At 35.7% G+C, this 71409-nt stretch overlaps 5 protein-coding genes and 2 pseudogenes across 6 annotated transcripts in view; 4 read left to right on the top strand and 3 right to left on the bottom strand.

The window, feature by feature from the left end:
* LOC113761935 overlaps window positions 1-1047 on the top strand; it is a 3250-nt gene extending 2203 nt beyond the window's left edge. The window contains exons 3-4 of the mRNA XM_027305129.1: window positions 1-27; window positions 97-1047. The exon at window positions 1-27 is cut by the window's left edge and continues 47 nt beyond it. Of these exons, the coding sequence (XP_027160930.1) occupies window positions 1-27; window positions 97-361 (292 nt within the window). The 3' untranslated portion in view covers window positions 362-1047. The remainder of the gene's footprint in view (window positions 28-96) is intronic.
* Window positions 1048-1871: 824 nt separating this feature from the next.
* On the bottom strand, window positions 1872-7834 carry LOC113761449. Of its 2 annotated transcripts, none has more exons than XM_027304443.1 (7): window positions 6648-7834; window positions 5788-6011; window positions 5593-5657; window positions 3800-5405; window positions 3548-3723; window positions 3217-3403; window positions 1872-3114 (listed from the first exon to the last, which is right to left on the bottom strand). In XM_027304443.1, exons 2-7 carry the CDS (start codon window positions 5936-5938, stop codon window positions 2474-2476), a joined length of 2826 nt encoding a protein of 941 aa, XP_027160244.1. In that variant the 5' UTR covers window positions 5939-6011; window positions 6648-7834; the 3' UTR covers window positions 1872-2473. The 2 variants fall into 2 exon arrangements, with proteins under 2 accessions (XP_027160244.1, XP_027160245.1); XM_027304444.1 differs by having other exon boundaries at window positions 3548-3708; window positions 6648-7832.
* A 6033-nt stretch (window positions 7835-13867) lies between these two features.
* Window positions 13868-18697, bottom strand: LOC113760345 (protein PAIR1). Its single transcript, XM_027302896.1, has 11 exons — window positions 18592-18697; window positions 18260-18455; window positions 17288-17432; window positions 16949-17083; window positions 16509-16561; window positions 16214-16408; window positions 16033-16098; window positions 15886-15932; window positions 15167-15317; window positions 14810-14891; window positions 13868-14107 (listed from the first exon to the last, which is right to left on the bottom strand). Exons 1-11 carry the CDS (start codon window positions 18654-18656, stop codon window positions 14007-14009), a joined length of 1236 nt encoding a protein of 411 aa, XP_027158697.1. The 5' UTR covers window positions 18657-18697; the 3' UTR covers window positions 13868-14006.
* Window positions 18698-27120: 8423 nt separating this feature from the next.
* LOC113760862 (U-box domain-containing protein 33) lies at window positions 27121-34984 on the top strand. The gene is made up of 9 exons (XM_027303599.1): window positions 27121-27864; window positions 28923-29044; window positions 29239-29360; window positions 30219-30323; window positions 30571-31075; window positions 31293-31430; window positions 31847-32377; window positions 33538-34302; window positions 34567-34984. Exons 1-9 carry the CDS (start codon window positions 27540-27542, stop codon window positions 34747-34749), a joined length of 2796 nt encoding a protein of 931 aa, XP_027159400.1. The 5' UTR covers window positions 27121-27539; the 3' UTR covers window positions 34750-34984.
* Window positions 34985-35336: 352 nt separating this feature from the next.
* On the bottom strand, window positions 35337-36584 carry LOC113761991 (annotated as a pseudogene).
* A 3741-nt stretch (window positions 36585-40325) lies between these two features.
* On the top strand, window positions 40326-42138 carry LOC113760346 (annotated as a pseudogene).
* A 3927-nt stretch (window positions 42139-46065) lies between these two features.
* On the top strand, window positions 46066-56241 carry LOC113761262 (signal peptide peptidase-like 4). Its single transcript, XM_027304163.1, has 14 exons — window positions 46066-46409; window positions 47681-47839; window positions 47933-48044; window positions 48501-48620; window positions 48815-48966; window positions 49070-49252; window positions 49702-49736; window positions 51180-51342; window positions 52294-52347; window positions 52525-52617; window positions 52726-52868; window positions 53153-53223; window positions 53757-53840; window positions 55685-56241. The coding sequence occupies exons 1-14, from the start codon at window positions 46257-46259 to the stop codon at window positions 55789-55791; spliced, it is 1629 nt and encodes a 542-aa protein (XP_027159964.1). The 5' UTR covers window positions 46066-46256; the 3' UTR covers window positions 55792-56241.
* The last annotated feature ends 15168 nt before the right edge of the window (window positions 56242-71409 follow it).

A 71409-nucleotide genomic window follows, 5' to 3' on the forward strand; every position in this document is an offset into this window, starting at 1 on the left:
TGCTAAAGTAGAGGTTCGGCCTTCCAGGTGAGTATATCAAACACCACCATTTCTATATCACTTGAGCTGAGAATTTACCATGTTAGGATCCTGTAGGCTTGGGGTTGGTGCAGCAGTTGCCCGTGAATCCAAAGTCGTTCAGTCAAATGACCCGATTGAAAGAAGATTACGTGCTAAATTGGAATCTCATAAGAAGAAAGTTGTCAAGAATGCTGAGGAACCTGGAGGGCCTACACTGAATGGAAATTCTCAAGAAGATAGTGACGACGAGGAACTAGGGAGCAAAACAAAAGCATTTGTGAAAAAGAGGCCTGCTGATTGGACTTTATCTCTACAACAAGGAAAGAAAAAACTTAAGTAACTCTGTGGATACAGTAGGACTGTCTGAATCAGACCTTTAGTTTCCTCACACATATATAGCTAAAAGGGGGTTCTAGGTTTATTCCTGACTTTGGTTATTTTAGTGCACAAGATCCTTTTTCATAGGTTGTGCAAAACTTCAAATCAGTATACGCCTGGGGAACTGCCTTTCAAGCCAACTGCAAGTGAAGAATGCGAGCTTCCTGTTGTAGTAGAGGAGAGAAGCTATAAGCTGGTCATCTTTTTAAGTTGATCCTAATCATTCTATGAACTTGAACCGGAACCTGAGGCAGCGTGTCTGCAATTACTGCTGGGAGGTCTATTCTATTTACTGTAGGTCCTTTAGTGGCTAATCTACTTGCCCTTGTTATGTTGCAGCTTCTCTTAAGGAGTCGCTTTTGGTCCTGTTGTTAAAATTAAGAGAGATATGTTGATACTTTTTTCAAGGTTTGACCATCTTTGTTAATCTTCGAAAGAACTTATTAAAGATTTTAGTGTCAAAAAATTTCAAGTGTGATCATGTGTTTGGGTGATTTAGAGACGTTCATCTCAGTTGTAAGGCAGGTGATTAGAATCTAGAATACGTTTGGAAACCATTGTCAGCAGGGTGAAACTTGTTTCCTGAATCCTGTGTAATGAGACAAAGGAAAAGGAAAAGTTGAATGTAATACATCGGTTGATTTATTATTTCACAAGAGATTATGAGCATTGTTGTGCGTTCTTCATTTAGTTGAGGAGACTCTCCTTTATGGAATCCTCATTTGACCATTATGATTTCAACTTTTGCTTCTGTTGGAGGGACAGAGTGCAGTAGGTGGTTGATGCTTGAGGGAAACTGCTTCGGAGTCTCACATGGTGTCTGAGCTGAATACTTGCCTAGTGGCTATGTAATTGAGAAGGTTAAGTGGGGAAATTATTGGAACAACTTTCCCTACCTTCTTCTGTTTTGATAAATAGAAATGCATGGATGCATAAATCAAAAGGAGTTAACACTTACGAGTCATCCTAGGAAAGAAACACCACCATGATCTCTTCTAAGAGGAGTAGGGGCAGAGCATGATGAATAAATAACAAAAGGTTCCATTTCCACTGCACTCAGCAAACCGAAGATCAATTTCCAGCTGAGTAAAGTAAACTACTTAGGTCCATGAAGAGTTTGAATTAAATGATGACTGATGGATTTCTGTGCAGTACTTCATTCGCTAAAGCAAGCAAACAAACATTATTGTCATATACATGTACACTCAGCTAAACCCTGTATTTCCAACTTGCAATGGGTAGAGAAGTGTTCTCATTATCTTATGTAAGCTGGTAACCTGAAATACAGCATCATGCAAGTAAATCTAGACATTTCTAGATTGAATTGGAATCAAAGAGGCTTTCCAAAACTGGCATGCAGCCAATAATATGTTGAGAACAACGGTGCCAAGAAGTAATACTAGCATCAAGTTGTACGAGTCCTCAAAGGAAGTTTGTCCAGAGCGCAAGGATGTATTCAGAATCTGTCGTACTTTTTTTTTTTTTTTGTTTAAATCATTGTTTATTTCTTAGTATGAGTTATTACATCCTCAAGTCAAAAGTTTGTGACAGCAAGAATGGCAATTCAACAAGAGTAAGCTATTTGCAGAGACAGAGAGAGTTAAAGACAGAAATTTTCACACAGCTAGATACAGCACGCCTATCAAAAGCACACCAACCTCTACAACTCTACACTTTCTAGAGAATGTCGTATTAATAAAGTCAGATCCAATGATCACCATATCAACTCTCCAACCCAATTCTGCCATAATCCACTAGCACTTTTGCCTTCTCATGAGCTTGCATCAAAAGATGTTTCACATAAGAGATCCTCTATTTCTGTACATCTTCTGCCACAGAAGGCTTCCATGCTAGTCTCTTAGCAGAATATAGGCTGAGCATAATCCTTTAGGTCTCGGAAATTTAGCATGAGGTAAAAGATCACCAAATGTGAACCTTCATTAGACCACCAATCAGAGCTAGAGGCAGCATAACTGGAAATGTGGGTTAACCGGAAAAAAAGGACATTTTACTGCCTCAGCAGACTGAAGATCAGCTTCTTTTGCATTAGCTCAGTAATAACGTCAATTATACTTTACAGGTCAACTTTACGAACTTCAATCAAATCAGCTGAAGATGATAGAGAACCATTTTTCAAATCATCATAGATGAAGCTTGAAACCGTGTCCTCTACCAATTTGTCAAGAATGGCCTCTTCCATTTCCGTACCAATGTGTTGGATATCTAATCGAACATCTATCCATTTTCTGGACTTAGCCATGTCCTTGTTGAGAAGCTGATCCAAAGATTGAGGCGACGGGTCTTGCTGGAGGTGCCACTCAACTCCTTCCCATATCTCCTGAATAAGTGTCATCCTAGTTGGGACAGGCCGAATGCTCTGTTTATTACTCGACATCGACAGGAAACACCCAAAATAGCGGTCACATACCTCCTCCAGTACTTCGTTAATACAATCAAAAAGTAGCTTTTGCTCATGATGAGACCGGCTGGAAAACAGCTCCACTTCATCATACAATGTCGAATCAAGAATTGGAGATGAAGAAAGCCACTTTAATAGATATTCATCCCAGACCAATCCTGAACCTAGTAACACCGCTTCTACATATTCAAATGCAGATTCTTCATCATTCAAAGAAGTCTGCATACACATCCCTTGGTCACTGGAAGACCTCCACTCCTCAAAATGAATTTGCCGTGGTTGAATTTCTTGTTCAACTAAGAAATCAAAACATCCTTATATCAAATATGATATGGAAGTACAACTGACCATAAATCAAATAAATCTGTAGTTCATAAAATCTAATTAAGTGACCTAACCTGGCCTACGTATGGTCCTTGCTGGACTGATATCATCTTCAATAAACAGTGGTTCGAGAACAGAAACAGGACTGGGTCTGTCTGTTCTATCAATTGCACCCTCAAAATCTTCAACTTTTATAGTGACTGAGCAGTGTGAAGGTGATGCTGAAGGAGAAGGCAACATTTGACACTGCTCAAACGATTCCTGCAAAACAGAACAAGCATTTAGGCCTGTATAACACGCACAGCAGGGACACTACAAGAGTAATAAGATATTATGGCCAATTGTCATCAGATGTAAATTACGATTCTCATTTCAAGAAGACATCATCAAGAACCAGGAGATTACCATCTCCATTGACTGTGTCAACCCTTCTTGATGATATTGTACAGCAATATCACAGTTTTGATCATCTTCTGTACTGTAAGAGCTACTTGATTCATGAGCAGCATTTGAATTCTCATAGCATTCACGGTCGCCTTTAGTTGTTTCTTCAAATCCTGTAGCTCCTGCATAGGATTTATCTACCACATGATGAAATGAAGACTACGAATTGCTCATATCCAATCTCAGGAAAAAAAAAAATTAGAGGCAAAATACCTTCAGATACCATTACATCTCCACCTGAAGACAGCGCTTCGCCATCCAAATCAGTATGATGGTGCACACAAGACAAACTCCTACTTGCTTCTGGAGTTTCTACTTTCTGATCAAGACTGGCATTACTGGTGCTAGGTTCAATCTCTGAGCAGTACTTTAATGAACTTGAGGGTTTCCTAAGATTTTCTTCATCAACCTGATCTGTGGTCTCATTAGCAATCTCAATACCACCATGAGAAAACAGTGTGCTTTCAGTTGTTACAGAGCTGTCCTCAGTGCCCTTCCTAGGGCTGCTGTTGGCAGAAGAATTGTATTCTGAAAAAGAAAGAATCCTACCCAAGGATTTTGGTAGCTGCTGACTGATTAGCTCTGTATCATTATGCCCACTGCTAAGCATCTCCAAGAGGTGCTTCTTGGCCTCGAGGTAGATGTTAGCAACTCCCGACTTGGTATGCACAGAGGTATCTTTCACTGTATATGGGTCAGCATCGTTTGGTTTGCCGATTTTATCATCCCGATTTAGATTGATGGAAGGTTTGGCAAACCTTTCAGTATAGAAGTGGTTTCTGTTTGGAGACCGCCACCCTAAATTTTCTCCTCCAATTCCCTTCTCAAAATCATGTCTCTTTTGATGCTCTGATAGAGTTCTATGAGTGATTCCATCAGGAGAGGTCCCCTGCCTTTCTTTTCTGATAGCATGCTTTAGTTTCCGTTTGATTTCAGTGAAAGAGAACTGGCTTCTTTCTCCCTGGATCTTAACTCCCTCAGGATTGTGAAATTGCATGGAAGTGCTAATATGTATCTCTGTGTTTTGTTGTTGCAAGGTCGCTGGTCCAGGTTTTAAAATAACAATCTTACTAGAGGACTGACATTTGTCACTTCCCATTGAGGGGAAACTTTCCTGTGATTTGCTCCTCCTCCGGAAAAAGTTTCTGTGTTGTTTGTGGTTGATGAGGTCGTCTGTTTTTGAATGACTTAGTTTGTCTTCTACGAAGCCAGATCTTGGCAATGAATTGGAATGCAGCAGGCCTTTCTCTAAATGGGCGCTCTCCAAACCTTTAATTTGCTTTACCAAAAGAGAGTTCGGGTCTTGCAGGAGCTTTAACAGCAAGTCCTTTTCTAAACTCAATCTATTCAAAGCATCCATGGATTCTGTGGACTCCTGGACCTGCCCATTATCTCTAGAATGCTTAATATTGGATGAGTTCTGATCAATGAAGATCTTAATGGCTGCACTTAACTTTCCCTCGTCAACTGCACTTGCCTGATCTGATGGCACATCAAAATGATCATGCAACAAATGCATAATAATTTCAAAATCAATTTTATCTGAAGTTTTTTGACCGTCAACCTGATCACCAGACTTATCAGTCCCTAAATCTTTCATGACATCCAAATCACAAATGTTGATATCATTAGACCTCTTGCTGGCTTTCTTTCTATGTTGGCGATCTTTTCTTGTATGACATCCATGTTCTGGATGGCCCATCTCGGAATCACTGCTCTGCTTGTTTGGATCTTGCTCATTGACCATCTCTTCTTCCATGAGTTTCTTCACACTTGTTTTAAGAGTATCAACGGAGGCTATTCCACTCTCCCTGCCATCCTTTTTTGACATAAAACGGAATTCAATATTTCAATTTATATATGCTATTACACCAGTAATTGAGCATCACTTTGATCAATATGGCAAAAGACTTCCATTTTCACTCCACATCCCACAATAAAATGACTATTTGCAACTTTTGATACCAGATACTCTTCAAGATTAGTAAATGGATGCAATAACTTACCTCACTATCCTGACAGTTTCCATCGGAATCAGGTGACACTAGTCCAGTTTGCGAGGATCCAGCACCTGTAGCAAATTTGAAGTAGCTATAGTCTGTAGAAATAGTGCTACATAGAATTCAAGTAATTGAAGCAATACAAATCATGAAAATATGACATGAACTGCATTTATATTGCTTATCAAAGAGGTTCCTTACTGGCAGCTTTCCTGCTCCCCTTTCTTCTATCTGGAAGGAGCTTTTTAGTGGAACGGCCATGGCGAAAATCAAAGATGCTGATCAATCCCGATATACAACCTGTTTGATCCTTTTCATACCGCAGACGCCGTCTTTGTGACCTCTTTGCCATTATCTCTGGCAACTCTCAGCTGTCAAGTTGTTGCTTTCATGTATATTTTCTTGCAAATGGGAACGCAAAAAGCCTGATTAAGAAGTGAACAAAGAGTGAGATGAGAAAACAGTATAGGTAATTCAATCCAAAAGATGACATTGATGCAACAAAGTTTTCAGATGATGAATGCACTGAGAAAAGGAGAGAAATGTACAATGACAGGAGAAGTAGAATCATTAAAACTCTGACACGTCTTATGTAAGCCTGGAATTTCAGTCAATTCATCGCATCAATCAACAAAAGAATAGGAGGATTGTCATATGCCATGATCGTAGTTCATTCTGCAATTGATATAAATGAGCCTTTGAAAGAAAGTTTCGCAATTTTTTTTTTTAAAATTTAGAAAAGAGAAAAGATTCTAAACTTGCTCTCAAGCAAAATCTACATTCTTTTCTTTCTGTAATCTTTACAATTTTGGCAGGGGGAAGTTTCTTTTAAGTAATCTAGTGAGCATGTGATCATGTATTTTCTTGTAGATCACCATGATCCCTCATATAAGCATCAGAAACGTTGCAAAAGTCTTGTATTGACAAAAGGGGGGGGGGGGGGGAAGGAGGGGGAATAGCAGTCCGATCCTCCATAAAACCACAAGTACGAGATTGTTTTGCACCAAAAAATAAAAAGGTACAAGTAACATACAAATACAAACGCAAGGCAGATGATTTACCTGCAATTTCAGGCTCTCAGAAACACTAGGACTAACAAAAACAAGCATGCATCCAGATAAAACTTTGCCGAGATCCAAAACAGAGTAATTTCAGCTGCTCAAGGAAAGTGGTGCTCTCTAGCAGGAAAGCAAGTCTTAACCTTCTTTGTCGGTGATAAACCTACACAGTATTTCCGATGGTACCAGTAGAACCTTCCTTTCAAACCAGCTTTTTCAGACAAGGACAACTACTCCTAAACTTCGAAATACAGGCAGAAGATCCACTTACTGGATTGTAGTCACAATTTCCACTGGCATTAATCAATCTCACGCACTCTGATGCATTGTCACTTCTTAATGAACTCCAAAATTAAAACTTTCTGCTTCGTTTTTTGCTTTTGATCAGGAAGAGAGGGATCAAACTCCTCAGAAACCCAAAATTCACACTAGTTCAAATTCAACAGAAGTCTATATAATACTTTCTCAAGAAAAAAAAAAAGATTCCAAATTTACACCTGTCCTGATTGCTATATATGCAAAAGGGCATCCGAAAGTAATATAAAATTTCAATCTTGACAAAGCTGGCCGAAAGCAATCCAAAGTAGTCCAGATATGAAGGAAGCAAAAAATCCAGAAAAAAAAAAAGAGAACCCCCCACGAAAACCCAAAAATTGGTCTTCTTTTCTTCTTCTATCCGTGATGAAGCGTTGCTTGAGGGAATTTTCTATGCACAGCGGACAAAAAGAGGGGGAGAAAAAACACCGCCCCACGTAATAAAATGGAGAAAATGTGCGTGGGGTGCAGCCATTAAAGACTAAGGAGGAAGAGGGAAAGTGGGAAAAGATAGGAGAGATGTAGAGAAGAAGGGGAGAAAAAAGGGGGAAAGGTTGGAAAGTAAAAGTATGGGGAAACCTTTAATAATTAAATTTCTCTTGGAGATGCAATTGAGGAAAAGGGATTAAATTGGAGAGGAAACTGAAGAAGGAGAAATTGGAATTGGGAATGAAAAGGTGGGACCAATCAACCAGAACGAGGAGACCAAAGTTGATGGAGCTTTCCAGTGAAGAAAAGTGATGGTATGGTTGGTGTATTTGAGTTGGGAATGATTTTGCCATTTTCTCATGCTCTTTTCCTCTCTTCTTCTTGCCCAATTCCATTTCTTCGACGTTCAGCTATCATCATCAGTCTCACCACCCAATTCCACACCTGTGTTTATCTTTTAAGACTTTTATCTGTCTCTCTTTTTTCTCTGTCTACTGCATGTACATTACATCATGTCCATTTCAATCTGTTTCGGTGGGCATCCTTGGGATAGTCAGACAAAAGTTCATGGGAGCGTTGGATGCACACGCATTGAAAGGGAGAGAGAGTTATCCAAATTGCTTATATATGCACGTTGGCGTTATCTGTTACGAAAGTGCTTCCACACCGCGTATGTGCGGTCTGGACTTTCAAAACACAGCAGTTCAGTGGGCAAATTACATGTCACCACCCTTCTGTAGTTTTATTATACAATGTCACCTAATTCTTCTAAAGTTTCAAAATAGTCACGTAACTTTTTTATAATTTTATGTAAAATAGAAAAATAAAGGAAATGCATAATTCACTACAGTGATTAAATTACACGCATTTTACAAGAACATGTAAGAACACTACTGGTGTTTCAAGTAACAATAATATTACAAAAGCTATTTTTCATTAAATTTCCAGTTTACATGAAACCAGAAAAGGGATTAAGTGGACATTTTAAAATATTTAAGAGGTTATGTGGCAATAAATGAAACAATAATGGGATGATTAATAATTTACCCTAACTCGGTAAAAATTGAATGGATTTGGCTCGGCAAATTTCTTTATAAAATTACAACGAACCCATAAATGGTATGGAAATAATATGAATAATTTACTGTCCAAACTAACCCATAAATAGTGAAAATCACAATCCAATACTACACGATTCATATTCAATGAGAGCTGAACCTAAAACCTCTAAATCCCGAGACTTTTGATTCAGCTCGATAATTGATCACATTGATTTGCTCTCCGATCAATTAAATTTCGAACCGATATAGATTGATTCATACTTGAACAAAATGGCAATGACTTGATTGGGTTTGTGTAAGGATAAAAGGGTATGAGTGGATAAATTTTAACTCTAAGTCTTTATACTCGTTTCGAGCTTATTATTATTTTCTTTTAAGGCAAAAAACGTCAGCAATCACTAAATTATTGAGCGGGTTAAGTTATGGCCATTAAATAATTTTTTGTTACAAGTTGACCGCTAAACTAACTAATCAGTACACTCGTAACCATTGCGTCGATTAATGCTCTTAATATATGAAATAAACAGAACACATGGCATAGTTTTGTTCTTAATCGAGTAAGTGGTGGACAAAATTACCTCTACACTTTGCCACGCATTTTTAGACAAAAATATGAAATTAGTGGCAGCAATTTGGATAATGATACAAACGTCACATCGTTTCTTTTTCTTTGTTGATTTTTGTTAAGCTTAATTGGAAATTTACTTTACTTTTCTAATTTATCTTTATTTTGTGCACTCTTAACTTGTCGATGGCTTAGATGCTAATTGCTAATAGCTTAATGATATATGATACTACACAAAAAGAGCAGATATACACATCGTAATGTAGATATCTCTTACGGAGGTTTTAAATTAGTTTCAAACCCTTGCATAATTCTACCAAATCCGTCATATTTTTATTAGGAAAAAAAAAGTTAGAAAAAAGAAAGGGAGTAATATTCTTTCCTTTCATCTTCAAACTCCAAATGCCCATACAAAAGAAAGGGTGCTTACCATAATCTGATTGTTTTTTATATATAGAAAGGGTGTTTTTTATATATAGAAGTTGACATTTGACAACAAAAAAATAATAATAATCTGTTTGTTTTTAATATTATTTGAACTCGTCGCTTCGAGAGGAAAAACATAGGGTGTGCCCAAAGAATCTACAGTTTTTTTAAAAAAAAAACTTAAGACATGAAAGATTAAACAAATGGAGAAGAGCACAATTTTTACAATTTTTTGTTCATCTGGTTAATATAATTCTTACAATTTTTTGAGTGAATTTGTGCAATTTTTATTACAATTTAATTGTATGAATTGATAAATTCACACTTACAGTAAAATTATAGTACTAATTTATATCAAATATTATTATCAAATGTTTTGAGAAATTTTATAATTGGTCCAAATTCAATAAAAACTCAACTGGAGAGGACCTGATCCGAATTTTTGACCGAGTTCAGTGCTAAAACCAAAAGTCCCCCCATTAAAAGTCCCGGTAAGCAGTCGTGTCATCTTTCAACATCAATGACACTGATGCCTTGTTTCACTTGTGGACAAGTCTACCGCAAAGTTGTCCTCCGTATATACATATACATACATGAGAATATATATACATTGAAAAATACCGCAAAAGTTGTCCTCTCAAAAAAAATATATATATATATTGAAAAATACGAAAAATATTGTTAATTAACAACAATTTTAGGAAATTTATGACATACATTGAGTGTGTGTCTACGTGCGCATGCGCGCGCATACACACTTATATATATTTGTTTTCTATAAAAGAGATAATTAAAGTATTAAATAATTGATCCGCAGAAGTAACCATCTCACTCTTTTTTGTTTTTTTTTTTCATTTTTGCCAGACAAGGCCTTGCCCTCTTGGATTGCTGCAAGTGTAAGAATGGTATATTTGAACCAGATTGAGAAAGTCTCTTAGTTTGTGTCTAATTTTCTTCACCCGGAAACATATTCTTGTCATTAAATATGCAAAACGATAATGGACAAACGATCGAATATGCAAATGGAATTGCCGATTCAAGCCAGCATTGACAGCAATATCATTTCATAAGTATTAGATATGCAATTTCTGTAGAAGCATATCTACAATGATATGTCTATAACAAAATTTGCCTAAAACGATGCATTGATTTAAACGCATACGTAGTGCTATTTCAAATTGCCATACTTTTGCTCATATTTCTCAAATCTTGATCCCATCATGCACTTTAATTCTTTTCATTCGTGTGAGAGAGAGAGAGAGAGAGAGAGTATATATGCATACGTACGAGACTGTTGAGTGCTTGTTCTCTTAATTTCTTTCCCCTTCAAGTAACAATAATGACAACCATGTAATTAACGGTATCAAAAGAGTCTTTAAAAGCAAAGGTTGGTGAAGCAAGTTTACTCGCGGTGAGGACCATGTCTAGTATTATCATCATTTAAATCCAGGACCAACTTACCTTTGCATGCAACACATGTTGGTGGACACAAATACTAATGCATGCATTTTCAGCTTGTGAAGAACGCAAAACATCATTGATGAAGATGCATGGAGTCCTGAGTTTTGACTACTTTGGCGAATTATCATGCAGGTATTGATTGTTTGGTTAAACTTAAACACCTCCCCTGCTCTAGCTACCAAGTTTGTTGAGAGTAATGATTAGATAATACTTGCATGCCAATCTGAAACACATTTGATCAGTTTGATACTGGACGGTTGGATTCAAACTTTCACTCGTAAATGATCCTTAATCGTTTAAATTATTTGAGATTATATCATGCGCAATTCCACCTCATCCAGTGCATATACAATTGATTGCGTTTGATCCCTAACTTTATTCTCACTTTTGGTGATGGAGGACATGACCTAATAAATTGTCTTCGTGTTAGTTTGCTATGATTAGATAATCAGATTAGGTTAAACTTCATTAAGAAGCATTTAACTGACGTTGATGATTCATTCTCAGTGGTGAGCAGTTGTTGGCTTCTGCCATAGGAGAATAACTAAGGCACACAGCAAAGTAGATAACACTAAAGAAACTCGTAAAGAGAAAAGTGCCAGTTTCAGATCTCATCCACTTTTCGGAAGGCAAGCGACATTTCTCCCATTAAGAGGTTTGAACTACTTATAATCCTGTTGCAAACTAAATATTCTAGTGACTCCTAAGACAAAGAATAAGAATACTTTTATTTCCTTACTTATTCAAACAAAAGAATAAACAAAGATAGATGTTTACTCTTTACGAAGCCATGTAAATTATAGCAGCATTATATGCATCAATGGGCAGATCAAAGATCAAAGAACTCTGAGTGGAAGACGGACAATGTGTACATAATCAGCAAGGCATTCATACCATAATACTAGAAATGTGGGCTGTTAGTTCTAATTCCTTTTCAGGGAAAAAGTTTATCTGCAAGCATCTGTGAAAGTTACGTCTGACAAAATCAAGCCTAACAAGGAACGTATATTTTTATACGTAGCTGAAATTTTCTTAGACTTTTGACAGTGGATGTTAGTGGGCTAATTTCTCAGCAGAAGGGTTTTGCATATGCTTTTCTAGGGCATCGGATGCTTCTGCTTTTGGACACAGTTTTGTCCTCGAAGTATTCTTTTAAGGCATCCCCATTTTAAGAAAAGACAATTTAGCTCTATCATCATTTGCATACTAAACTAATGGGAGATTTGTGATGCAATCCTCTTCACAAGATCTGTGAAATTTAGCACTATGAGTTGGAAATTAAGGTAGCAATGGAATGATGGATCATACCAAAGTCGCGCTTGCTTGGGCGGGAATATGATAGATCAACCATCATTGCCCGACAACTGAAACCTCGCAAAGTTGTGCATCCCTCCCTTGGTCCTAGTTGCAGTCACAATCCTCAATTGTCGGTACAATCGCATGATGTCCTCAATTGGCTGACAGGGGAATAGAAAACAATTTTTGAACTAAAACATTTGGTCATTGTATATTAGTCTATTACTGCAAACAATTGGGCGACACCACAGATTACACCAAGATGTATAACGTTTTGAGGCCAGAATGATACTCTACTAAATTATGGGTTGGTTAATCATTGAACTTGGAGGTCTTAATAGTCTTTTTTTGCTAGATAGGACAAGATTGCAGTATGATTCTAGCGGATTACGCTAAACAAGCACTCTATTTTTATCAGATTCAACGAAGGTGATCATTCATCATCCAAATCATGAAGAATAATGAGTGCATTATCTTAGTGGACTCGGAATGATAAAGCCTTTATCCAAGAAATGGTTAGATTAATCCAGAAAAGAAAAAGGAAAGCAAGACGAAGGCTGTAAAAGTTTGTCGTAGAGAGGGCCCAAAGTCTTTTAAATCATATTCTTTTGCGTACTTTCCAGCTAAAGATCAATGCGCAAATTCGCTTTTTACTAACTCTTCACGTTCGTTGCAACAACTAATTTACTCATAAGTTGTTCTTTCCTTTTAACTAAGCAACAAAGCCAAAATCAACGACCTGCTAAGAAGATGATGATGATGATGATTTCTACAGCAATTAAAAAGAGCAGCTCAGCCTTCTTCGGTACTTCATCACATACAAAATCTATCTCAACTTACCAGTTACGTCAACTAAAAGATCAAGTAGGGATGTTGAATCAGTAGTTCACTAGGCCGGCTCAGAGCTAACTTTTGTTGGATCACATAGCTATGGATGATCCTATCTAAATGCCACTGCAGCTAACTTTTGTTGTCTCGCGTTCTTCTTGTTCACATACATGAAAATTAAATTGTTCAATTCCGAAAAGTGAGTTAGAGTTTGAAGTCTAAGTATCACTTCTCGGGACTCTGCAAATAAATATAGGATGTACAAATCAATGTTTGCCTGGTTATGACATATTCGTCTACAAGTGTTTGACATCAGGAATGGTGCTACTTAGTTCACTTATGTGGTCAATTACTTAATTTAGAAGTCTGGACACTTCTCAAGATTTTGCATTCAGTCCACTGATTCTTGATTACTCAAAAGAGGACAAAGGAAATTTATGAATTTGAAGAATTAGAGCTGCACGCTATAAAATGTCAAAAGGATTGTTTTGTTAATGTATTGTCTATGGTTGATCAATGTAAGGCATGATGTTTTAGAGCTAACTGATCCCAAAAAGCCTTGGTATTGTAAAATTATCACGGTTCTCTTGAAAAGACTAACGACTAATCAAACTGCACGGTTTATGACCTTAGTCCGGTCTGATTAAAAAATGCCGTACACGAAGTAAGGTTTCCTATATGATCTTTTCTAACCAGTAAATTTCTATGGGGACAGACAGTATATCTCGCAAAAGTAAATATCAAACAAAGCAATTGTAGAAAAATAACATATCTGAGTGATGTGAAGCAGATCTGAATATATATTACATTTTTTTTTCCTCTTTTACGTGATGTAACTGTGTACAATGACAACAAATTCTAATTAAACAACTACTTTTGTTCGTTAGAGGAAGAGGGTATTGCAGAGATTTATTTGCAGTTCCATGTGTAGATTTTGGCACAAAGCTTGAAACAAGAAGGTTTTCAAGGGTCATTTCACCTTTAGTCTATAACAATGGGGTTACAGCGTTTTCTCTTTTGCCTTCTCGCTTTTCTCAGTATGCGTTCAGTCTCTTCATTTGCTTCCTGAGTGGAGTTGTTCCCTACATGTTCCCACAAAGAAGACATCTTTACAGCAGCGAGGGTAAACAACTAAACATCATAAATATCTATTGGCAAACTGCCGCAACAAGAAAATTATGAAGGTCCCAAATAGTTAAAGTACACAATCTGCCTTTTAGAGAGAAATGGATTGAGATAATATTTTACGACACATGTTATTAAATTTCCATAAATGAAGTCCTTTTCAATAATAGGAAAATACGCACTTTATGTTCAAGTATCACTATTGGGATTGCACCGTAGTCAAATTGCTCTCAGTTACGGAAATTTAAGAAGAAAAAGAGTCGCGAAACATTGATTTTTCAAATCATTTCTTTCTAAAATGCAGATTGTGTATTTTCCCAAAAGAATGTATAAGAACGTGTATCTGTTCACTCTCCGAAAAGTGATTAAAAGTTTTATGAATTTTTTGCAATAAAAAAAAACGCCACCTCCTCAGCTACAAGAAAAAAGGTAACTTTGGTCCTCTGTAATATGAAAAAAAATCACCTGTAAGTCCAGCGTACTTGATTGCAGAAGAAAATCATACAGATACAATCATACAAGAAGTACTTCAGAAGATAAGCCTAGAAGTTCATGCAGATGATGGACAATGATTTTGCACATCTCATTCAGGAATTAGGAAAAAGTGATTTGAGGCAATCATATAATGTGAATATTTAATTATCCTGCAAGACTGTTACCTGTTTGCATTTCTTTGAACAAGCAGAAAATTCCGCCATCAGTATCCTCATCTGATTCGACCACAACTTTGCACTTCCTTTCCTGCACCGGTATCAAAAACTTAGTATAAAAAGACACTTTTTATGTTTTCGTTATCTTATTCTTCAGCTTCAAAAATAAAACAACACAATGCATAATGATTTGCACCATTTCCTGAAATTGTGAGAACCAGTCCCATTATATGATCCTGCACCATTTACTAATCAGAAGATGTGCCCCCCATGGACATTCATGGAGTGCACAAGATTTAGACGTGCAGAGTGAGAGGAAGAGAACACTAACACGAAGAAGCAACAGAAACTACAATTAACAGCTACCTGCTTGATCGAGGGGATTCCTCCCTGGTGGGAACTCTTATTTGGATTTCTGTCTTTAAAAGGAGCTTCTTGGTGCTTTACTGACTTCCACCCTCCACATTCAGTCTTTGGAACCAAAATTTCTTGAGAAACCTTGGGATGCAGTTGCGCACTAGAACGAAAAGAAAAAGAGAATCTTACTGGGCTAGAGAATACAATGATTAACACATGTACCCAGAAACAGAAATTTGTCCTCATTCTATGCATATATATGCGAGTGATACCACTCCATATAGAGATAATGGAATACTTAAGGCCTGATTATTTAAAGAAAATACTCATGCATACAAAGTTTGCCTAAGCAAACCTGAGTGCTACGATAATAAACAGAGAAGGATCTAGATTAGGCAATAGAGGTCATAGATTCTAATCAGTCACACTAGCTTAGAAAAATCTTAGGCATGTCCAGGATTATGTTCAATGTTTTCCTTCTTGTGAGACTTTCTTTATTACCCTCCCCACCCAGCAAACAGGATGATGTAGAGATATTCCTTCTTGAACTCAATTCATTTCTAAGGAAATGAATTTGATATATCCATGATTCATCCTTCTAAAGTTCAATTATCAGAAATATCAATTTTTACAAAAAAGCCGATTCAATCAGATGATTGGCTCATGCCAGTGGAGTCAGCAAGTGAGAAGAGAAAAGGAAGACTAGAAAAGAAGTACTAAATTGATACCTTTTACGAGACTGCATTTCCTGTAAAGTAGCACGATGATTAACACCCTGCAGATAATGTAGATACATGAGGCTTCAGGAAAATATCTACAAACACTTAGCATCTAAAAAATGAAACTGTCAGCTTTTTTGGGGATAGAACAAGTACCTTTGGAGGAGGGATGACAGGAGTTCCACGTTTTTGGTTAACAACTGGTACTCTGCTTGCAATTGTCTGTAAATGTCAAACCATGAATTCGGAAAAAACCTTCCAGGCCACATATAGCAGTATAAAAGATAGAGTTGCGCACTTATTGACTTCATTAGTTGAACACAAAATGTTTTCATGCCTGTATTTCTTTCGTGAAAGTCTTCATGAGATCTTTTTGAAATTTCAGCATAGAAGCCTGAATCTTTTCTGGCAAAGCTGAAACTGTTGAAGATATTTCCCTTGAACTCTCTCGAAAAACGTTCTGTGAAAACTGCCCAGACAAAGCTTTGAAGCCCCCATTCAAACTTGATTTGATATCTTCCTGTCCCTTGTTCTGGTTGTCCAATGGATTAGAAGACGAAGTTCACCGACATATGAGACACACATTTTATTCAAATAAAAATGCTTGAAGGACTGGATGTATTATCTGATACCATTAACTGAAGCAGATCATCATGAACTACCATCTTCTGCCGAATGCTTTCCACTGCAAAAGAGATCAGAGAAAATAATGACAAACTAGCTTTTGCACAAGTTTCAATTTCTGAATGCCTTTTCACTTCCCAATACTTAGAAGTATATATGCCCACATGGCTTAATGTTCATAAAATACTGAAGCTTGATTGTGCAGGTTGATAACATATTTCTTGAAATATGTGCAATAGATATTAGCAAGAAGCTGCCTGGTCTGGACCACAAGCAAATTGCAAAATACTTTTAAGTGATTCGGTTCATCAAAACTGCCGAAGCTGGCAGGTGTTGCATGCATGAGCCTTTGAAATTTCACAAATATTTATATCAAATGCATAATGTTTTAGCTAAATTTTTACTGCTCTTTGTTCTAGTACTTTGTCAACAAAAATTGAATACTTACCCTCAAGCACTAATTCTTTTGTTCCTTTGTTGACTTGCATGATGTCACTCTGAACAGAATCCAAGATCATTCCAAACCTGCTTAACGAAGTTTCCATCATTCCTATCCTATGTTCAAGTTCTTCATTGATCTGGCCTGCTCAAGCAAGTAAACTACTGAAAACTTAGAAGAAAACCTTGTATATCCTAGAAAACAAGCTTGTTTAAACAACTTGCAATACAAAGTTACATTCTTGTATCCAATTGAAAGTCCAAGGGGGAAGTCAGAATCTTCAAAACAAAGTTGTTCATTCAAACTACAAAGTTGATGACACTATTTAGCTGATAATTGTAAACTTACACTTGTGTTCAGGAAGGGACCATTTGCGCATTTGATTGGCAGAAGATCTAGAAATTTGCATTTGACTCTCTTCCCTTGGGCAATTGATAGGAGCCAAGAAAGAATTCCTCTTTGCAGAAGTCTCCCTTTCTTGTGAACTCAATCTCTAAGGTATTTTGGTAACATGCAAATGAAAATTCTGGTTCAATGTAAAGTGATACTAACACCAAATAGATTATTTATATGGCAATTGCAGTTCCCTTTCTATTACTTCCTTCTTTATTTCCGCTTATTTCAAAAATTTTAATTAATGAAAGTGGACAACATTCATTGAGTTCAAAAAGAGTAGCTCTATCCATGCATGACAACAACATCCATAAAAGTTGCATGCTTTTACAAGTATACCAAACAAGAACTCTGATGATTGCAATTCTTTGGACAACAAACTTTTTGCATTATCTTCTTCTGTAAGTCGTTAAATGCACCATACTTTTGCAAAGGAAAAAAAAAATTAACGACACTTAAGGGCTACTTCGGCGTGCTTCTAATAGTTTGCCTATTCTAAAGCTACCACTGTCATCCACTTGCGATATTATACCTAGTTGATTCAGACAAACACCTCAAGTTTCTACTTTCATATAGTTCAAAGGCAATCCTTTCAAAAATAGAATTAATACAGAATTTATTCCAGTTTATCTTTTCCGAACCAGTTCCACTATACTAATAATCCAAACTAGTAAAATAAATTAGAATATAGAAATAATTATCAGTTACTTCCCACAGAAAGCAGCTGCATTACTGAAATCTACTACATACTAGTTCAAACTCTGCTGAAAATTAATAAAATATTCTGAATGAAATAAAACAGGACTGTACTTGATCTCCTACGCTTATTTTGCCACTGCTTTATCTTTACTTTCTTTTGAACAAACTTTTGATTATATATCTGCTGAGCTCCATTTATGTTTAGAGAGAGAGAGAGAGAGATTTTACTTGCTCGTGAGTGATGACGTCTTCGAGAGAGTTCTGAGATATCTGAGAGAAGAGGCCATGCTGAGATGAAACTCCTTGAGAAAACGCCGACAGCTGGGAAATCGGTGCTTGTGATCGGAACTGCGACACCGTTGCCGACGCTTGGCTTTTTCCAAAAATCGAAGTCTCTGCTCCAGTCGCAACCGCACTCGGTCTCCTTCTCACATCATCACAAATATCAAAAAAAAATCAAAAAGAAAAAACACACACACACAGACAATAACTTAACTGAGCTAAAAATTGAAAAACAAAAATACAAGTGCGTATGGAACAAAATGATGGTAGAATGGAACCTGGAATGAGGAGGAAGAACGGAGATGGAGCTGAGATCGGAGGCTTTGTTGATTTTTAGCTTCATTTGTCGGAAAAACCTTAAGGTTCAGACTTCAACTTCGATATTCTGCTAGAAATTTATCAGCGAGTGAGAGAAACCCTAAGGAATTAAAATTGAATCAATCGAAGAAACATGGAGGAAGTAGCAACGTTTCAAACTGCGGATGGAAATCCGTGCTGAAGCAACGGCACTGACTACTTATATACTGGAACTTTGGGCGCGATTCCTAATCTGACGGCAGTTTAAACGAGAAAGCGTTGTGTGATTCCCACGTCTTCTTAAGTACTCTGGGCTTCATCGCACGACTGTGGCTTTCTCTTCTATTAGTTCGTTTGGGAGTGGATGATTTGGAGAGAAGAGAAGGAGAAAAAAGAGAAAGTGAACATTTCCTTCGTTTGTTAGTTTTTATTAGGAAAGAAAAGAAGAGAAATGAAAGGATTTAAGAGGATAAATAGTAAGTAAAAGTTTTCCTTCCAAATTAGAGAGAAATGGAGAGAAAGTTGGAGGAAACTTATGAAAGTTTTTTAAAATACCTATTTTATCTTTAAAAATATCTTGAACAAATATTTAATGACTTTTATATCCAAAATCATTTCACTAATTTTCAAAACTCCCAAACAACACAACAATCCCTTCTCTTCTCTTCTCTTCTCTCATAACTTAAGTTTTCTCTTCTTCTCTTTTCTATCCTAAACTCCCAAACTTAGCCAAGCACGACTGGAGTCTTTTTTCCTCTTGCCCTTCCCAAGGCATCCTTTCTTTCTTTTCTTTTTCCCCTTAAAAGTATATTATTCCCGTGCTTGTTAAAAAGAAAAAACAAAAAAAAAAGAACTTTTAAGGCCTCCTCCCCCCCCCCGGGCGCCCAAAAGAAAAAGACAAAATTGCTCATGCCTCATGGGATTGAAGTTGTACTTTTGATCAAAGGATAAATTGGTTTCGATGGGGCTTTTCATCTTTTTCTTTTTTGGGTCAATTTTTAATGGATTAGATGAGTCAGAGGTACAAACGGTTGTCAGGTCAATCATTTTTATCGATTTTGTGTAATTTCACAAGATATACATTCATTCTTCAAGATGTAACTCGCTTTGAATACAAAATAAACATAAATTAAATTTTCATGAGCCTTGTACACAGTATTAAAAATTTTCATGTATACGAAGTGATTTAAACCTTATAAATTTTTTTGACCAATCATGGCTGGCTATTAAATTTTTTGGATTGGAATGGAGGCATTTAGGACGTCTGGACCTCTTTCTTCCATGTCTATACATTTTGGGCTCCTAAATCTTTATGTTGGGCTGCAGTCTGCAGGGCATTCGAACTTTGGCAAAAAGATAAATAGAAAGAAGTTGGGCTGTTGTTCACTGTCGGAGTTGAGGTCCTGGTACAGGCTATGAAATTCCTCCCGCAGTCATGTAGTAGGGAGTAGCAGACGGAAGGATTATGCCTTCGCAAAATCAGCTTTTGACTTCACTTGCGCAGATTTTTTTTAAGTGTATGATATACCGTTTTGCTTTTGTCTGGTGCACCAAGTATGTGAACTCCTGGCATTTTCTTCTATCAGACAGGTAAAGTATTTTTATAATGGGGAAGTGTTCATAAAGTGGTACTTTTACACCATGGAACTAGTTAAGTTGGTCACTGAAAATATTGAAAATTCTGGGAAGCATAATTGATTTGTTAAGAGTAGCTTAATGTGAGCTGATGGTGTGGTTGGTGGTTTTGTATGGTTGGTCTGATTGTCTTACTTTTTATATTATTTGATGTACAATCACATTAATTTCTTATACTTATATAAAAAAAAAGTAGTGTACATGTATAAAATATTTTACATATATTTAATACAATATTATAATATGGTTATACGTAAAAAATTTTAAAATGTATAATAACTGAACCAAATCATATGTGCGAGTTGGTTTGGATAGAGTATTATTTGAAATATTATTTGGAATAATTACTGTTGCACTTTTTATGATGTGATGTACGTGAGTTAAAAAGATGATTAAACATATAAAAATACGGATTGAAAAATGTGTTTATAATGCAAGTGGGTTTGTTTGGATAGTTTTATTATCCCAAATAATATTTCGCTTGCATCATAAACACATTTTCCAACCCACCTTTTTATATTCCCAATCACCTTTTTATCTCACATACATCACATCACAAAAAGTGCTACAGTAATTATTCCAAATAATATTTCAAATAATACCCTATCCAACCAAAAATTGCCCAGTCCCACTCAATGCATACGAGTAGATCCAATCCCCAGGATGGCCACCTAGAAAGGTCACCTAGAAGGTCATATGGACTGATGGAACAGGAATGGCCATTGACTTTTAGCACTACTTCCAGCAAATTCAGTTGCTTTCTTTGCCAGCTCAGGGGACAATCCTTTTCCAAGTTTGCTCATCATATCGTGTCTCCTATTCAAGCATGAACCAATTGAAAGATGATCATGCCCTTATTCATGCTTTTCCATGTCTTTTTAAAAGATTCAACTTGAACAAATTAGAGGAAAAAAAAGGCACCCCAAAACAAAGAATTTAACGTCAGTCATATGTAGCAAATAGTCACGATGTGATGCCTCTACAAGGACTAACATTCTTGATTGCTTCCTTACTGGGGCTAAACGCAAATGACTTGATCACGTTAATCTAATGTTTCAAGCCAAGGGTGTTGCTTCCCTATTGATTGAGAGGAGGGGATAATATCCTTTAAACAACGTCTAAATACCCCATTAAATGTTTTATCCAAGACCTTGGTCTCTAACTAAAAAGGTAGATACTTGAGCTTGAGAAGCTAATGACCCCAGTGAGTTCGTAAAACTCACTAGGATAGGCAGTATTTTTGAACCAAATAAAATAACAAGCAATGAAACCAGGGACGAAGATGAATAAAGCCCCTAAATTATGAGGCTGTATTTGATAAACTTGAAATCTGAAATCTAAAGTTTGAATCTGTTGAATTACTAAATTGTTAAGTACTAATTTGATATATATAAGTGTATTTTATATTAAGTAATAAGTACATAACTTATCGCTTATTTTTTTTGAGTAAGGTTTGTTTAGAAAATTTAATGCCACTTAATTAATTCAGATGTTCTATATTTGGTTATCAAACGCGTCTGCACATATTAAAATCTGAATCGATTAAATTTAAATGTTAAATTAAATTATTAAACAGGACTTGAAATAAGGAAGCCTATCTAGACCCTACAAGTGCGCACCGATTCCATGCAAAGAGTTTGATTAAGACATAGCAAATTCCATCAAATACACAAATCAAAGCAAACCATCCATGTCGGTGGATTATATCTTCTAAATCCCCACACCAACAATCCAACCCTCCTCCTCAAAAAGGGATTTTGGTAGACAACTACGTTAAATATCTCTTCATGAGAATAAGTTTGGGATCTACACACATATTCTTCTGGCCCGAGTTATATAATATAAAAGCAGTCTTCAATTTAATGATGAAGCTTTAATTCTTAATTACTTATTGCCCGTTGCCCGAGTCCCAAGTAAAAACCTACCAGCGGCCAAGAACCTCATGGTTATGGTCGCCCCAAGGGATTAAAAGGTTTCTTTTCCGTATGTAAACTTCTTGCATATATGAAGAGAAGTGATTGATCCCAAAAATTCTAACAAAACGTTGTACAAAAATGGGAAATCTATTGGAGAAGCATTTGTAATTTATCCTCTTCTTTCTTCGTAAATATAATACATTATCTAAATGACTGTTTCGGCCTACCAAATTAGAATTCAATCCTGTCACTGTTTTGTGCTCATAATCTTCATCTTATTTTTGCTTTTTAACCACCTAACCCACCCTCACAAGTAAGATTCGGAAGAAAGATTTGGGTCATTCTTGGATCAATAATAATTCGCTTATTGATAATCAGTAACCAAAGTTGACGCGAGGTGTTTGTTTGTACAGTTAAAAGGGGAAAGAGAAAAGGAATAAAGACTGTCGAATTAAAATTTTATGAGTTGAATTTTGAAAACAATTTTGTATCTCCTTTGTCATCAATCCCATCGAATAAACAATGAAAATTTCTGGATCAGAATAAATAGAAAAACAAGAGTCATAGAATATCCAGTATTGCCCCACACGGTTTACAGTCTTTTAAAAGGGAAAATTAATTAACAAAGACTTTAGGACCGGAAATCAACCTCACCGTGTTCAAATGTGAGAGTCACATTGATTTAGACCCTACCTGGTTCAGAACATTGTATTGAATTGGAAATTCAGGTTGTGACGGGCTGGGAAATTTAAAATAGGTTGGTAGCAACTAGCAAGGGGCAATGGCGACGGGGACCCAAAACCAAAGAATTCGCGACGGGCATATAATATCGCGGTCAGTCTACTACTGAGCATTAAATACTGAGGGAGAATTCAGAGTTTTAAAACAGCTGAGTTCGGAGTTCGACAGCACTCCAGATCCGTAAGTGGACGATTGATTCAAGAAAGGATCAACCTAGGAATCTGGATATTCCTCCATCTCTTTCTGAGCCCCCGGCTAAATTATCCGTACATCTTGGCCGGCCTTAATTCCCAATAATAAACTTGCACTAATGTGACCTTTTTTTTTAATCCTTAATGTGACATTTATTTTTGGGCTTGTCTTCTACTACCTTTCTTTTTCTCTCTTTTTTTTTCCCTTTTTTTTTTTTTAAAAAAAAATTTGGTTGGCTTAGGACTGCTATCGAATCAAGTCGAGCTCGATAATGTACTACTTAAACTCTGCTTGAGCAAAAATATTTGAATTCGAACTCGTTGAGTTCTTCAAAATTAAACTCGAGTTTGAGCTCGAACTTATTTTCCTTACTCAAACTCGAGTTCGAAATTGAATTTGACCAAATCAAGTTCAATTGAGTTTTCAAGCTTTTTTTTTTTATAGTAAATTTCATAATTTTGTAATAAATAATTAAAATTTATATTATAAATACATTGCTCGAGAATGCTCGATGAATACTCAAGATTTAATTTTCTATTCGAAATCGACTCAATTACCTTATCAAGTAACTCGAACTTGACTTGAACTTGGTTAACATTAATAAAAGTGTTTGGATAGCACAAATATGTCAAATAATATTTCGCTTGCATCATAAACACATTTCCCAACTCACCTTTTTATATTCCCAATTACCTTTTTATCTCACATACATCACATCACAAAAAGTGCTACAGTAATTATTCCAAATAATATTTCAAAGAATACTCTATCCAAACAAAAACAACTAACTATTTTGACCAATATTTTGAATTATTCAGCTTCGAACTTGTTAGTTGTTAGTAACTCGGTCAAAATAGAGTATTATTTTGAAATATTGGTTAATTGGTTGCTAATTGGATAGAGTATTATTTGAAATATTATTTGGAATAATTACTGTAACACTTTTTGTGATGTGATGTATGTGAGATAAAAAAGTGATTGAGAATATAAAAAAGATGGGTTGAAAAATGTGTTTATGATGCAAGCGGAATAATATTTGAGATATAAGCACTCCATTGTCCAAAATTGATCTTGTGCACTCCAATGAAAAAGTACTCGAGGGGAGTACAATGCTAAACTACAAAATTGTAGTCATTGAAGTCCATGTTTTATTTGTCATTTATAGATTACTACTTCTCACAGACTTGGTAGATCGACTACTTAGAGACTCCACTAAAAGCCCTTCATACCTCGAAAATCAAATGACACAAAACCCTGAAAATTATGAAATACATATGAGTAAACATGATCTATTAAATCAAACCAATACAATTATCTGATCCTCTCAAATTCACCTTCACCAATAGCATTATTACCAATATCAAACAAATTGGTCCGAATATTTCATATGCCCCATTATGTACTATACTCATTTTGTTAGTATTAAATTCTTGAATTTTCTCTAATGGATTGGACCATGGTTACTCAGTTTAAGGATGTGAAGCCATATTACCCCACATCGAATTCTAGAAAGACCATTATCTTATCTTCATTTAAGTCTTTCTTTTTTTTTTTGGGAAAAAAAAAAGCTACCAGACAACATTAGAAACGTGTAAAATGTTAGGACCATGAAGGAAATTTTCCCTTCAATTCAGAAGGGATGGAAATTTGGCCGAAACCATGAAGGAAAAGCAAGCCAAATGCAAGACGTCTAACGTTTTCAGCCATGCGAAAGCAACGGTTGAAAATCCTAGCCAAGGGACGTACTAGTCAAATTTCATTATCGTCTTGTTCGCAATTTTCCAGACATGAAAATCCTGACGAATTTTAATGGTCCGTTGATCCCTTTTGCAACCCCTCTGCGTGTGTGTGTGTGTGTGTTTCGTTGTACGATCTCTTAAATGCCGAAGAAAATACAGAAGGAAGCCAGCCAGAAAATTTTAAGTCTTATTGTGAGAAATAAATTATGCATCTCGATTTGAAAAGCTGAGGACCAACTCCAAAGCAAAAGGGTGGGGTACTTCAGTACTATTGTAACCTTGCCAGTCAATTCTTTGAAAAATGATTGTTGGAACACGCTGAACTTTTTTGTTTTTGCTAAAAAAGAAATCATACGGCAAATCTTATATAAAATTTGAACTCTGTTTTCTTCTGGATTGTTGCTTATTAGTATATAAATTACCCTAGATTTGATTATTTTGCATCACTTCACTGTGAAATGACGAAAAGGATGAGAAGAAACCGTTAATAATGAATTGTCCATTTTGACATAATGAAGAGTCCTTTCATGTTGAAATTCCTGGCTCCTAATTTGCTTAGCTTCTTGTGGTCGAGTCTTAGCTCTCTCTCTCTCTCTCTCTCTGCCGTCAGGTTCAGAGTTCGAATCTTGGCCTAGTAGTTGGAGGTTGGTCTCGTGAAAACGCGCGGGGAGCAATGGGAGATAAAAAAAAATGAGTTTAAAAAAAGTCTTAACTTTTTTTTTTGTGGGGGGAGGGGGTAAAAATCATATTATTACCCATACAAATGTTCAAAGTTCAAACAAAGAGAAATATTGTTGACAGCAGCAATTTTTTTCAGTGTCACAGCCCATTTTGACATAAATTGGCGAATGTACCCTCTGTACTCAATTAGGAGAGCCAAATGAGTGGTGGTAAATTTGTCATTTAATTAGAATGTGCTGTGGCAGTAACATTTCCGCTGTGGCAATATCAGCAGCCGAACGAAATGTTACGGTATAGGAATTTAGCTTCACTGATATTGATATTAAAATTCAATTGCATAGTACTACTTCTTATAAGAATTTCAGTTTTATTATAAGAATTATAGTTATTCTATCCAAAAAAGGAAAAAAAATTACATGACTAATATTTGTTGCGGATATAGAGGATAAAGGCACAGCATAATTGTGTTCCGATTTGTAAAAGCAAAAACTTTTTATTCTTTTGAAAAGGGAAAATGATAGGTTGTATTTTTTTTTTCCACGAACGTTAACAGTTATATATATGATAATCACTTGATAATACAAGATTTAATTACAAAAAGGGGTTACTACCCTCATTTCCTTCCTCACTAATTCCATCAGCCAAACTGAGAAGTCTTGTTCCCATTCAATATCATGCACTAGCTTGACAGCAAATTGAGATAGAGCATGGCTGATTTCATTTCCAGTTCTAGGTATGAACACAAACCTACAGCTTTCAAAATGTGTTCTAAGATCCTGCACATCCTCCAGAATAGTTACAATTCTGACATCATAGTCATTGCAGAATGATAGGTTGTATTTGAATTGATATTTTTCAGAGTTTCTATAAAAATATATACAATAATAATTTAATATTTTAAAGGTAAAATAGTGATCGTAAAATGCGATCACAAGAAACGTAAAATTTTTTCTGCCAAAAACATCAATCCAAAAACTTTTTGATTCATTTCCTTTCTAAGAGAAGAGAACTACAAACCTTGGGTGCTTACCATACATGCTACTGTACTGGTAGTAGTACTCACAAGGTGAAACGGTGATCCAGGACTCTCAAAGCTTTGCCAACATACGCTTGATTATTTCTACATTAAACTCTCCCGGTAAAGAATCAGTTACCATGCAGCTACCCTTGTTGGGAGACTCACCCACCACAGCCAGGTGTGCGATCCGGGTCGACCAACGGATTAGTCAGGGCAAAGCCCTGGATACCGTGGCAGGCAACCAAAAAAAAAAAAGAATCAATTACCATATTAATTGACTATAAAAACAGGTTTTCGCCAATCTGGCTTTGTACTTTCGCTTTCGGTGATTGGCTAGCTACATGCAACTCCCTGAAGTTCTGACTTTCATAAAATATACTACCAAAGTACCTTGGCTTAACTACCAATTTTATTCATTAAACCATTTCTTTGTGGTTTACTTGTTCAACCTCAGCTCTGGTTTCGGTGGGCCTACTCCTGCAATTCCTTGGAACCTTCGTACCTAAGTATAAGACTGTGCAAGCATACCCCAATTGCCAAGTACGAGAAGTTACAAGAGTTAGTAGACCTAAGAATGGTAGTAGAATACAGATGCCGCCCTCCTCAAGAAACTACTCCTAATTAATGCAATTTTCACACAATTTCACTATTACATCGAATCCATTGACCAAGAAGTAACTTTAATAAGTATTATACCGACAATTGTATCAATAAAAAAGACCTGATAAATAGCTTCAGACAAGTAAACCCTTTTAGGAGCATCATTACGTTGTGCAATCTTCCCAAACTTTCCTCAATTTCATCACCTCGAAAAAATCCCAACTTTTCTGTCAATTTTCATACCCTTTTGTTCAAAAAATCAAGGGCTTTTCTTCATTTTTGTCAAGAATACTGAATGCTGGTAGTAATAATCCACATGGGTTCAGAGTTGCAATAAGGTTGCTTGCTTTGCTACAGTAAAGAAGGAACCTAGAAGAAAAAGGACGGGGAATATATTGTTCATGTAAATGGCTTTGCTGACTTCTGTAACAGAAATTCCACAAAGGATAGAGAGAATAAGGTATCCAGCGGTTGATTTAAGAGGGCTGAGTATGAGTTCATCCAGCAGCGAGATTGTTGAAGAGAGGAGCAGTTCAACTTCTTCTTCAACCACAAGCCCAAATTTTGCTCCACCATCTCGAGCTTTGACAGATAGTGATGATGCAGTGTATGTTGCTTTGGGGAAAGAAGTCAAAGAGGCAGAGTTGACATTATCGTGGGCATTGCATAATTGTGGAGGGAGGAAAACTATCATTCTTCATGTTCATCAGCCTGCCCAGAAAATTTCCATGAGTAATGAATTATGATATTATTATTTTCTTTGAATTGATTACAAAAATTGCCTTTGCCGGTATTTGTTTTTCTGGGATTGCTTGATTATGGTTTGAATTTTGGTGGGGTTTTGAGTTAAGTTTTATTTGGTCAAATATAAACTGGAAATTAAAAAGTTTTTTGGTTTGCTTGCTTAATTGTATTAGGAGGAACATGATCATCATTGGTTCATGTTGTTTGTTTGTTTTCTGTTTGAAAACTTGACGAGAGATTGTACTTTAGTCCTTTTTGGATTAGGGAATTGGGACAGCAGTGGAAATCAATTCCTTTTTTTTTCTTGCTTATGTATGTGTGGAAGATGTTCTGAAGCCATTGATCTTGCTTCCCCTGCTGCTGATAAAGAACAGAAATTAACTGAATGTGGTCTAAACCTCTGAATCCTCCTTAAAAATGGGTTTCTAATCCGCTTGACATAAAATTTCTGTGTTCTTCATGAGTAACTGAAGACATGTTTTAGCAGATAGAAATGTGCTTTAATTTTTCTTTTGATGTGTATTCTTTATGATCAAATCAACTCATTTTGGTATTTCATATTTTGCAAGAGTTTACAGTACGTAATGTTTTGGGAAAAAAAAAATATTTACAGAGAGTCTTTGTATTCCTATTTTGTTAGCTGTTCTCTACATTAAGCCTTGTCTGGTTTGCTGCCTTGTCTCTCATCCTTCACCTGATTTATAATGTAATAAGGGAACTATTCCATATCAAGATGACAGTTATTTAACACCCAGAGAGAGAGGGAGGGAGAGAGAGAGTAACTTGGATAGCTTCTTGATTAGCTTATTAACTAACCATTCCTAATTCAAACTTGAAAGAAGAATGTCTTTGCAGTAAGTGATGGTTCAGAAAGAATCACCTATGCATTGCTCGCATTGCTCATGTGGTGCATAATTTAGCACAACTTGGTTAAATGTGTCAGCTGTCAATCGTGAAATCAAGGTTCTTGTTGAGTGATGAACGACATTATCATGTGTCAGATATGTCAATCTAAGTGTATCTAAAATGTCATTCTTGGTTTGTAGTGGGTGCAAATGTTCCCATTAGTAGGCTGGAGGAATATCGAGTTAGAGCACATCATGAAGCCGAGAGGCAAGATATGCAAAAGCTCCTTGACAAGTACATGTTGATTTGCAAGAAAGCAGGGGTATTGTCCTTCACTCTCTTTCTGTAGGTTTTGTTCATTGAACTCTTTTTGTTCTTTGACTGACTATATGTAATTATTAAAATCCTAATTCTGTTTTTCCACTGAGTAGATGGAAAACTAAAATTGTTGTGTTACTATAGCACCAACAGCCAATTAGGACGCTCAGTACTCTGTTTTCTTTTTTTTTAATAAAGGTGCAAGTGGATAACCTATACATTGAGATGGACTCCATTGAAAAGGGCATTGTAGAGCTAATTTTACTGCATTGTATCAAGAAGCTTGTAATGGGAGGTGCAGCTAAAGGACATTATTCAAGGTAAAAACCTTATATTTATCTTATATTCTTTTGGTGACATTTTAAACTCATCTTAGCCACCGGGCCTCCATTTCTTCCTTAGAAGTTTTATGAAACAGTAAAGTAAATCCTAGTTGGCATAGAATTACCAAGAACACTTTAGTCTCAGGAGAGTTGAAGAAGACTACCCCTATAAGCTCAGCTGGCTGGGACCTTATTTGGGTACCATAAGGCTTCTGGTTCGACAATCAAGCCCTCCCCTTCCCCTTTCCTCTTGTAAGGATAAGGTTTACAGTCTCTGTTGAACCAAAGGAAAAGAAGGGCAACTTGAACACTAGAAAATTTATTAATTACAGGTTCACAGAAAAATTCCTTTGCTTCCTGAAAGTCAAACCTCTTTGCCTTTTCCATCAATTAACTGATCAGCTGCAGTCTTTTCACTTTTCTTTATATTTCTCCTCTTTTGGGGTGCTGGGTGGAAGGAGGCTGTTAGGAAAATAAATTATGAAACAGAAATGCTACATAAAGAAATTACATGGTGTGCAAAGGAATATTTGTGATGCCCTTGTGGAGCTTCTCCACCATTTTGGAGCACCCATTGCTTATTCTCGACTGGGTGAGTTGACTCAATTCTTTAGTGCGGTATATCTTTTTTAGTGTGCATGTTGAAAAATTCAACAAATATGCTTTCAAATGATTCATTGGTGTGATTACAATCTCATTTCTGCTTGCAGTTATCATAGAAATAAATGAATACACTAGCTACATCTTTTGTTAACAAGATTACAGTTGATATGTGCTATCATATTATATAAGCATTATGTTACTTGTAATGATGATGTGAATACATCTGTTTCTAATGTTAAGCAATTGATTCAGGAAGATGATGGAGCCTAGGTCTAAGAAAGCCATCTATGTGCGGCAACAAGCACCTAGTTTCTGTCAAATTCGGTTTATATGCAAAGGGCACCTGATTCATACAAGGTATTTCTTCTGATAGTCTTCCTCATGTCTTCTAGTGAGCTTTCATCCAGAGAAGTAAATAAGGGTGTATAACATGACTAATAGATGGACCATCTGCTTGTGATCATTTCTTAAAAAACAGATATAGCCTGGAAGTTTTGAGAATTCTTAACTTAATTTGCTGAAATTTTACCTGGCAGCAAGTTTCGGAATAACTATCTCTTTGGTTTTGCTTGATGATTAGTAGTTCAAGTTCTGATCTATGCAGGGAAGGTACACCAAGTGGGGTCAACATGGAGGGTATGTCTCCATTACTTCAGCCTTGTCCAAGTGGAGACAACTTGGAGGTTATGTCTCAATCATTTCAGGCTAGTCTGAGTGATGAAACTGGACAATCTCATTCCTTAAGATCCAGATCTGTTCCCCAGGGGGAGAATGGCCAATTACTCTCATCATTGTCAGTTCCTGACCATCGTAGGGTAGTGTCTGACAATCATGCCCTGAAATTCACAGGAGTTTCTCCCCGTGACGGCCTTGGAGGTGTATCACCTCATAGTAGGTCAAGTGTCCAACAGAGCTCTGATGGTTGGGACGGGAGACCACAGAGAAGTCATTCACTGGCTTCACGTTTTTCTTCTTCTTCATCAAGTGAAATAATTGAAGATTTAGCCTCACTCTCCATTCCTCGGATGGTGGGGAGTGGAAATGAGTTGGATGCCCCACTTCATTCTGATGAGGATTACTGCAGTTTGTCTCCTTCTCCCCTAGTCACAGTAAGTAAAAAGAAGATCATTCTGTCATGGTCGTTGATAACATGTATGGAGTTATCACTATCTAATATTTGCATGTGATGAGAAAGTGCTAAAAGTTATACAAGTGTATATCTAATTGTTGGGACATCCATACTGTTTTATTCCTTGTGACATGAGTTTTTCTTTCTGATATTCGTGAACTTAAGTTATCCATTTGAGTCGTTCTGTCCTTTTCCAGGAAGGGAATATGCATGATGAACTCTACAACAGACTCCAACAATCTATGGAGGATGCGGACATTTCTAGGCGAGAAGCATATGAAGAATCAATGAAGCATAGGAAAGCTGTAAAAGAGGCTATTGAGGCTGCCAGATGGGTAAGCTTCTATTTGCAATCATCTTTTGCAACGGTAACAGTTAATTTTGTATGTTGTCATTCAAATGACGTTAAGTCCTCTTACTTGGACACTTATAATTTTGGTGAACAATGCTAGCTGGTGAAATTGTTTCTCTCATTCTAACCTTTATGCAAATTTTATAAGGTATCTCATTGTTACTTGGACGGATTTTAATTCAGCAGAGATTAGATAAGTGATTACAACCTGTTCCTTTTTTTTTTTCCTATTTTGGGGGCAAAATTTTGGTATTTGAATTTCTATTTGAAGTAAAAAAATATATTAAAGAGAACATTATACTCTGAGAATCAGTTTTGTATAGAGCTCAGATTAAAAAATTCTATTAACAATCATGACTCCTAAAGTGAAGCAGTCTTCAATTTTAATTCTTTTAACAGGCTAGAGCATCAGAAGCTAGGTACTCAGAGGAATTCAGACTGAGAAAAGAAGTTGAGGAAGCGCTAGTAAAGCACAAGGAAGAAATTGAAAACATGCAATATCAACTAGATGAAATCAAGAATAAGCTCCAAGTTGCTATGGAACAGAAATCCTCTCTGGAGTCCCAAATTGCAACTTCTGATAAGACAGTAGAGGATTTGAAACAGAAAATGTTCGCTGCCATTGACCTATTGCAAAAATTCAAGATTGAAAAAGATAATTTACAGGTTGAGCGTGACAACGCAGTCAGGGAAGCTGAGGAGCTGAAAATAAAGCAAGCTGAGGAGGCCTCAAGCGCATCCATATCTTGTTTCTTTTCTGAATATTCCATCTGCGAAATTAACGAAGCAACTCACAATTTTGATCAGGAATTGAAGATAGGTGAAGGGGGTTATGGAAGTGTCTATAAGGGTCATCTTCATCACACTCAAGTAGCTATAAAAGTTCTGCACCAGCATAGCTCACAGGGTCCCTTGGAGTTTCAACAGGAGGTTTGTAACTTAAACTCCTTTCTTTTTTGAAATCAGAGATAACTCACATTCTTTTCTGAAATCAGAGATAACTCACATTCTTTTTTGGTAATGAAGATTGGTTTTACTCTCGTAGGTAGAGTTGTAAGACAACCATCTCTAGTTATACTCGTAATATTTTAAATTGAACTTCATCCTTTGGTTTCTACGAAAGGATTGGCTTAGTCTTGAGAACATTTATTAGGACCGCGGAAACTGTCTGTCTTTCTTTGAATTTTTAAAAGAGGAAGCATGTTGCCTACTGGCCAGTAGTCCTATACATTTCTTAGTCTTGATTGCCCTCAACCTGGGACTGTCTGGTTTTCTGAAAGATTGAACATTCAATTGAAATCTGGTGACAATTAAGATTTTCTTCGTGCAAGTGGCGTTTTTAGGAAGCAGAGCATTGAAACAGGCCTAGGCTATAAAGGCTGTTTTTATTATCTATACAACAAATAAAGTGGGAGCCTTGGGTTCAGTGTAAACAATTTTTTGTCACCTTTTTAACTTCATTTTTACCCTCACAAAAACTAATTGTTACCCTAACCACAACCAATTTTCATTCTAACTACCAAAGCACATGTTCCCATAAGCACTTTATTATGGCTAATTATTGTTGAATTCCAGCCCTGCTTCTTTTCCTTTTCATTGTTCTATGTGATACCATTTTATGTGGTTCCTTAACTTGATTGGCAGCCCAGAAACATCATAAGCAACCCCATTCCATTAGCTTTGATGTGTGCTGGATCCAATCATAGTACTTTCTACTACATGAACCCTTTGTTTATGGTCTTGTAGAGGTGAAGTCTGTGCCGCTCAAGTAAGTGAGCTCTTTGTTTATTTTCATGTAATGGCTAAATGCATTGTATAGACACTTCTGTGAGTTGATCTCATTTTAGGCAATCAAGTGCATAGGGAGTCTACTGTAGTGTTATTGCAGGGATGATGGTGAACCTTTAATGCACATAAACTGGATGTATTGAACATGGAGCTGCAGACGATCTTTTTACTCTTCTTTTAGTCATCCTTCTTAATCAAATGTATTGGACAACATGATTGGTTGAAGTATTCTGTTCAGTGGAATCTAGAAAGAGCTAATTCCCCCCTTTTTTTTTTTTTTTTTTTTTTCTAAATCTTGTTAGGTAGGCATTTTGAGTACATTGAGGCATCCGAACATTGTCACGCTTATAGGAGCTTGCCCAGAAACTTGTTCCCTCATCTATGAGTATCTTCCCAATGGAAGCCTTGAAGATAGACTCACCTGCAAGGATAATACACCCCCGCTATCATGGCAAACTCGAATTCGTATTGCTTCAGAGCTCTGTTCTGCTCTCATCTTCTTGCATTCTTGTAGCCCTAGAGGCATTATCCATGGTGATATAAAACCGGCAAATATTTTGCTTGACAACAATTTTGTTAGCAAGCTCTGTGACTTTGGAATGTGTCGTGTTCTTGGGGAAGATAAATTTTCAGACAACAACACTTCACTGTGCTGCAGAACGGACCACCCAAAAGGCACTCTTGCATACATAGACCCTGAATATCTTGCGACTGGAGAGCTAACTACAAAGTCAGATGTCTATTCATTTGGAATCATTTTATTGAGGCTGTTAACTGGGAAGTCTGCACTGGGGATATATAAGGAAGTTGAGTATGCGTTAAATAAAGGAAACTTGAAAGATATCTTGGACTCAACTGCCGGGGACTGGCCATTTGTGCAAGCGCAACAGTTGGTTCACTTAGCAATGAGGAGTTGTGAGATGAGTCGAAAGACCCGTCCTGAACTTGCTTCAGAGATCTGGAGGGTGCTCGAACCAATGAGAACATCTTGTGGGGCATGTTGTTCTAGGTTGATATTCGAGGAGCAGTCTCAGATGCCATCTTACTTCATTTGTCCCATCTTTCAGGTATGTATAGCTTGTTTTGATCTTTGAAATTCCCTAACCATGCGCTCCAATTTTTGTCTTTTCCTTCTTGATATAACAATAGAACCCATGTACTGCATCTTGTCTAGCCATCACTAATCTGTACATGTCAGATTGAGAGAGTTAGCTTGCTAAACTATACTCTATTTTCTATCCATCTGTTTATAGTTTCTAGGAACTTTTCATTAGTTGTTGGTCGTTTTAATGGGTGAGATATTATTTTCTTGGCTTGGCTCACACTTGTAGGAGGTTATGCAAGATCCTGTAGTTGCAGCTGATGGGTATACATATGAAGCAGAGGCTTTAAAAGGATGGTTGGACAGCGATCATGACACTTCACCCATGACAAACCTCAAACTGGCGCATCGCAATCTTGTGCAGAACCATGCTCTTCGATCTGCCATTCAGGAGTGGTTACAGAAACGGTAAACCTTAAAATAGTGCAACAACAAATTGTTCTTGCATTTTGTCATACTTCCTTTTTTCTAAATTAATATACGTTGCTTTTGAATTTTCTATAACCATGTATAGTGTAGAGAAATATGTAGGCAGCATATGTACTTAGCTAGTAGCTACATTATAAAATATTCGGCGGAAGCAGTGCCGAGGAGCCGGAGTTGTTTATTTTGTGAATAAAAAAAAAATCGTTGTAATTGGATCTTAATTTCTCTTTTAGAAACTAATTTTATTGATCTCAGTTTGGATTAAAATTTACGCACCCCAAAATTTTCAAACCTTTTCTTTTAGGGATAATTTCAGATACCTCCCCTGAGGTTTCTAACAGTCTCACTCCCCTCCCCTATAGTTTCAAAAATACCACTAACTTCCCCTAAAACTAAATAGGCAGTCTCAAAGTAGACCCAATTAAAAAATACAAACAATAAAAAAATGGGAAACTGGAGAGAGGAACAACTATATACCACAAATGCCCTTATTATCTTGCATTAATGAGCTAATCTCATATGAGCTAATCCTATGAAGAATCATATGTCCGGGACCAACCGACCATCGGACTAATTAAATTCCACTGCTTTGTGTCAGATTATTGGCACACACAGACAAAGGATAATGAAGCTGATATATAAGAATGATAAGAGCGTACACTTCATCTAATTGACTCCAGCGTTCAAGAATGCGAATAAATCCATGATGCAGCAGAAAATGGTTTAAGCCTCATGGCTTCCACACAATGGTTGTTTCTGCAATCATGGAAGTCACAACATAAGGATCCATGTTTGAAGCAGGCCTCCTGTCCTCGAAATAACCTTTGCCAGCCTTCTCTGTGTCCCTGCCAACCCTTACAGAGGCTCCGCGATTTGCTACACCCCATGAGAAAAAGTGTTATTGTCTGCTGTTTCATGCTTCCCAGTAAGACGTCGTTCATTAATTGCCTTCTCCATAAGCAGCAATATGATCCTTGTGCCTCAATTTAAGCTTTTCAATAGCCTTCTTTATAACATCGAATCCTCTCTCACTTCTCATCGACCTGGTACTGTAATTATTATGAGTACCAGCACTATTCCAGTCACCCTGAATGGGTTTTGGATCAAAAGAGAGGACCACTCCAACAATTTCAGTTATCCTCTCTAGAATGTAGCGAGCCATCCAAAGCTCATCGCCAGCAGAGATGCCGACGGCAGGACCAACTTGGAACTCCCACTGCCCTGGCATAACTTCTCCATTGATGCCACTTATGTTAATGTCGGCATAGAGACAGGCTTTATAATGTGAGTTAACAATGTCACGACCAAAAGCCTTGTCAATAGTATGGTCCCTGTGGTCCAGGATATCCTCCGACCGGCCATCCAATAGGCCAATTAACTTCCTTCGGCAGCAAGGTATATTCTTGCTCAATTCCATACCAAGGTTCCTCTGCAACTACTTCAGGACTGCTAAATATCTTTGCAGCATTGTACCTCTTGTTTGTTGGAATAGGTTCCCCAGCAGGAGTGTAAGCATCACACATAACAAGAATGTTGTTGCCCCTTCTGAATGGATCCTTGAATATTGCCTGGGGATATAAGATCACTTCACTATCTTCACCAGGGGCTTGACCAGTGCTTGAACCATCGTAGTTCCACTTGGGAACCTGAGCAGGATCATTAACTGGTCCATCTAAAGTCCTGCCCTTGCTTCTGATGTCCATACCAGATCCACCGATCCAAACATATTCAGCAATTATTTTCTGCGTGGATTCAGAAAGATCCAAGTTAATGAGATCCGAAAGGAGAGACATCTTCACAAAACCCAAATACTCCCACAAGTCAACAAACTAGTGTACTAGTATGAAGAAGGGAATAGACGGTGGGTGTGGTGGCTGCACCATATCAAAGTCTATAATGTGAATATTTGCTGCATCATCAAGGGCTTCAAGAAGGGCCTGATTGGAGGTAAAATCCTTGTATTGGATAAGCGGTGAAACTTCAGAGAGCATTTTATAAGCCCCCATCTTGAAGGTGCCTTTAACAGCATTCATGATGATTATGCTGAACGAAATATTAACAAACTTGTAAGGGTATTTAAGTCTTTTTCACCATGATGATGTAAGAAATGGATATAAAATTCTGACAGGGGAGGTTAGTGGTATTTTTAAAATCACAGGGGAGGAGAGTGAGACTGTCAGAAACCTCAGGGGAGGTATCTGAAATTATCCCTTTCTTTTAGTCTCACAATTATCCTATTTGAAGTATAAAAATTACAAGCGATTAAAAACATTCAGAAATTAGTGAATGAGTTTCAAAAAGTCTGTATCTGAAGATGACAAGATTAATCCAACATTGTAGTACAAGTTTTCTTTTATGTGCCAATAATTAGAACTTCCTGCATCATTGGCCCAAGCAATTATTGGTCTTGGCTTTGCCAATGTTGTAAAACAATAATGTACGTTAAGCAATACAGATCACAACGCCAAGTTTTCCTTCTATAACATGGCATGAAACATCGAATAACTCTTTTTTTTAAAAAAATTATTTTGTAACAAATTCAGATGAATATGGTAAGAGTACGACGGTTCATCCTAACAATAAATCTTATAGATACGTCAAATTGGAATTCAACGATATGGATTGTCCCTCTTCTACTCGATACAGATTCCGCCTTCTTGTCTTTCTAAAGGAAAATGAGAGAAACGAATGGGATAATACTCTGTAATACTTGCCCAACATCATGGATGTAAGGATTATATTGATGGGCGGCGGTAACGACTCCACTTATTGATGCGATGACTGTATTAGTGGCCCCTACAAGCGACTTATGATCCCGATAATGAAAAGCGATCTGTAAAAACTCCTGTAAGCAACCTATATTAATATTAATATGAGGGCCGTGGTAGTTGCTCCTGTAAGCGACCTACGGTCTCAAAAAATATGTTCTAAGTGGTGGTGATTGGAGTCGAATCTATCCAAACTTTTATTTAAAAAAAAAAAACTCTATGATACTTCACTATTCTATATCCTTGCTCTTTTGAATCTGGGGAAAGGTAAGGTTCCTCTGGAAAAGGAACGTTCATGATCTAGGAAAAAAAATGTTTTCATGATCTAGAAATAATTGTTGAGATTAAACACCGAGGAAGGATTTGATTATCGAACATAGCATTATTAGTCCTTTACGCACTTCCAAAAATAGGAATGTTACTAACACGATGTTTTGGGATGTTTTAGGCCCACAATCCCGTCTTTGACAGGGCTCAGTCTGCTCTTGATATCAAATTCATGACTCTTCAGTCTTCAAGTTTACTTCCATGGTTAAGCATAAATATTAGTATACTATAGATTCCTTGCTAGCCTGAGACACGCTCAATAATTTCCGCCCATCAAACATTTGTCTATTGAAACTTCCCATACTGTAATTTGACTAGCATGCAATTTATGGTCCTGTAAACGGAATGTTGAAGTGGACCGTCGTCTCCGATTTGGCTGGAACATGCATATACGAGAATCCAGCAGACAAAAAACGCGGGTTTGTTCCAGTCATTTGCGGACGTTTTTACATGTTTTCTCTTTTTTTGGTTAACGCTGAGGAGGGTTTGTGCGTGGAAAAATGGAACTTTTGATGATCGATCACTCAGCACCAGCAGTCCAGCTCAGTTCACCAGTCAATTTCTTGAAACCTCATTATGCATGACCAGTTTCAGTCTCCGCCTTGAGACGTAATTCTTATAACTTTTGGTATAAATGCATACAATTTGAGTGTAAACTTAAATTTAAGTTTCCATGAAACTGATGAGTTTGTACAATACCATCAAATATATACTGGATGGAAAAAATGGCGATCCAGTGCTGCCAGGTGGAAATCTGAAATCATCAAATACTACTTTAAAGTTAGAGCTGTACACAGAACAATTATGTTACTATGATAGTTCTTCCAAAGATGCAATGTCATCAGTTGAAGTGAGGCCTAAATTCTGATTACGTGATAACAGTACTAGTGCTTTTAAATGTTTCATCCTGCAAAATGATTGAATAGATAAATCCAATTTAGATTTCTGGACTTAGAACTGCAATTTTTCAGTAACATGAGTTAGCCCAAGTGGTTAAATTAGAACAGTTATTTTCCTTATTTTGTATTATATATATATATAATATTATATATAAAAAATATAAAAGGTGTTTTGACTTTTCTAATATGACAATTATTTTGGGACATTCTAAAATGAAAAGTATGACACTTTCAATGGGACGGAGGGAGTAATAATTTACTGTTTTCCCAGATTGATGTAAGCTTTTTGGGATGTGATGGAAATTAAAGAGAATTTAAAGTCGTATAAAAAGATTTTCGCTCATGATTTGCTTGTTAATCATTCTTCAATTAGAAATGGTCAAAGCCGCAGGCGCTTAGCTAGTTAAGATGAAACTTCACTTGTGGGGTTTGTGTTGTCAGAAATTGACATGAAGTTTTCCTTCCATTAAGATATATGGTTGATGTAAATGGTTGTTTTCACTCCCTATACGAAGAAACTATAGCTTATGTAATCCCAACTAGGAAGGTTTATGACTCCTGGACTAGCTAGTTGGGAGCTAAGCAAGATAAAAATGAATGTCGGTGACCAAGAAAATGAGGATGATACACAACTTGTAACGGGAGAAAGTGCCAGGGATGTAATTAAGCCTAATTCGCGATACTAGAGTTCGACTCGACATGCAAGAAGGATGCTCGAACTCGAGTTCGATGATTGCTCAAAGAACTTGAGCTTGATTTGCATTAACTTGAGTCAATGCGAGTCTTATCGACCTCGAATAAGAAAATTTTATTTTCTTGACAATTTTTGAACGAAAAGATATTATTGCCCTTTAAAAATTTTATACGATTTAAAATTTTCGTAAATTCAACTACTTTTTTAGGCATAAGGATAATTTCAAAATAATAATATATTAAAGAATTAAAATTTAAAAACTCGATAAGACTCGACGAACTTTCAAACATTGCATCTGGATACTCGAGCTCGACTTGCTTAACTTATCGAGCTACTGAAACGCAGTCAATCCGAGTCCGAGTTAAGTTTTTGATTGATCTATTCGTAAACAGATCGGTTCGATTACAGCCCTTGAAAAAATAATCTCAGAATTATATTACAAATGCACAAGAGAATGCTACTTCAAACCTATATAAAAAAAAAAACTCGTCATCCCAATTTTTATCTCTAATTTTATTAGCAAAACACTTATAATCTAGCAACATAATCATTCACGACACGTTCACACTTAATTACTTTCAAAGACCTGCATTTTGATCAAATCAGATCTTTAGAATTTAATAACCCATGAAAATTAAAAAAAAAAATAATACGAGATTTCTCTTTTAGCATGAGTTAAATACCCAGTCAACTTTGGTTTCAAGCTTATTTTCACAACTTTACTCTTAAACATCGTAATAAACAATGATATCCTTATTACCTGACCATTTTAGATACTCCTTTCTGATCTCCTATAAATAGATCCTCCAAGGTTGCTTTTCTTTCATGCACATCGACTTCTAACGTTAATTGCTTCTCAAATTCATCACAAGCTATGGCCTACCCAAGATTTCCTTCATTGCTTTCATGCTTTCTACTAACATTTATTTCTTTCATCTTACAAACTCATTCCCAAAGTAACAGAATGAACGCCATAGATTCTTGCTGGCGTTCAGACCCTAACTGGGCCGCCAATCGCCAGGCTTTAGCTGATCGTGCAAGAGGCTTTGGCGCCGATGCAACGGGTGGAAAAAATGGTAGAGTTTATACTGTTACCGACTCATCCGACAACCCCTCCAATCCCAAGCCAGGGACTTTACGCTATGGTGCAATCCAGAGGGAACCTCTTTGGATTGTATTCGCCGAGGACATGATAATTTCTTTGAAAACAGTTCTATCTGTGAGTAGTTACTAGACCATAGATGGGAGAGGAGTCAAGGTAGAAATTGCCAATGGACCATGCATGGAGGTCAGAAGTGCTAGCCATGTTATAATACATGGAATCAGCATTCATGATTGTGAAGCCCAGAGGCCGGGCTTGGGTGATGCCATAACCATAACTGGATCTTCTGATGTATGGATTGATCATTGCTTTTTCTCTAGCTGTGTAGATGGCCTCGTAGACATCATTCGTGGTTCCACTGCGATCACCATCTCCAACAATTTCTTCACGAAACAAGATAAAGTAAGCATGTACAAAGCCATCAATAATCCATGTACTAGCGAAAAGTTACATGCATGTGTCTACATATATAATTTAGGAATTTATTTTAACTTAGTTCTATCATCCCAAGAAATTAATCATAAATTAAGCTCTTGCACCATCATTTTTATTTTTTGGATACTAATATGAGTAATAACTTTATGCCCTCATGCACTAGGTCATGTTGCTTGGACACGATGATGATCATGACGAGGACAAGAGCATGAGGATGACTGTTGCATTCAATTACTTTGGCCCGGGTCTAGTCCAAAGGATGCCAAGGTGAGAGTTATTTTGTGGCATTGTATAGGTCAATCGATCAGTACACTTGAAAGGTTTTTGAAACTTTACTAATACGAGCAAGAACTACAGAGTTGGGCACGGCTATGCCCATGTTGCAAACAACAGGTATGAAAGATGGACAAGTTATGCCATTGGTGGGAGTGCGAACCCCACCATACTAAGTGAAGGAAACCAATACACTGCTTCAGACAATCCTCGAGCCAAGGAGGTATAATTTCTCATCCAAATTGTCTTGAAATTGATCTAGACTGTAATTTTCATACTAACCTATATGCTAGCGAGATAGACTTTCTATAGTGACAGAGGGAAAAGTACGTAGCTGCGATTGTGGTCAGATATAACTGTTCCAACCGATTTATTGTCATGATTTAGCCAACAATACAATTTTTTTTTTCAAAAATGCATGATTTAAATCATCGCAAGTAACTTTGACATAACTGATATGTACGGTCTCATGTGAATATAGAATATAGAAGAAAATATAACACGACTGTTACAAATTATACGAGTAATTCATAATAAACTATAACTTGTCCAGAAAACATTACATCATTCTACGTAAAATGCAAAAAAAAAAAAAAAATTTATACGGTCTCGACAGTAAAAGGTATAGAATCCAAGTTTCACTGATACCTTTGAACAGGTTACAATGAGGATTCAAGATGAAGATTGGAAGAATTGGACGAGGAAATCTTCCCGGGATGTATTTAACAATGGAGCTTTTTTCGTTCAGTCGGGATCAGGAAGCTATCTTCCTAATTACTCACCATCCCAATCCTTCACCGTCGCACATGGAGCTGCAGTTCTGACTTTAACCTCTGATGCCGGTCCTCTGGAATGTAACACAAACAAAACATGTTAGATTATGTCGTTTTACAAACAGTAATACGTTTGGACTTGATTAAGAATTTTAGATTGATTAAATATGGGATTATGCATGTGATTAGTGCTGCAACCTAGCTGGTAATTACTAGCCAGCTAGCCCTTTAAAAACTACTAGATTTTACGGTTTCTTTTTTTTTTTGTGTGCTTGCTGGTTGGTTTGGAACCACCTCATTGTAAACCATGTGTCCCTTGAGAAGTACTTTCAATGCTATATGGCCATTAGAGGTTTGATGTTTTGTTTCTTTCTTCCCTTTTCTTTTTTTTTTTTTTAAAAAAAAGTTTTTTGGATACTTGTTCTGCTTTTAAAACTTCAAATTCCTAAGTTTTGTGCACGCACCATTGTTTGCTAGAAAGACGACCAACAAAGAGAGTTTAATCATAACCAAATTTAATTCATTTTAAATGTGATAGGCCAAAAGCAAAATCCTCAAAATTGTGAGGGTTTGTCTATAAATTTTGTCTTTTTAAATTGCTTCTCTTTGTATAAACATAATAGAGTTTCGAGTCAATCCAGTTAACATTCATGACTTCAACAGACTCACCAAAAAAAAAAATTAAAAATGAATAAATTAGTTAAAAAGGTAGAGAATTAAGCTATAGAAAATACCATGCCCACATAATATGTACGAGAGTAAGAAGAAGCATAGTTAAAGGAAATTAAAACAGGGAAAGATAATAAAAACTAAATATGTTTTAAAAAAAATGAAGAAAGAGACATGATTCAATCTAATGGGGATTCAAAATATAAAATAGATTATGGGATAAAATAAAACTAAACCACCAATACAAGGAGCTAGACGCAATTTAGCCAACATTTATAAGTGGGCTTGTTATTAGGGATTTAAATCAGCTTCGAGTACACAGTCAATAGGTGAAAGTACAAAAAGGTAGGTCATGACTCATGTAGGCAAAGGGAGACCATGGAGCTTACTGCCGGTTAATTTGCCCTGCATTCTTATTGACATAATTATTGTTGGTTTCTTCTAATTTCCTTCACGCGTATTTTGGAAGATGTATATTTGACTTTGTATCTTCAAATACTGATATTATTATGATATAATTAGGGTTTGTTAAGCCCTTTTTCTTATCCTTCCTTTCTTTTCTCTTAAAAGAGAAAGATCGATTATTTTTCGATGCTTATCATTTTTTTTTTTTTACTTTTCTCCTTAACAGTACAATTTGTACTTGTGACCTTCTTAATAGTGAATTTTCTTTTACTTTCTTAATAATTCGAAATCTGAACTTTTTCAGTGATAAATAAAACGGGTTATCAATTAAAATATATTTTGTTAGTTTTGTACATATAAGCTACCTTGATGATCAATAACAGTTATGCCTACCAAAAAAGTTAGCCCATCAATTAATGCATCTTCCAAGGTGACAGCACGCACTATAAATTGTAAACCGGATCATCCGCATATTAATTTGGAAAGGACTAGGTCAAATTGGCCATGTTCAGTTCACATGAATTGTTCAGGGACTGTTGCCACACGAATAGTCAAGCGTCAAGGAGAGGTGACAAAAGTCAATGCGTAGTACAATTTCATTACGTATAGCTTAGAATATGATGTGATGGACCAGAGGGGCAGGAACGGTTGAAGGTTAGAATATGCAACCGTTCCTGAAAGGTTACGTGCATCTATGCAAGCGTTTTTTAAAGTTACGTGTATTTTACATACAACGTAATTTTATTTATATATGGTATAATTTATTTTTAATAACGTGTAATTTTAGAATAAAATTTTATGAGTCTCATATATATTGTTAAAAATGAGATACAAGATGAAATTTGGATCGTATAATTTTTTTTAGTCAAATTTTGGCCGTAAACTGCTCAGGAGCGGTCCGCCTGATGACCGTCCCTGCTCTAAATCAATGATGAGATCAAGTCCATATCCATTTTGCTCATGACCAATGAGACTGAAGGTGCAGAGAAATTGAATGACGTCGAGGGCAGAAGATCACAACTAGGTTTCTGAATCTGATTACAAAAGCCAAGATCATTAGTAATTTATGGCGCCGTCTTATCTGTACGGCCTATACGGCCCGTAATAAATCGTTATGCTCCGACAGTCGACGGTGCCACGACTTTTCTGTCACGCGCCATTTCACTTTCTCTTTATCCAATGTGGTTGGTACCTTTTTATTCCCTAAGTATTCTTTTTTTCATATTAATTGATTTTCTGCTCTCTCTCTCTCTCTCTCTCTCGGCAATATTGAGCTTTTGAGTTTTGAGTATAGAAGTATCCAACTTGAAGACATATTATGCAAAATACTATTTATTTAATCAAAACTTGGATAAAAGCTTTATTTAATCATCTGTACATATTATGTGAAAATATATGCAAATACTATTTATTCACTTTTTTGCATGTTATTTTTTCATTGTATGGCCAACATGTATCTCATATATCTATATATAAGGCTTTATTGTATGTCCTAAATGACATGATAGCAATCCCAATATAATATACTCATATTATCACCCACCCATGAATTATATATAATTTTATGTTAAAAAATTAAACTTTTGGAGAAGATAAAATTAGGGATGACCGCCTTTGTACATGCTCCTTAGTCACAAAATATAAAAACTTTTTATATCATACTAGCAAAACCCAAAGAAATCTTCTATTTAATTATAATTAATTCCATACAATTTGGTTAACGATGCTCAATAAACACTCGTTAAGAGAAGTTTCAAGTATTAGGCCTTGTTTGGAAAGGGATTTTCTACCAAAAATTTTCTATATTTTCCGTAAATACATTTTTCAATCACTTTTTTACCTCATATATATCAAATCGTTATAGTACACATTTTATAAAAAATTTTAGAAAATTGCAATTTAAACACAACCTTAGTTTTTAAAAAATACGACTAATTTCAAAATGTGCTTAAATATAAGGAGTGCGATGATTGTGATTGCATATATTCATATGATAAGTTAAATATAATTTAGGTGTGCTAATGAGTGTCTATTAAGACTCGTTAAAAAAATCGAAAAACTTTATAGCGTAAAATATTATCATGTCTCATTTAGCACATTTCAAAGATGTCATAGTGTATATCATTCTCAAATAGGATACAAGATAAGTTGAGATTTTGGATAATATATAAATGAAATATTAGTTAGCAACAAATTGGTTTAACCCAAATCATCAAAAATTCTATCGACCCAAATATCAAATCCAAATTTAAGGATAGTATGTACTTTATATACGTTTCAGAAAAAGCCAAAAACGAGTTTGCCATTAATCACTTTGGTAGATTTATTCATTAAATGAAGTAAAAATTTTGCAACTATTTATATATCAAACTTGATTTGGAGTAGCTTTTGAAGTTCAAATATCTACTTGAATCTGTTTGATAATTCATAAAAAAAAATAACTTTCGTACATTCAATGTAACGACAAAAGCTATTTACGCTTAACTTTTATTAGACATGAGTATCACCAAGTTTCAAAATTTTCATTTAACAAATAATGTATCAAACTAATATTGGTTTGCTTATTAAAATGTACTTGGAACAGTTCTATATTTGCTAGCGTGAAAATGTGATGAGAATAATAAGAAACTTGTGAGAAAGAAAGAGGAATTTCATTATAATATCATTTAATGATCTTGGACAGGAACACCACTAAATTAAACAGTGAAACATGGATAGTGTTCATTGGTGTAACTAATTATCTTCTAATTTTAGACTTTAACACGTCAAAAAACAAAAAAGACTTTAGCACGTCACCACCAGGGTCGAGCGTGTGATTCACGCTCCATTCCAAGCGTTGTTTCAGTGTCATTCTGCGACAGTCCAAGAACTTTGATCAACGGTTATAAGAGGGCTTTCCTGACGTGACCAACGCTAAATCAACAACTTATCACTTGTCGTAAAGCGAAATTAAAATAAAACTAAAGCCAAACAGCCCCTTAACAGCCCCACTTCTTCTTTCATCCATACCATTCTCCTCTGTTTTCCACTTTACCTCCTACAGTTCACAGTTCACATAACCCCACAACAATAAAATCAGCATTAGTTTTGAACAAAACCCAATTGATCTTCCTCTGGAAAACTTTCTGGTCTTTTTTTTTTTGAGCTGATGAAGTTAAAGATGAGAGCTTTGAGCTGTACTGTTAGTACAGTTGTTCTTGCAGTTGTGTTTTTGAGTAGTTCTTCAGTGTTTGCAGGCGATATAGTTCACCAAGATGATGAGGCACCTAGAAGACCTGGTTGTGACAATAATTTTGTTCTGGTAATAACCCTTTCAGCTGTCCTTTTCTGGTTAATTGGTAAAAAGAAATCTGTTTTTCATTGTTTTATCTTAATTATCTAACTTTTAGTATGCATATTTTGAGTCGTTTCTAAAGGTTTTGCATTGTTTTTCTTATATCAAGTATAGTATACTCTAATATGCTATTTTCCGTGTTCTGATTTTCGTGCTTTTGAAAGTATAGGTTTTGTTTTTTCTTGAATATTTCGGTGTATCAATTTGTTTTACTTTTTGTTCATCAATTAATTTTTAGTTTAAAATGACCATCAGCATAATAGTCCTTGTCCAAAGTATAATTGCTGAATCTTGAAGCTGTCCTTTTGTTGTTTTTGTAGCTATTAGTTGCTGTTGTTGATTCTCTTGCTACTCTGGCTAAGATGTTTGTTTTTCCTTTTGTACTTCATTGAATTATACGAGATCTTTCACGAAGGGGAGTTGTATAACGAATGTTCACCTTTTGCAGTGTGCTTCACTCTAGGAATTTAGTGATTGATTTCCAAAATTCTTGTCGAGCAAACCGGAAAAGATAGATAGTTGGAATTTTTGTTGAAAGTCGTGTATCTATATTAATCAATCAGCAATCAGGGTCCCCAAATTTAAATCTTAAGGTTTCCTTAAGGAGAACAATTTCAATTACTTGTTTATATACTTTATCCGGACTTTCTTGGCTAACAACAATTTGTGATAGCTCTGACATATAGCTTTTAGCACATGTTGTGTAAATGTACATTTCAATGTGGTAAGAAGCAGTATAACTCTAATATTCTGATGTTTTCTTGGTGACACCTATTGGTGCCAAAATTCCTACTAAGACATTTGAATGACCGCAAATTTATCAAGAATGCACAAAGACAAAGGGCTCAATGGTGATTATGCTAGAAAAAAGAAGATAATGTGACAACAAAAATAACATGAGATAATTTTGTCTATGTCTTTTTTCTTTTCTTTTTTTTCCAGTGGATATCACTGGTATGATGTCTGCTATGAATTTCAGTTGCTGGTTGCGGTATTAATTGGGACTTTCTGTCATTAAACAAAGCTGTCATAAAACCCAACTAATTTTCTTAGAGTGCTCTAGTTTTGGTTTTTTATCCCCCTTTTTCACTGAGCAGAATCCTTGTATGTCTGGGTTGATTCTGCATTTTATTCCAGATTTTAGATGGTAGGGTGCTTCAGAAGACTACCCCACTTAATTCTCTTCAACTTCTGATTGCAGTTTTTTGTCTGATGCCTAAGTCACTTCTATTTAATAGGTGAAAGTTGCAACTTGGATTGATGGCAATGAGGAAATGGAATTTGTTGGTGTTGGTGCTCGATTTGGCCAAACCTTGGAATCCAAAGAGAAGCGTGCCGACCAAACAAGACTTGCCCTTGCTGACCCCCCTGATTGTTGTAGTAAACCAAAAAATAAGGTATGCTTTGCTTTTCCCCCAACTGGTGCTCGATCTTTAAGAGTTCCTGTTCATATCACAAGCCCAACTCTAAGAGTACTTAATGTTTGGTAGCTTACCGGTGAGGTCATCTTGGTGTACCGAGGTAATTGTAGTTTCACAACTAAAGCAAATGTTGCAGAGGAAGCAGGTGCTTCTGCAGTCCTCATCATTAACAACCAGACAGGTTGGTGTTCTAAACATCCCGTTTTTAATGGTTTAAATCACCCATATACAGTCCTTGAGGATGTTGACATAATATGCTTGTGCATTTTTGTGCAATTCTCCGTCGTTTTATAAGTGTAAGGAGATGCTAGATAGAGACACATTCTGTACCTCTTCTTTTTACAAAATCACGTGACAGTTGAAGATTGTTTATTTATGTGTTGGCCTGGAATGTAAAATGCAGAATAAGCAACTTGTATCTTCCATATTAATTATGTGAAAGATTGTCTATGAAATTGCTGTAGATTGAGTGTGCTGAATCCTTATATTCAATTTTGTTCAACATTAAGCAATATGAATCTTCATTCTTTCTCTAGAGTTTATTTCAAGTTTGTCAGTGGAGTATTTTTTTTTTTCTAAGCGTTTGCTTTCTGACAACTATTTTATTATTTTGCTTTTGGGTGCCTTGCCTCCTCAGAACTCTTCAAGATGGTTTGTGAACCCAACGAGACTGATATAGATATTCAGATACCTGCTGTGATGCTTCCTATTGATGCTGGTCAGAAGTTGGAGGCCGTTATGAAAAACAAGTCTGCTGGTAAGTTTATTCTGTGTGATTATCTTTCTCCCTCTGTGTTTTTCCAAATAATGTTGTGTTTGAAGAAGGGTAACAACATGGAGTAGTTTTTACTCAGTTTCTGTCCATAAATTTTAATTGCTATATATGGTTCAGGCATATACAGTGCTTGATGTTATTTTCAGTGTGATTAACAAATTCACTTCCTGCCTCAGTTATGGCGCAACTATATTCTCCGCACCGTCCACTTGTTGATGTAGCTGAAGTGTTTTTATGGCTTATGGCTGTTGGCGCAATCTTATGTGCATCGTACTGGTCTGCATGGACTGCTAGAGAAGCAGCAATTGAGATGGACAAGCTTTTAAAGGTAATGCTATACCTTTTAATGTTGTCCACAAATTAGCGAGGAACTTTGTTACTTAAAGACAGCTCTTCTCCTATGGGCTTGATGTGCTTTCTCACTCTTGCAGGATGGCTCAGATGACTATCTTAATTTGGAGAGTAGTAATTTAAGAGGAGTGGTGGACATCAACACAACTTCTGCAGTTCTCTTTGTTGTAGTTGCTTCTGGTTTCTTGGTTATGCTTTACAAATTGATGTCATTCTGGTTCATTGAGGTGCTGGTGGTTCTATTTTGCATTGGCGGCATAGAGGTTAGTCGCTTCTGGATTACTTAAATCTCATAGCTGAAGATTGGAGATTTTGCACGGGAACCAAGTTATGTTGTCCTTTGTGACTCCATACCAGCTTACTGAAGGATATTTTATGTTTATGGAAAAGAAATAAGAGATTTTTTATACCACTCTTAATTGACCATTTATCCATATAGAGAAGTCATGTAATAACAAGTAATCCTTGCCTATGCCTGCTTGTAAAAATTGTTCATAAAAGATAACCGTGGCATGATTTTTTTTTGTCTTCCTTTTCGGATTACAAGATTGTATCTGATTCTCTGGACTGAGCCCGATCTTCTTTGTGTATTTGCTCAAAGCTACTGTTAACGTTTTAATGATTGTGTTAATGTTGCAAACTTTGTTGGGTGTCGAAATTAAGGTTCTCTTTTGAATTGAATTCTGAACCTTTTGTCTTTTCTTTCTCATAGGGACTGCAAACCTGTTTGGTGGCATTGTTATCATGGTATGTACTGTATATATTTCTTTAATGTTTAATTGTAGTGCTAATGTTATCTCTGTTATATGCCATCTTTGGAAAGCTGGAAAAAGGGTGAGTGATGTGGAAACGTGGATTTTTCTGATTAGCTGATGTATGGAAAGTAGCTGTGGAGAAATTATTTTTTCTGATTTAGTAGGCGGACAAGGAGGAGGATTTTCCACAAAACTGGTGCCAAAGAAAGGAAGGAATTTTTTGTAGCTTGAGTTTTGACTCCATTGAAACAAAATTTGTTTTGCCTCTTGCCTACTCATATACATTCACCAATTTAGGAATACAGCTGGAGAGGAGGAAATATCTTTTCTAGTCATCAAAAACTTTAATTTTTTGAAGCTGTGGTAGTAATTGTAGAGTATGATCTAAATTTCTTTCTTCCTGTCCTTTACATTTCACTGTGAACAAGGAAAAATATGTCTCTTCCATACCTCCATGCTACTTGAACGGAAATTGCAAGTCTTTTTTCATAATGATTGACTTTATGACTGCTATTGCTTTTCTGCTTCTCTTACCAGTATGAGTTTAAGAAATGCATCTCCTCCGTAAATGGAAATTGTAGTGACCAGTTTACCTGTAAGCCATTAAGGGAGCATTTTTTCTAAGCAAGAATGGAAATGCTTATGTAATTTACCCATACAAGTGAGAATGTAACTATATCACTGTGTCATTACCGCAATATTGCTATATTCTTATGTACTATTTATGTTAAGCAATTACCAATCAGGTTTGGCATCACTGTGTTTGTTACTCCTAATGGCCGGTTAATTTTTTTCTTTTTTGAATCTGATACTTTTCTTTGCAATTGAACATTGACGTAACCTGCTCCAAAATGTAATTTGTTTGCATGTCATTATTGCCGACTAATTCTACATCGTCCTGTTGGGTATTAGCATGTCCATCTTATGCATGTTTTCGTCTTCTTGAAAACAACTAGCCTGTTTTACCATTGCTGATGGGGAGCAAACTAGGTCTGTCTTTTCTCTTTCACTTTTATGCTGCTTGAAAATTAGGAAGATTAAATGCAATCCACCGTCCACATATCGTCTACTAAATGTTTTCTCTTGAATAAGGATAACAATAGAAAATAAGATCTTAGGCTAAGTGCTTAAGGGCCCAATAGTGTCTATCACATCACCAAGCTAAAAAGCATTCCTCTTTCTAGAGCTTTTGGGACCAATATAAATAACTTGTGCTGTTTTCAAGAAATCTTCCTTGTTTCCCCTTCTGATTGATTGGGCCAGATTTCTGCTGACATGATTATCAAGATTACCTGGTTTCTTTTTGTGCTATATGATTTTATGTTATTTTAAGTTTCATTAGGGCATCTTTAAGTCAAGAAATGGAAGTTTTGAATCTTTATGCTTTCTCTTTGCTGATTCCTTGCAAGTACAATCTAACAATGTAGAAATACAGTTTCAGATGTTTTGAACATGCTGGAGAGTCTTTCATAAAGGTCCCCTTTATTGGAGCTGTATCATACCTGACACTGGCTGTTTCTCCATTCTGCATAGCATTTGCTGTTGTATGGGCAGTTTACCGCCGTGTCTCATTTGCTTGGATCGGTCAAGATATCCTTGTAAGCAAACTTTAGCTATTTTCATTAGTAAGTTACTATTTTCTTAGATTATCGTGTGGTTGTTCAATTTTAGATAATTAATTGCTTATAAACAGTGGACCTTCTTGGCAGTCTAAATAACTGCTCTCTGGAATACCCAAGTGAGTAACTCTCTTTATTTCTCTTCACATTAGGTATAATATGGGAGATATGAAGACAAACAATTAAAGATATGTATCTAGTTTGCATTATTCTAGTTCATTGTGCCATCAATAACGCATCTTTTAGATCTTGGGATTGTCATGCTAGGCCTGTCACAGTTGCAGACATTTTGATTTCTAATTACCTTTCTGATTGTTTTCATTGGATAAAGTCATGCCTGATAAAGGCTTTGATGCTTTGTTTATTGTGGAAATGCTGGACTGTTTTTATTTGGTCCAGTATGAAATTTTTATTTTTTGTGCTCCATAATTAAACTTCAAATAATATATGCCAGTAAACTAAGCTTGACCTCAGAGTCATCTTCTGGCTCTATTAAAATGCTTGAGATATGACAACTGAGTTAGACGTTTTCAGGTTCCATCTAAAGACAAAATCCTTCTTGTGTACACTTCTCTTTTAATTGGAAATGGAAATGCAAATAGTACAGGCACCTTAAGTTAGCTGGCTTTTTGTTGAATCTATTGCAGCTTCATGTTGCCATGGTGTGTATCTTACCATTCTGTCAGATTTAGCTCAGAATTACAATTTTCCTCTTTCAGAAACCAAATGTGTATGAAATTTGGTTGTTAATTTATAGTCTGCTTTTCTGAGGCAGGATTTATGTGGCATGGTTGTGTCTGCTGATCTTGTTATACGCTAACATTGTTTATTTGCTTTACTTGACTTATCTTTTGTGAGGACAGGCCTTCCGCAAAGAATGGATAATAATATTAATGTCGAAGAAATTAATGTTTTTTTTTCTTTACCTAGGGTATTGCTTTGATAGTCACAGTTCTCCAGATCATACGAGTTCCAAATTTGAAGGTATTTAAGTTTCTTCTTCTCCTGTCAAGAGTCATGTTTTTCATTACTTCATGTATTTGAACTCTATATTTGGTCCCTATATGCTCCAAGTAGTTCTATTCAAACAGAGAATGACATCATGATGGTGTCACCCTGCAATATTTCACATTTTTCTCTTCTTTTCCTTGATATGGTCAGGTTGGAACAGTTCTACTAAGTTGTGCATTCCTATATGACATTTTCTGGGTGTTTGTTTCAAAGTGGTGGTTTAAGGAGAGTGTGATGATAGTGGTACGCATTCTTCATGATCTTCTTTCAGGCATATGAGTGTTGATTCTTCATGAATAAATGCAAAAAGTTCTTTGGCTGATGAATGCCAAAAGTTGTTTTCTGACACAGGTTGCTCGTGGTGATAGAAGTGGAGAAGATGGTATACCAATGCTACTCAAGATCCCTCGGATGTTTGATCCATGGGGTGGCTACAGTATAATTGGATTTGGCGACATCATCTTGCCTGGATTGCTGGTGGCCTTTTCACTAAGGTAGTGGAGATGAGCGCTCAAAGATATCAAGAAATATTGTCCTCTTTGAATTGAATTCTAGCTTTGCTAGAATGTCTTAATGTACTCAATCTCTGGCAATTCCCCTTGGAAGAGGGTGTAAACTATTGGCCATGTAGCAGCTAAGTTTGCTTATCTCAATTAGATGCCCTTAGAGAGCCATGTTCGGAAATTTCATAATGTAGTAGTGCTGGATATAGCATACTCTTTATTCTGGTTGGCAATTCAGTTTGAAAATTTCACCAATCTTTCAACTGTCCTTGCAGGTATGATTGGCTGTCCAAGAAGAATCTTCGAGAAGGATACTTTCTGTGGGCAATGATTGCGTATGGATTAGGTATAACCAAAACTGATGTGGAATTTCTTCCTTCTCATGTTTTTTCATGATATACATACATCTAAATGTATGTGCATGTGCTGTTTATTTGTCCTTTTTATCCTTCTGCCCTTTGTTTAATTAGAAAGAAAAATAGTTCAACATAAATTGGAACTTTTCGCTTTTCCCTTTCTTTTGGGATTTGGGAATTGTTGGGATGTCATTATGCGAGATTCAATTGGGTGACTGGAGAGGCACCACCATAATGCAAGTTGCTGTATAGTGAGTATCTTTAGATACATGAAGCAGGTTATCAAAAGAGCGGCTTTTGGAAATGGAGAAATTTAGGGATGATATGCTCACCCACCATTGAGCAGACTTATTTGTCTCATGTACAGCTGAAGACTTGTCTAGAAGCCTTAATAAGATTTTCTTGAAATAAGGATCAATCTATGATCCTATTGGTTTTGCTCAGATGCTTGTACTCATTTACCCGATGGCATACGTGCCACAAGAAGCCAGCTTTTGTGTAACAACACATTTACTCCCTGCAGGTCTCCTCATTACTTACATGGCCCTGAACATGATGGATGGACATGGCCAACCAGCATTACTTTATATTGTTCCTTTCACACTAGGTAAAGAACAAGTTTGTCTCCTTGCTGATAATTGGGGATAGAATTAACATTTTGCATTTCAATTCTAAGGACATATATGCATGCTATTATCTATGATGTAATTCAATTGACTGAGAATGAGCGATCAATCCGCCCTTTAGTTCTAAAATTAGAGCACAATCTCACTTGGATCTCTATTTGGGACAACCTTCTTGTTGCAATTTACTTTGTACTGAGCTGGAAGGAGAATAGGTTGTAAAGGCATAACAAAGTGTGGGTAATTGAAATCCCATATATGCATGCTATTATCCCATATATCCATTTCAATTCTAAAGACATATATGCATGCTATTATCCGTGACGTAATTCAATTGACTGAGAATGAGCGGTCAATCCGCCCTTTAGTTCTAAAATTAGAGCACAATCTCACTTGGATCTCTATTTGGGACAACCTTCTTGTTGCAATTTACTTTGTACTGAGCTGGAAGGAGAATAGGTTGTAAAGGCATAACAAAGTGTGGGTAATTGAAATCCCACACAGACACACAAATTACCGTTTAAACCTCTACTACCTTTTGGTTTGATATGTTACTTTCTAATGTTATTAGTGAGTCCTTGAACTGCATTGTTGATGGACTAGGGTAATTGAGACTTGACTTTTCAGATCTGTAAACTGTGACTAATTTGGCCTTTAAGATCCTAGCAACCATGGTTCTGGTAGCGTGTGGACTAAATCAATTATTAAATCCATTCTCTGAAGTCAGGCAACAAACAACTTGCTGAGACAATAGCCAGATCAGTTGTAGTGGAAGTCATTGGTAAAAAAGTTCCTCTTTCAAATATATATAGCAGGATTATCAAATGCTTTCTTTGGGCTTAAAGTAATCGTAGCAAGAATAGAGGCTTTTAGCTTAAGACATAGTGGACCCTAGGGGAGCAGGGCGGCTGCTAAGCCTATTCTGAGTCAAAATCAGTATAAATTTATTTTGATTGTAGTGTGTAAGCAATTCGTTTGCTTGGTAATGACCCTGCTGTTAGAACGAGCTATTGCTTACATCTTTGTTCCATTGCATCTGACATGCAATGGCTGATGTTGGTTATATGTCGATGACTTAGTTTTGACCAGTTCTATTGACCGAAAGATTAAGGTGTAGAGAAATTCCATTGCCTTCAGATCATCTCAGCACACAGATCATAGTTGCTGTAACTATGCAAGTTACAATGCAATGCAAAAATTAAGATAGTCAAGAAGTAAGGAAAATTAATTTTAAAAAAAATAGCATGTGTTGTGTTTGCGCTTGATATGGTGTTACTCGTGATGATGGAATTTTGATTGCCTGTGATGGATTCTGTAATATGCATTTTGCAGTTGGGTTTTGCAACTTAGAAGGGGTTTGTTGAACCAACCACATATCAACCTCTTTTATAATGCTTGAAGTGTAACATTAGAATTAGGTAAAAGCATACTGGTGGAAAAAGTACCAAGTCAGTGAGAGGTGAGAGTTTCATAATTGAATGAAGATTAAGTAAAACTAAAATAGATTTTAATGGGAAACATGGATGGGTACCTGTTGTTTCTACTCTCGTGCATCTTTAACAGATAAATCTGTATCAGACATCTTTAAAAAGGAAAGCGTGCGTTCCAATATATGTAAATGTTCTTGAACATATGCTTTCATATCCTAGTTAGTCTGTTAACTTATTATCTTCCAGTGCATGTATTTTTCCATGTCTTGGAATTATGGAACAATTGATACATAAAGGTAAGGTTATGGTGATAGCCATGCCTGGTCATCACCAACTGGAAGTTTGATTGAGGCCAGAGCTGTGTGTCTCCATTTTTATGGGAATGACTGTCATTGCAGGTACATTCTTGACATTAGGGAAGAAGAGAGGTGATCTTAAGAATCTATGGACAAGAGGAGAGCCAGAGAGACCTTGCTCCCATGTCGAACTCCAACAGACTGAATGATTGGGATCTCATTGTTCAGGCCGGTTAACTGCATATAGGTATTACACTGGAGATGCCTAATTGGATAGCAAGCAGAGAGCTAGAATGTGGGTAATGTGGAAAATTGCAGGTTATGCTGTGCATTGCGTTTGTTTCTGTTCCTGCTCGAGGACAGATTCACAGTGGATTAATAACAAGCAGAGGGTAGTGACCATACTAATTGTGTGCTAGTAGTTTGCAGGACTATGTTGTATCATATTGGCAAGCTCAGTTTATTTGCATATAGATACTAGGCTACATGCACTCTAGCAGCTAACAACCTTGTTTGTACTTTGAGGGAAAAGCTGTTGGCAAGGCGTTATGCTTTTGCCAAAGGATAAGTGATAAATCTCTCGAGGCATTTTGAGTAAGAGAGTTCCTTTTTGTAGTTTTTGCTACTTTAATGAATCCACGCATTTGTGTTGTTCCATACGTGAAACTATATGGATCTTGGATCCCCCACAATAAGGTTGGGCATTCCAAATCTCGTTTGATTGGATGTTTAAAGCCAGGAATCCGTCGCAGTAAGGGTATGTTTGGTTTCCATGGAATTGGGGTTTAGAAATGGAATTGGGGCTCCAATTACATTTCTATTGTTTGGATTCTGTTCCACTCAAAGAATTAGAATTGAATCTGAATTTTACGGATACAATTTCATAAATTGAATTCTTTACCAGACCAAAAGAATTCTAATTTCAATTCCACAACTAAACCCTAAGAAATGGGGCAGATCTAATATGGGTCAAAAATTAAAATTGGGTCAAGCATAAAAATATGAAATACAGGCATCCTTTCTCTATCGTCGATTGCTCCTCCTCTACCATCGTTTCCTCCTCCAACCCTAATATTTTACCTCTCTCACCACCGTCTCCCCTCTTGCCTTCCGTTTCTTTGACCACTTCCTTCATCCTTTGTCATTCCAGTCATCGTAGCACCTATCACTTTGCCAATCACAAGATCTATTCCGTCTAATTTTTGTCACTTCGTCTCCACACTTGTTTTTGCCGCGCTCCTCCATTGCTGCTATAATCACCTTTATTCCTCTTATCATTACTTTTTGGACTCTCTTTTTCACCTCTTCTGCTTTTCCCAAATTTCAGACATATTTCAAAAAGAGCTAAAATGATGGTGGTTAGATAGGTTTTTGAAATTGGAAATCTCTCTTTCAACTCTCTCTCAATTTGGGGGCTAAAATGCAAAATTAAAAAAAATTGAAGGCTGATGTTCGGCGCTGGTCATTGGACCGGACATCACTTCAGACATCACTAGAAGTTGGAGTTTGAAGATTGCAAGGTAATGATCGGCGTTGGACGTCAGGCCGGTCATAGCACCAATCATCATCGAATTGCTCGCACCTTTCTTCAGTTCTAACTTCTAAGAAACCTATTCCAACTGAAATTCAATTGTAATGTTTAGTTGCTATAAATAGAAGATTTTTAGGACAATTTTAGGGTTGGAAAACATTAATATAACTTGGTTTAAACATCATTCTTTAACTTTTCTTTAGAGATCAAGATCAAGCTTATGCGAATCAAGGAGCATGCAAGGAGAAGATTGGAATGAGCAACTAAGAAGTTTCTCTCTTATTCTTATCTTTGTATTCGCTCGTTGAATTTGTGGTTTTAAAATTTTCATTATGTTGTACTAAATTGACTTCTAGAGTTAGGGGAAGGAATTTGATTAGTTTTTCTAATTTAATTTCTTGCATTTTATTATGATTTATTTATCTTGATTTTAATTTCGTATTTATGCCTGATTAACATGAACATGATCTTTGGATTGAATTAAACTGAGAAGTGACATGCAACTGTACACTAGATAGATGAACATGTTTAGCCTAATCATGAGAGTAGGTTAGGATTTGTATGATACCATTAGGTTATCTAGGTTTTTGAAGGGTTTAATTAAATTCTTGTGATCTCGAAAGAGATGTGAGATTTAATTAAGCATACTTTAGATATATCGAGAGATTATTTAAAATACTAAAATATGAGATGGTCATAGCCAATCAAGAAAATAATTAATAAATTAATACAAATTCTGGATTAAAACCTAAGACCCTAGGTTCTCATCTATTATTCTTTCAATCACTATTTTATTTGATTTATTTCCTTGTTTTGCCACTTACTCAATAGTTTAATCGTTCAAATTCAAGTCTTATTATTTGTTAGAATTTGTTAAATAATTGAAGTAAAGAGTTAATTCGTCCCTGTGGATTCGACCCCTAAATTACTCCAAGTGACTTCTATTACTACGATCGATTCTATATACTTGCAGGAAATTGTCGATCACCAAGTTAGACTTGTTTCCAAGACTAATTCATTCTTTATTCTCGGATGGTAACATCGATGTTGATATAATGACTCTTACTCATTTCTTGATTTTTCCCGAGCAGCTGTGTTTTGACTTGATGGAGGAATGGATTAGAAAACATCCATTAGCATCCATTTGCACCAGTGAAGGAGTACAAATGTTCAGGGACATAGCCATCTTTCAGGATTATCATGGCTTGATAGAATTCAGAAATGTATGTCATATATTCAAGGCCATCCCTGAGCTATATTGGTTCCCAAATCCTCACAAGAGAGAGAATATGTGCTCTTTTCTTAGCATGATTTCCTTCAATTACTAATGCAGGCTGTAGCAAGGTTTATGGGGAAAGTAAGAGGAGTTTATAGCTGAATCATCTTTGAGGCTAATTCCTTAGTTTATAGCTGAAAAAAGAACACTTTTTTGTGGGACCCACACATGCTGTGAAAATCGAGTTACCACATGTGATCTGAGCCGCGCAAATTTTTGGGCCAAAATCACAGCCGTGAACTCGCAGGAACGGTTGTCTCTGTTCCCATTTCCTGTTCCCATACTATACTTGCCATACTGACGAAACACGGCAGGGAAACCAAAATTTTTTTTAATGGCAAAGGCTGCCGTGCTGACTAACAATTAGTCACCAAGGGCTGCCGTGCTTTTATTTTTCTTCACCACCATCTAAACTTTATTTTCCCTCCTCCCCTCTTTCTCCTCCTCCTCCTACTTTTCGTTTTCTACCTCCCTCTCTACCACCTATTCCCCCTAATGGACCCAGCTTCGGTGGAAGAAACCAAGATGAAAAACCCATCATCTCAAACCACTTCCTTATAGGGCACTTGAACCTCTGTTCAAATGCCCGAAAGTTGGCTACGGGTTGAGGTTTAAAACCCCAAAATAGTTGAAATTGCATTATCAATCTGAACACAAAACCAAATTGAATGACGCCGAGTGTATATGCGACACCTATTCTTCTCCAACGATCTAATGTCGAAGCACAAGGAAAAGCATTGTCCTCTAAAAGGATTCCGGAGCTTAAGGGAATATAAAAAAATTAAGATGGAAACGAGGGAAACAGATAAATACGCTTATTTAAAGAAGGAAAAAGAAGGAATGGTAATGATAATTTTGTTAAATTTACAGATGGTAGAGATTTATTCATTCAAAGTGAGTTATGAGCTCTATTTTGCAGATAAATGTACCGGTGCTGGCAGCAACGCACAAGCAGAGTGAGTGTCCTTTAAAAAGATTCCGCAGCCATAACGAATATAATGCATTTTTCAAGGAAAACAAGGACTATGACAAATACGCTTACCTTCAAAAGAGAGAATAAGGAATGGTAATGGATAATTTTCTAGGTACAAATTTATCCATCCGGTCAAAAAGTGACTTATGCTTGAGCTCTGATTCTAGGGGTAATTTTAGAAAGGGCAAAAAGTCCCAATGGCCCTCCAACTCTTTCCCAAGTAAAGTTTTAGCCCTCCAATAATTAACGATAAAGTTTTGACCCTCGATCTAATAAAATAGCATATTCATGGCTCTTCTGTCAAACCCGTCAATTAGCATTATCTTGTGAGACACAACGCCAAATATCAAGGGAATTATGGTCTCTAAAGGAGTGTTTACCGAGCAAAGAGGGAGTAAAAAGGTAGCTTCTTCCTCTCTACCGGTGTGCAGATGTGACAAAGATACTAGAGTGATTACTTCGGGACCTCAAAAAATCCTGGGCAAAGGTTTGCTGTGTGCGTGGAAGTTTGCTGCGGATATTGGGCATAGATCGATAAGGAGATGTGCTGACGATCGACGGAAATTATATCTGGCCTTCTTCGAAAGATTAATGCAACTGAAAAGGACAGAGATGAATATGAAGAAATAGCAAGAAGAAATGAAAGAAATGTAACAAAATTGAAGGACAAAGTTAAAGAATTGGAGAAAGAAATTCGTTGCAAGAAATGGGTTAACAAGTTGTTGATGAGATTGCTTTTTTTAACATGGATATTGATTTTTTTAATTTTGATGAGTTGGGGCAAAAAAAATGGAAACCTTGTCACTTTTCTACCCTTATAAATTGAAATGACTCAACTTTATGCTCGAGCTCGACCTTAAAATTAAGTAGATTAAGAACCTTAAACCTGCAAATCTAGAAAAGGAGAGTCTTCTAGCTTTTGGCTAGCCCGTCAAGATCGCAGACTTGAATTATAAATTTGAGGCTTGAAGTAGCAGAAGGCAGAACGAGGTTAGAAACGTAAAATGCTTCCACTTCTGCAACATCAAGATACTTTGCCACTTGCGCAAGTACTTTGTCAGTTAGCTTGCAATCCGCCAGTTTTTGGACATAAATATTAAACTTGTGGAATGTAGAGGCTTTTCCATCTTTCAATTGCCATATTAGCTTGACACTAAGTTTCTTGGACCCTTCAGAACCTGAACTCCATTTTATGTATTTACCTCCAACAATCCAAGATGCAGATGGTGGGAAATTTGAGTTCTGTGAAGGCGTATAGACATTTAGATGCCCAAGCACTGCAGAATACTTGAATTGACTAAGAGCAAGCGATGAATTGTGACCATTTGGTTCCAGTTGATGCACGGCAATTAGCACTTTCGCTGCAGCATTCGGATCGAATAGCCTGATTTTTTCGCACTAGGGTTTTGGGGCACAAGGGGTGGAGATTGTTGGAGGGAAAATCAGTGGTGAAAGTGTTTTTACTCTTTCTTTACTCAGAGACTATAATGTCCTTGATATTTGGCCGTGCGTCTCACGAGATGATGCTTCCCGCCAATTTTAACTGCTGAGTTTGACAAAAGGGCCACGAATATGCTATTTAATTAGATTGAGGGCCAAAACTTTACCGTTAATTATTGGAGGGTTAAAACTTTACTTGGAAAAGAGTTGGAGGGCCATTGGGACTTTTTTCCCTTTTAGAAACCTCCGTTGAGGTTTCTAATAATTTTACTTAGTATTTTTAAAGTTTTTAAAAATATCACTTACCTCCAGTATTTTCAAATTTTTGTACCATTTTTAACCCAATTCAAATTATATGATTAAAATACTCATTTTAAGAAAGAACAAGAATTTCCTTCCAACAATGCCCTTTCATTGTCTTAATTTTTTAATTGTAAGTATAATGTTCATATGTTAAAAATAAGGACAAAAAGCATAAAGATGTTCTTTTTTTTAAAAGGAACAACATATAATAATTGCAACCATAAACAATATGTTTTTTTGAAAGTACAAACAAATAATAAAATTTTATTTAACATGTTTTCAATTGCCAAAGTAATTTTTTTCGTTCAAGGTTTGTCTATTTAGTACTCTAAGGTCACATAGTAAGAAATAAACCTGATATTATTGTTATTATTTTTTTGACAAAAATGTAGATTTCTTCTACAAAAGTGTTGCAATTTAGAAGGCTAGTTATAATTTAAAAACTTTAGTATTTGTCCAACCTTTATTTATCCATATGTTTATTACATGCTCTTAGATTATTAAATGAGAAAAATCTTTCTTTTTATGTAAAATAGTTTGATTGAATTTAATAAATTTTATGAACTATTTAGAATCTTTAATTTTTATTTATTTGAATCAATGGCTTGAAAATTTAGAAAAAGGAAAAAAATTTAAATTATGTTTAGAATTTATTTGAGATGTTTAGAAGATGAAAAAATTATTTTTAATATCTTTACAATATTTCAAATAGTTTTTACATACTTTGTTAACTATTTATGATTTGTCAATTTAAAATTTTGTCTCCAAATTATAGATAAGATTTGTTCAAGCATTTCTCAACTCTAAACTTATAATTTTTTTACTAAAAAATACATCCATAAATTTTTCAAATATGAAAAGATTTTAAATTGATTTGTCATTACAACTAAGAGATCACAGTAAAAAGGCAACTTTGGAATGAAATAACTTTCTCTTTCCTAAACATAGTATTAATAATAATATAATTTAAACTATGCTGAGAATGTTATAAAAATTTGAAAATAAGGGGGTAAGTGATATTTTTAAAATTATAAGAGTGCTAAGTGAAATTATCAAAAACCTCAGGAAAGATTTTTGAAATTATCCCTTATTCTATTTTAGAAATGTATCCTCCCGCCTGAGGATAATTTGGAATTGAAGGACAGAAAATAGGAAAAATGGCCATTATCGTCCCTAAACTTTTTTTTAGAGTCGATTTAGTCCCTAACTTTTATTTCTGGCCAATTTAATACATGAACTTGATTTTCGGATCCAATTAAGGCCTTCTACGGCGGCAGCGCCACCTAAAAGCAATTTGGCTTCTAATTTAACATTAAACAAGAGCATTTTGGGAACTTTGAATTATCTTCTCTTCACTACCAACCTCCATCACCAGCCACCCACCACCTCCTCCTCCTATCCTTCTCTTTCCATCCACCTTGGAGTTTACAATTTTTTTTTTTAAAACAAGGCTATAGCTTTTTTTCTTTTTTGGAATGGACTGACGGATCATATCAATTCCAAAAAAAAAGTTGTCTCCTACCGTGCTTAGTTTGAGAAAAGAATAGTGCCAGATCAGCAATTGTTAGATTTTTTTTTTATCAAGTCTTTTTAAACTTATTCATGATCCAAATACTATTTTTCTCTCTACCTGCGTTTTAATAATATCCCATAGAATATTCACCTTTTAAATACTTGTAACTAAATATCTTTGGGAAATTCGCTATTTTCGTCCTTGAACCTTTTCACTAAATCCAATTTCGCCCTTTAATAATTTTTTTAACCAATATAATCCTTTAAGTTTCATTTGCTATCCAATCATATCCTTTTGCAGTGGCACCAGCCATTTCAATTTTCGAACACAAAAATGAGGGGCAATATAAGAACTACAAGTCAACTCTCCTGTAAACAAAAAATAAATAAAAATGTTCAATTAAGTTGGGGAGAAAAAACTAAAACTTCATTGGTTCTAAGTGTGACAGCCCCACCTTCCCCTAAGGCGAACCAAAGGGTTCGGCGGACTGCCTGCCCAACTCTCGCCAGGACTAACGGTGCAGTTAAACACGATCTAAAACGTTCCGGGAGAATAAAAGCGCGCTCAAACAAGTCAAAATCGTAAAATAGCCAAACGAAAATCAAAACCGTCGATGAATAGTGGGTGCCATGTCATACAACTCGGAAAAATATTTCCAAACCAAATAGGACACATAAACAGGGTTAAACAGTGTTATACACATACGTTTGTAATTTACAAAACAAAAGGGAGATAATTGGATCAAAATACATTTAGGGTTTTTCCAACTATCGAGAAGCTTTACAAAATATATTAAAACTAGCTCAACTCGTACTTCAAAACATCATAGTCCCCAAAAGTGGTTCCCTGTAAGGAAAACAAAGGCAACAGAAAGGGGTGAGCTTACGCTCAATGAGGTACCAAACATATAGGGGTAAAATCATGGCCTTTCACGTTTAATCAATCAGATACATATACCAGATATAAAGGAAAGGATTTAGACACAGTGATTTAAAAGGAAGGATACAGGTGGCTCTCAGGAGCCAGATTTCCATCTGCAGTACTTGATTCGAACCCGTTGACTCTTCGTCAACGTACATAGAACCAACATATCCGTAGACCCTACTTTACACCAATTTTCGTCCACCAAACATACCCCTACCGGGCCCGATCGCCGAACAGAACAGAAGTGATAATACTCGAGTATACCGGAATTAAGGGTCTCAATACCCAAAGATTCCTGAAACAGACTACCGTGGTTCGTTATCTAGATCGACCAAGGCCTTGCCGCCCCGACTTGAGTAACTAGCCACAAGGTGGTTGAGCTCAGAGGTCACAGAAAAGGTCGTTGGATACCAGTCTCCAAACACGTCCCGAACAGACTCAGATTACAGAAAACAGATTACATATAGTCAAGAGACATACAGACAGACAAGAGAAGCGAGTGTGATAAAGTAGCACCTCGTCTCAAACAGATTAAACGATAGTACAATCCCCAATTTTCCCCAAAGATTCAACAAGAAAATTTTTTTTTTGGGGCCCCAAGTGCAGAAATCAAGTTAAAGGCAAACAAGTGAGGGAGTGGTAGCACTCACCAGTTCAAAGTACAGATACTTCAAAGTAAGGATAAAACTTTTATGTTTTGGCCAAAACCTGGACCAACTCAGAACAGAACGAAAAATGAGTGCCAAATTACCTGTCAGAACTGTCCAGTGTTCAAGGCAGTTCTGACTCACGATCTTGTTTTGGCTATAACGGGAGCTACGAAGCTCGGATTTGGACGTACTTTATACCGTTTTGAATCTAAAACAAAGCTCTACATTTCTTATGAAGACACCAACACCCAGTTCCATCGTTATCCATGCGAACTGAGCATGGTCAGAAGCTAATTTACAAAATGTGACCAAACCAGAATTTGAAAGCTGAGTGAGGGTTTTGGCTATAACTCAGCCTACACACCTCCGTTTGACCTGAAATTTTGCAGGAATAACAAGGACTTAAGAAGCTACAACTTTCATGTTTTGAGTAGCTTCCAAATCAGCACGCAGCATAAATAAAAACAGAGCCAATTCGGATTTGTGGACTGCCCTGTTTCCAGTTTTGCCGGTTTTGTGTATTGCAACCGTGTGATCCGTTTCTCTAATTCTTATACAAGTCTTCTAACCAATTTCATACCAAATAATATTACATATATCAGATTCTAAAAGACCTAACAATGGTCCGAAATTTTCTCCGCAAATTATCATAAAATTACCAAATACTAACCACCATTTAGATTCCAATTCCACTAGTTCTTTACTAACTTCAAAACCCTAATCAATCAAACCTTAACTTTCCAAGTTCCAACTAAACCAAACTAATTTCCCTTTTCATTAGGGTTTCATAACCAAATCTGATTTTTGCTAAAAACCAACATACAAGTGCATTTAAGATATCAAGGATTCCATTTACAAGCTCAAAACCAACCAAATCAACTTAATAGCTCATGAGACCAAAAGCCCTAATTCTACATAGCTCAACCGAAATTTAAGCAACCAGAAATCAACAACATAAACCATTAAACCACACCATAAACACCATACAAACCATACAAGTTCATATCCTCAACAAGAAACATCACTTTCATGGCTTCACAACTCAAGCACCCAACTTTACCTTTCAAAGAGAGATGATTTACCTTTCAAATAAGCTTTGTGGATGATCAAACCACCCCAATCAAGTTCCAAAGTTGTTGTTCTAGGCTCCAAGCTCAAGATTAATGGTGAAACTTGAAAAATTGTGGAAGAAATCTCCCCCCTCTCTTGCTCTCTCACTCTCTCGGCCTTCCCTCTCTCTCTCTCTTTAGTTTTTTATTTGGTTTATGTCTTGTGTTCTCTTGGATGTTCTAGAATTAATACTTAGTCAAGACCATTAGTAGATATTTTCCACCAACCAATCACATAAAAGATGATTATTCACTTCCTAGTCCTTGCAACTTCCTTTTTGTTTTCTCACACTCTTGCCCACAAATGTTTGGAACTCTTGCACTTAACTCCATAGGATACAACTTATTCTAATCCAAAATACTTTGTCACACTTAATCATTTCACTAATCACCTTATTATCTTAATCACCCATCCTTAATTATTCCTTATTCCACATAAAAGCAACTAAACCACAATCTTTTTACATTAGCTAGATTAAGGGTTTTAAACCCAACTTAAGGTTGTTCAATTAGCAAAACACTAGGGAATTTACTAGTGTAAGACTTTTTAGCTTTCTAATCCTACTTAACCTTTATAAAAGAAATTCGAATCCGGTATCTACTCATACGAAAACATACATTAGCATGCATAATATTTACTACCACATAAACTTATGATTAATACGTAAACTAGGGTTTTGTGTAAAAATATCAAAGGCGTAAATCCATTAGGGTTTTAATAAAATTCCAAGTTAAGGTTTTTCGATTCTAAAAAGCAAAATCACATGTAAAGAATTACCATCATCCTTAAAATCAAATTTTATAGCAAAATTTAGCACTAATATTCCTTATTCAAAATTAAGGACGAATCGGGATCTCACACCCTATGATTTTGTACAAGGAAGCTAAGTCATTGAAGCTAAGTCATCGTTTGATTTAGCATTTAAGTGAGTGTACTATTAGTATTTCAACTAATGATGTTACATAGACTATTTTCTATTAAATTTCTAGTTCATGTGAAACTATAGAGGGTAAAATGGATATTTTGAAACAATAGCAGGGTTATATGGCAATAGATGAAACCACAGGAAAATTATTAGTAATTTATCCAAAGTTTTATTTCATACTATCAGAATAACTCATAATCAAGTATATTCTTATTTTTAAGAGTAAAATACCAAAAAACTCCTTATGGTTTGCTAAATGTTCAATTTAACTCCCTTTTGTTTAAAAACCTACACTATAACTCTATGTGATTTCAACTAAATTGAAAATTGGATGGAAAATATCCAATATAACAGTTATAAGTGAAATATCAATATTGTTTCTATATATATGAACTCCCTATGGTTTGTCGAATGTTCAATTTAACTTCTTCTGATTTGAAAAATTACATTATGACTCCTTACGGTTTCGACTAAACTGAAAATTGAATAGAAAGCATCTCACATATGGTAGGGGCAATATTGACATTTCACACACAACTGTTAGGTTTGATGCTTTCTATGCAATTTTCAATTTAGTCGAAACCACAAAGAGTTATAGTGTAGGTTTCCAAATGAAAGATAATTAAATTGAACATTTATCAAATTTCAGGGAGTTTTTTGGTATTTTACCCTATTTTTAATAGTAACACTCTTTGACGCTGCAATACTGTTAAAGGGTTCTCATTCTCATGTTATTTAGTTCATCTAATAAGCTTGTAATTTTAAAACATTCTCATTGTCATGTTCTTTTGTTCCTTTAGTAAGAAGTCATAAAATTTGTTTTATTTATGATTTTCATCATGCTCAAAAAAATAAGTTGCTTATACAAAAAAAAAAGTTAAAAGTTCAAGAATTATCTAAATACAACTTTAATTAATTGAGAAGCCTTACTTGTTATAAAAGTTAATTTTTTTGTAAATAGTTTGTTGATAGTTGAAATTTAGAGTTTTCAATGGATCATACTTTTCAATCTATTGATATACAATACGATTAAAAGGCTATTATAGCATCTTAATATCCTTTAACCTGAAAGAAACCATTTACATATTAATAGGATGCTTTTTTTGTTATTAGATTTATGATTATTTTGCCCTTGATTCTAGCCAAATATTGTATTAATTAATAGATTCTACTTATATTTGGTTAATGGTGTTAATTGTAGGAAAATGAGCAAAACGCAATTAAGAGGAGCAATTTTCCAGTATGTGAAGAATTAGTTTGATGGTGGCACGATCGAACCTGCTTTCAAGTCCAAAAGAATCGAGAATTTACTACACACAAGGATTTCTTAATTCGAGCCAGCTATGGGTACTTTTGGTTGAAGATTTGGAAGGCTTTGATTATCGCTGTTAGTAGTAGTATTGGATTAGAAAACATGAACATTATCTTTTGTAGTTTCTTTTTTCTATTTAGGAAAATATTTTATTATTTTTAGTAGTAGACACGGAGTAGAAAACAAGGGGAGAGGAAGTTGGCTGGCTTCTTGATTAGTACTTTGGCAAGAAACAAAAGTCATGATTTCATTATGTGGGAGTTAGAATTAATTCCTGTTTATCTACTTCTATCTATGTGGGGAGGAAAGAAACGTCTGTACTCGGCTACAAAATTTATTTTGTATACGGCGGGGGGTTCTATTTTTCTCTTAATGGGAGTTTTGGGGACGGCCGCTTTCTTTCTTTTCTTTCTTGGGAGTTTTTCTATTGTCGAACACTTATGCGAACACTCTCATCCAATTCGTGCGGATTTATCCTGATGATGCGCAACTAAATTCCTCTTTTCCAGTCGAGGATTAATAAAGGATTCGGTTCAACTACATCTATGAGATCTAATTATTTTATTTATTTCTTAGAAAAATCATTCAAAACGCCCCTCACATTTTGTAAAATAATTTTGTTCGTCCCTCACTTTTAAAAATATACTTTTACATCCCTTACAAATTCACATTGGTCAAATTTGGTCCCTATCTAGATTTTCGATTGATTTTTGGTCGGAATCCACCACATGCGATCATTTTTTAAGGGCAAAATTTTCAAATCAAAATTTACATAATCCAATCCATATTCCCTCACATTTCACAAAATGAATTTTTTTGTCCCTCATATTTCACAAATAAATTATTTTGTTCCTCACATTTCACAAAATGAATTTTTTCATCCTTCATATTTTACAAAATAAATTTTTTTCATGCTTCATTGATCATATATATTAATAAATTTTTTTTAATTCATGTATATATTTATTTAATTTCACCTAAATAATATGAATAGCATAAATATATCTTTATTTGATTTCGCTTGAATGTACTGTTCACTCATGTTAATTTCTTTTTACTCGAAAATTGAAAACAAGGAAGACATTTAATTCTAAATATTATCAAGTGTTTATATCGAATAAAATTTGGACAGAAAAAATAAACAAAGGAAAAGTATAACAAAGAGAAGTAAATGATTGACACCTTCAAATTTGGGTAAAAAATTTCAGCGGCCACTAAACTATTAGTCAGATCAAGTTTTGACCATCAAATAATTTTTCGTCACAAATAGGCCACTCAACTAATTAATCAATACACCTGTGACCATTGCGTCGATTAATGCTCTTAATCTATGAAATAAGTAGAACACGTGGTGAAGTGTAGGAGCAGTTTTGCCCACCATTTACATGATTAAAAGCAAAACCATGCCACGTGTTCTGCTTATTTCATAGATTACAAGTATTAATTGATGCAATGGTCATGAGTATACTAATTAGTTAGTTTAGTGGCCAACTTGTGACGAAAAATTGTTTGATGGTCAAAACTTGACCTGACAAATAATTTAGTGGTCGCCAAGGTTTTTTGTCCTTCAAATTTTAAGAGTATCAGAAGGCACGAAATTCAACTGTTGGTTTTAAGGGTAGCGACTAAAAATTTCAGATTTAAACTGCAATTTGTTAGCATGGCTATAGAATTTGAGTTAGGATCGATTAATTAGATGGCCTTATTACACAATTCAATAAATGAATTATTACCAAAATAGAAAAGGCTACAAATATTGAATAGATTTACATGGTGAAATCAAATAGATATGTATATGTGTATATATGGGTTTAAAACAAAATTGTTAGATTTAAACTCATGTATATATCTATTGAATAGCATATATATAACTACAATTAATCTGTTTAGGTGAAATCAAATAGAAATATATTACGTGCTATTCGTACTGTCCAGGTGAAATCAAATAAATATATACATGGATAAAAAAAAACTATTCATACACATGGTCAATGAGGGATGAAAAAATTTATTTTGTGAAATGTGAGGGACGAAACAATTCATTTTATGAAATATAAAGGACTATAAATGGATTATGTAAATTTTGATTTGACAATTTTGTCCCTAAAAAATGATCACATGCAAGGCACGTAATGAATTCCGACTAAAAACTAGATGAAAACCTAGGTAGGGATCAAATTTGACTAATGTGAATTTATAAAGGATGTAAAATTACACTTTTAAAAGTGAGGGACGAAAAAAGTCATTTTACAAAATGTTAGGGACATTTTGAATGATTTTTCCTAATTTCTTTTATTCATTAGTATTTGCATGTTTTCTGATTTAATTTCTCATAGTTGTTTTGTTGTTTGAATATCAAGGGCCTCAATATTTAATTCAACTTAACAAACTATTACCAGTTAGGGCAATTAAATCCGTAATTGTTTAATTATCTTAAATTAGTGGTGACTAGTGTGATTGGTTTCATGTTAGGGAAACATATGATCTAATTTAAATGAACTCTGATAGTATGTTTGTTGATTAGAATAGGGTTTTTCTAGTTTCTAATGCAATCAATAAATTAAATTCTACGGGCGTACCTAGGGTTATTTTTTGGTTAAGGAAGTGGTTAACAGGCATACCTTAACTATCGAGACGGTAAGGAAAAGTTGGTTGTCATCACTTATTTGGCAACTATAACCTATTTATTAACAAATAGAAGAAATAATTCTTGAATCAATGAATAGTTGCATGAACCACTTCTGAAAGTATCTCTTTGGCTAGGGCTTGTGTATTTATTGATTTAATTTCAATTCTCTTCTATTTGCAAATTCTTATTTAAGTTTTTTGTTTAGTTTAATTTCAATTTTCCAAACTTCCCCAGTTAATTTTCACTTGAAAAGAAACGAATTTCCCTCAATCCCTGAAGAGACGACCTTACCCACCGCTATTCGTAAATTTATATTTTTGTTGAGTAGGTTTTTATTATTGCATATGTTCAACACTTGTCACATATGAAGATGTATACCAAGCTATTCCAAAACATTCTTGTATGCACCATTAATCTACAATTGACATGACTCCTCAATTATCAATTCATGGTTGGCGTGATGTTGTAATAAGCAATCTTTTAATTCGTGAATTTTGATTGCCACTACTTGATTATTTGCAAAATCGCTACATTAAAGTTTAGAAGTTCCAATGTAGATAAAACACAATAATATGTTATATTACTAAAAGCATATAAAAATCAAGTTTGGAAGAAAAACCTATATGGTATAAGAAAGATGGAAGAGTGATATCCTTCTACTTCATCTTTTTCTTCTTTAATCTCGTGAATGCTCTCCCTCTATGTGATTTGAATTCCAATTGATACATACTCCTATTTAATACTTGTCTTTTAGATCCTCAATAGCTAGCATCCACCAGCGAAAATTGAAAAATAACATAAAGAGTAAAGAAGTACTTTACATCAAAAAGAGTTCTTAAACTAAAGTTATAAAGCCGTTGCTTTTGCTATTATTTATCTGAAAGTCAATAAATCATAACATAAGCTGCTAAGAATTTACGTGAAAATTTATCATGTTTCTCTGCCTCATCATGTTACTTATTCCAATAAATGATAATTAGGATCATTTAGGAGAGGGAACGTGTAACAAATGTTTAGCTTTGTATGTACGTATGTGATTGCTAATCAAGTGGTTAAATTTGATTAAGACTTGGCAACTGAGATTGTTTTGCTCTCCCCTGCACGTAATAGACTTCTAAAAGTAGTCATAACTGATTCCCTTGAACTAAAATTTGGACTCAACAATTTACTCTCCTCAAAAGTTGTCTTCTCTGCACGCGATAGACTTTTGAAAGTTGTCTTCTCTACACGTAATGGACTTC

Source organism: Coffea eugenioides, chromosome 2, assembly GCF_003713205.1.
Source record: "Coffea eugenioides isolate CCC68of chromosome 2, Ceug_1.0, whole genome shotgun sequence".
In the NCBI taxonomy this organism is placed as follows: Eukaryota; Viridiplantae; Streptophyta; class Magnoliopsida; order Gentianales; family Rubiaceae; genus Coffea; species Coffea eugenioides.

What these genes read in the sequence shown, in the direction of transcription:
- LOC113761449 (XM_027304443.1), bottom strand. Translation starts at nt 5,938, where the DNA reads ATGGCAAAGAGGTCACAAAGACGGCGTCTGCGGTATGAAAAGGATCAA. An exon ending in GAAACTGTCAGGATAGTGAG is followed by an intron (nt 5,406 to 5,592) that starts GTAAGTTATTGC and finishes ATGTCAAAAAAG; the next exon opens with GATGGCAGGGAGAGTGGAAT. An exon ending in AGATGTAATGGTATCTGAAG is followed by an intron (nt 3,724 to 3,799) that starts GTATTTTGCCTC and finishes ATCATGTGGTAG; the next exon opens with ATAAATCCTATGCAGGAGCT.
- LOC113760345 (XM_027302896.1), bottom strand. Translation starts at nt 18,656, where the DNA reads ATGAAGCTAAAAATCAACAAAGCCTCCGATCTCAGCTCCATCTCCGTT. An exon ending in GTTCTTCCTCCTCATTCCAG is followed by an intron (nt 18,456 to 18,591) that starts GTTCCATTCTAC and finishes TGATGTGAGAAG; the next exon opens with GAGACCGAGTGCGGTTGCGA. An exon ending in GAAATGCAGTCTCGTAAAAG is followed by an intron (nt 15,318 to 15,885) that starts GTATCAATTTAG and finishes TTTTCGTTCTAG; the next exon opens with TGCGCAACTGCATCCCAAGG.
- LOC113760862 (XM_027303599.1), top strand. Translation starts at nt 27,540, where the DNA reads ATGGCTTTGCTGACTTCTGTAACAGAAATTCCACAAAGGATAGAGAGA. An exon ending in TGCCCAGAAAATTTCCATGA is followed by an intron (nt 27,865 to 28,922) that starts GTAATGAATTAT and finishes CTTGGTTTGTAG; the next exon opens with TGGGTGCAAATGTTCCCATT. An exon ending in GGGCACCTGATTCATACAAG is followed by an intron (nt 30,324 to 30,570) that starts GTATTTCTTCTG and finishes TGATCTATGCAG; the next exon opens with GGAAGGTACACCAAGTGGGG.
- LOC113761262 (XM_027304163.1), top strand. Translation starts at nt 46,257, where the DNA reads ATGAAGTTAAAGATGAGAGCTTTGAGCTGTACTGTTAGTACAGTTGTT. An exon ending in TATGAAAAACAAGTCTGCTG is followed by an intron (nt 48,621 to 48,814) that starts GTAAGTTTATTC and finishes TTCCTGCCTCAG; the next exon opens with TTATGGCGCAACTATATTCT. An exon ending in GGATCGGTCAAGATATCCTT is followed by an intron (nt 51,343 to 52,293) that starts GTAAGCAAACTT and finishes TTCTTTACCTAG; the next exon opens with GGTATTGCTTTGATAGTCAC.